The 60,948-nt window shown below is 40.9% G+C and overlaps 6 protein-coding genes across 7 annotated transcripts in view; 2 read left to right on the top strand and 4 right to left on the bottom strand.

Annotated features, from left to right (window-relative positions):
• Positions 1-2,423: 2,423 nt before the first annotated feature.
• LOC131283004 (GMP synthase [glutamine-hydrolyzing]) lies at positions 2,424-7,723 on the bottom strand. The gene is made up of 12 exons (XM_058312562.1): positions 7,700-7,723; positions 6,558-6,671; positions 6,268-6,454; positions 6,070-6,187; positions 5,623-5,779; positions 5,396-5,539; positions 5,209-5,305; positions 4,573-5,132; positions 3,768-3,939; positions 3,466-3,695; positions 3,186-3,377; positions 2,424-3,095 (listed from the first exon to the last, which is right to left on the bottom strand). Exons 1-12 carry the CDS (start codon positions 7,721-7,723, stop codon positions 2,994-2,996), a joined length of 2,097 nt encoding a protein of 698 aa, XP_058168545.1. The 3' UTR covers positions 2,424-2,993.
• A 1,973-nt stretch (positions 7,724-9,696) lies between these two features.
• LOC131281246 (5'-deoxynucleotidase HDDC2) lies at positions 9,697-11,013 on the bottom strand. Its single transcript, XM_058310519.1, has 4 exons — positions 10,664-11,013; positions 10,407-10,545; positions 10,183-10,337; positions 9,697-10,115 (listed from the first exon to the last, which is right to left on the bottom strand). Exons 1-4 carry the CDS (start codon positions 10,706-10,708, stop codon positions 9,858-9,860), a joined length of 597 nt encoding a protein of 198 aa, XP_058166502.1. The 5' UTR covers positions 10,709-11,013; the 3' UTR covers positions 9,697-9,857.
• A 666-nt stretch (positions 11,014-11,679) lies between these two features.
• Positions 11,680-12,711, top strand: LOC131281492 (dnaJ-like protein 60). Its single transcript, XM_058310827.1, has 5 exons — positions 11,680-11,767; positions 11,853-11,946; positions 12,009-12,178; positions 12,247-12,396; positions 12,473-12,711. The coding sequence occupies exons 1-5, from the start codon at positions 11,712-11,714 to the stop codon at positions 12,621-12,623; spliced, it is 621 nt and encodes a 206-aa protein (XP_058166810.1). The 5' UTR covers positions 11,680-11,711; the 3' UTR covers positions 12,624-12,711.
• Positions 12,712-13,995: 1,284 nt separating this feature from the next.
• LOC131293479 (arylalkylamine N-acetyltransferase 1) lies at positions 13,996-15,724 on the bottom strand. Its single transcript, XM_058321560.1, has 4 exons — positions 15,620-15,724; positions 15,251-15,403; positions 14,509-14,661; positions 13,996-14,406 (listed from the first exon to the last, which is right to left on the bottom strand). Exons 1-4 carry the CDS (start codon positions 15,722-15,724, stop codon positions 13,996-13,998), a joined length of 822 nt encoding a protein of 273 aa, XP_058177543.1.
• Positions 15,725-41,987: 26,263 nt separating this feature from the next.
• Positions 41,988-51,735, top strand: LOC131290866 (BUB3-interacting and GLEBS motif-containing protein ZNF207). Of its 2 annotated transcripts, XM_058320088.1 has the most exons (6): positions 41,988-42,223; positions 42,472-42,785; positions 42,852-43,702; positions 44,779-44,946; positions 45,321-45,468; positions 51,416-51,735. In XM_058320088.1, exons 1-6 carry the CDS (start codon positions 42,183-42,185, stop codon positions 51,508-51,510), a joined length of 1,617 nt encoding a protein of 538 aa, XP_058176071.1. In that variant the 5' UTR covers positions 41,988-42,182; the 3' UTR covers positions 51,511-51,735. The 2 variants fall into 2 exon arrangements, with proteins under 2 accessions (XP_058176071.1, XP_058176147.1); XM_058320164.1 differs by lacking the exon at positions 44,779-44,946.
• Positions 51,736-58,015: 6,280 nt separating this feature from the next.
• LOC131282083 (protein yellow) overlaps positions 58,016-60,948 on the bottom strand; it is a 5,470-nt gene continuing 2,537 nt past the window's right edge. The window contains exon 2 of the mRNA XM_058311477.1: positions 58,016-59,699. Coding sequence (XP_058167460.1) covers positions 58,576-59,699 — 1,124 coding nt within the window. The 3' untranslated portion in view covers positions 58,016-58,575. The remainder of the gene's footprint in view (positions 59,700-60,948) is intronic.

Here is a 60,948-nt window from a genome sequence, read left to right as displayed (position 1 = left end):
CTCTATTTGTTTCTTTTGTTTTTTTGCTATCCGAAAATTGTGTTTAACATTATTGGCCCCCGAGATAGCACCACCAGATTAGTGCTACGGCACCGCTCCCGGCTAAATGCGATTGTAATACGCCAAAGTAAAAGGAATTCTGTAAGGTGTAGATTTTACTAAAGAAAACAAGAAGAAAAATTGAAGAAAGAAGATTCTTGAAGTTCATCATCGCCATGTTTTTTAAGGACCGGACCGAAGGATCAATTAGTCAAATTTAGTATGATGGACTTTCTGTGGGAGTGAGGTGGAATAGGGGATCGCGTTAAACATTTGATTTTTTAAGCTTAGCCTATCCATAATCAGTATGCAACGTTTTGTCCCTGTGAGTGCATCGGATCGTCCTTGAGAATTGATTCAATGTAACTATTTTTTCCGAATCGGCGAAAAAGTGAGATGGCCGAGTGGAATTGAAGATCAATTCCTCCGGTTATTCCTCCTTGAGGGTAAGTGAACATTCGGTGTCATGCCGTTTTTGGTCAAAAACTGCCTACGGACAGCGCTTTGTGGGCAGGTGCGTTGTCATGGTGGAAAACCCAGTGCTGGTGCTCTATATAGATCGCTATGGTCATAAATCGATCAACAAGGTTCAGTTGGCAGACTTCTATGACTAATCAAACCATAGTAATAAGAATTTAAAAAAAAAATGACAAACATCATCAATGTCAATATTGTACAAAAGCATTTAAAAATAGTTTAGATATGTGTTGAACATTGTTATAATATTTTTTAGTTTCAGATCTTAAATTCTATTACTAAGATGATGAAAAGAACTGAAGTTACCAATTTTTAAACTCAAACATCCCTTAATTAATCTAGACGTATACTCATTGTGTTCGTTGATTGTTGACTTTAGGGTTTAAGGTTGTATTTGTCAATTCAACCCCTAACCCTCTCCCTCCGAAGTAGTAGTGGAGACAAACGTTAATTATAAAATAATAACTCGTATTAAAGACCCTCCGATGCAACGATGTTGATTCTGAATGTTTTATTTTTCATGTTTTCATCTTGCCATTACATATAAATAAAAATATCTACTACAGACTTTCATTTATTCTTTATGAAACTGTGGCTCTCGATTCCTGGGGAGCGTCGTTTTTGCAAGACGTGATGACGGGTACATTTAAATATGCTGGTGTTGTCGCAGTGCTACCACCGTCCGACCCCTGTTAGTTTCCTTTAATTTTCGCTGCTGTCGTTTCTTGTTTCGCCTGCACGCATAAACGGATTGCAAAACACTGCTTTTCTGATTTATTTTGTTAGCCCTTTGCTATGTATCTGCTCGATCCTTCTATTTTATTCCTCAATCATATGCTCGCGGCCACTGCGTTTGGGTTACTACAGCCTTACAAGTGTGTGGGTGTGTGTATGTTTTATTCGTAAATGTTTGCTTTACTCAAGATGGGTTTTTTTTTAATTTTTAGTAGATCTTATATCGGTGTGCTGATTCGCGGCATTCCCGGTAGTTGCTAGCTTTCTTGTGTTGAGTTTTCTGTTTTGCATGTATGTTGCCGCTTTCCACGATTAACACTATCGGACTAACAACCAGGGGTCAGTTTTGACCATTTTGTTTATAACCTTCTTTTGTGAGTGAAAAGGTGAACGATAACTTAAATCTGGTTTGTAATTGTTCTACTAATTCCACTTTCTGAAGTAAAAGAAAAATTAAGCTGGTTTTGACAAGCGATTGATTAAAATCATCATAGGTGAAATTTGGTACAGAAAAATCTGATTCTGTAATGGTGGTGAAAAGGTATCATATCAAATATACCGAGAAAGTACACGCCTACATGCTTCTAACTGGAAGATTAATACTATTTGTTTAACAGCGTTGCTTAAGGTCCGATTTCCATTTCTGGTCTTTCTGATCCCAAATATTAAAACGGCAGCACTCTCGTAAAATGAAAGCAATAAAACAAGAAACTTTCGTAAGTACTTATCAAATTCTACCATTTACAAAATTTCAACCGGAAAATGCTTTAAATTTCAAGCGATGGTGTACAAAGATGTCAGGTGTCTATTGTAAGCTAAATAATAAAGCAGCCAAAAATGAATCACTTATCAATCTCGTATAGTTGATGAATAGGTTTGTCATATGTCGTTCAGATCGAGCCAGACATAAGAAAGTCACATAGCTCTTGCTGACCCCTGGTGGAAGCCCGAAGTGACCGTTAGTGTTGGGTTGTGTGTTAAACCACTTTATTCAGTCGAAGAATACCATTTCAAAATGACAAGTGGCAAGCCATCCATTTTGCCCAACTTAATCTCATAATCGGATGTGTAGTTTGTTACATTGTAAATTAAACAAAAAAAAAAAAAAAACAACGTAACACATTTTGAAACTGAAAAAAAAGTATACAAAAAAGAAAAAAGGTAAAAAATAGCTATCGCTATGATTGGAATATAAACCGCAACAACAACCCAACAACCGCAATACATATATTCGCCTCGCGAATGAATAACGACCGGAGCGCGCCATAGAGCCGTTCCACAAACTGTAGTCTTACTTTTGCTGCTTTGTGTCCAACGGGAGCGGGAAAGGGGCAACGAAGTAACAAATGAATGGCAGCAAAACAGTACAAAATCTGACAAAGTTTGACAGCCCCTACGGGTGTGTAGCGTCGCGTCTTGGGACACACCCGGGATGTTTCCTATGAAATGCAAGCCGAAGTAGTACAGGCAACGAACAACCCTCGATCGGGCATACCGCGTACAGATCCGTGGGCGGGCGGCGGGGGAGAGGACAGGGGGATAATGATTGTTACATGTATAGCGCTTGGCGCGATGGTTTAGCAACGATAAACGGTGGCAAATCATGTGGATGACGGTGATGACGACGACGACGACGACGACGACGACAATGATGATGGTATTCCTTTTCATCTAGCTTTCTTTAGCGGGGTTGGTGGCGCCATTAGTGCAAAAAGAGGAGAAGCTGTTCGTCGTAAAGGAAATCATTCCCATTCCGTGGTACCTGGCGGTTTGGACGTCAGGTCAAGTAGCACTCGAGAGATTCCCGGCATCTGGGACAGCTCGTCTACCATTTTTTGTAGCACCTAGAACATTTAATTGTTGCACGTTACACATCCATTTCGCCTAGCCGGTGTTGCCATATTTTTGCGCCTTTCGGTAGCCGGGTTACTTACGCTTGTCGGTAACCGGTCGGTTCCGGGGATTGCGGGTACGCCGGTCATGAAATCGTTTGTAACAAACGGTCGCAACACGACGGATCGCATGCAGGACGGGGTCTTCTGCGCGGGGTCCCGATCGAAGTGTACGGGTATTAGAATGACGGGCATTTGGGAAATTTTGCGCATACATTCGTGATCCATCAAAATCTAAAACCAATGCCAGAGGAGAATAATGTTTGCATCAAGTTCGCAATGTAAAACAAGACAAATCCTGAGGATTTTCCTTCTTTTTCACCTTATTAACGATGTTATCTGCTTGGCGCAGCTGCCACACGACAGCCTCGGTTAGCAACGTGTGGGTAATGTCCTGCACTGGATACTGCACCACATCGCCGAAGATGTAACACACTCTATTTACATTGTGAAGGATGCGCGGTATAAGCTTCGCTAGGAACAGCATATCCTGCCAGTTCGGTTCATCTTTGCTGGACAGACCGACGGCGTAGCTGTACGAGCGCTTGTCGCCTGCAATGAAACAAAATTTGATAAGTCATGAGCGTGTGTGTATATTGAGGTGAGGTTACGATCAGCACTCACCCTGTACGCCGACGCTTCGTATTGGCAGTAGGGTAGCGTTCAATTTGATTTCACTAGAAATACGGCAGAGCTGCTGCTGATCTTCCTTGGTGGTCGTACCGGAGACGCGGTTTAGTAATGCGTGATTTTTCTCTAGCTTGTTTTTATAGTCCACTATTACTTTAACGATTACCTGGAGGAGACAAGGAAAAACAATCAAATCGCATCTCGAACACAGAAGGGAAAATAAAAGAAATTCTCCACGCCGTCGAGGTGATGAGCCACGGTGCTCATGGACGAATTTTGATAACCGGCACTACTAAACAAAACTATAAGTAACTGTTAAAACTATTCCCACGATTTCTGATTCAATTTATAATATGCTGCAACCTCTCTTTTTTCCGATATTGGACATTACTTGATTCAACAGTAAAAACTTCAAAAGTGATAACTGTTTTGAAGCTATGATCATATTAAAAGCTATCGCAAATAGTATGTCAAAGCTAACATCATGTTTTACTCTCATTGCCAAAAAGTTAGAAAATCATTCTGGATGGATAAATAGATAAAATAGTAAATCTATAATTATAAAAATTGATTTTTAGATTCAAAACCAATTCATTGGGCGTGCTTAAAACAGCGAAGTCAAAGCCAATACAAAATTAATGATGCATTAGAATCACCATCAATTTTAGCTACCTAAAATAATAAATTCAAAAGCAACCAAATCTAATTCAAAGTCTAATTCTATTCGAAGCATCTTGTGTATGCAATCGATGCAAATATTAAATGCCGTTGCAACTGCAGTCGAACTTATGAGACATACTTGCGTTTCCGAATAGTCTTTCATGAATGCCTCCTCGGCGCACAGGATCCGAATGGCTAGGCCCGGACCGGGGAAGGGATGCCGCTCGACCAGATGTGCCGGCAGTCCCAGGCTGTAGCCCAACTGTCGCACCTCGTCCTTGTGGAAGTCCCGCAGCGGCTCGATAACGCGGCCCGCCTCTCGCAGCTTTCGGATCAGCTCCGTATCGTTATGGTGTGTCTTGATCGTGTCCGCTTTCGCGCTAACCAGCGTCGAGGCGGATTCGATCAGATCGGGCCGAAGGGTACCCTGGGCGAGGTAGACCTCGTCGGCGTTCAGCTTCATCTCGCGCAGCACATCGTTCGATACCTTGACGAACACGTCGCCGATGATTTTGCGCTTATCCTCCGGGCTGATCGTTTGGCAGAGCATCTGCGTGTCCTGATTGTACAGGGAGCCGGGCACCTTGATCGTGGTCGTGCCCTTCATGAACTTGTGGATCGCATTCTTGACGAACAGATCGACCCCTTGCTCGCGCAACGACTTTTCGACGTGGGCACTTTCGTTCATACGCATAAAACCTGCAATAAAAAAATAAATGGGATGAGATGGGTAAAATCGAGACAACCGCAAGCCCTACATCCAACCATTACTTACCATTATCGATATGGACAGCAATTACTTGTTCCGGTTTTAAGGCATGTCTTAGCAAAGCTGCGCACACAGTTGAGTCAACACCTCCGCTCACGAGCAACTATTAGTGAGAAAACATATGAGAATGAAGCCAGTGTTACAATAAAGTGCACATCACACATTCAGTTCGTACACAGCCTAATCCCCTTACCAACACTTTGCCATTTCCTACGTGTTCCTTAATGTAGTTGATGCACTCTTCCTCGCGGTTACGCATCGTGAAGTTCGGTTGCAGTCCGGCAATGTCCAGCAGGAAGTTAGAGAGCATCTGTTTACCGTTTACAGTTAAATCAACCTGGCGGATGTGGCAGAAATAATAAAAAAATATTAACAATTGCTTGCATGTTTTCCAGGGTTGATATTAAGCAGACACTTTACCTCCGGGTGAAACTGTACACCATAGATGCGCATCTGTTCGTTGTAGACCGCGGCTACGATGCGATTTGACGAGTATGCTGCTACCTTCAACTTGCTGCCCACTTTATCGATACTGTCGCCGTGTGTGAGCAGAACCTTTTGCGATCGTTGCAAACGACTAAAGGAAGAAATACGATATTAAACATTGCATAACTATTTAATTGTAATATTGCAATGGCCTAACGCTTCACCGCTTCGACACGAGAGAGGTAAAAAGAAATTGTTAAACCAGGTGTAGCTTTCTGCAATAAGTTTACAGGCTTGAAAGTTGTTCCTGATTTACAGCGATTAACAGTTGCTCTAGGAGGATTGTATCAAGGATCACCGCAAACTCATAAAATAACCCTTTTCTTATTCCTCCCACGGCGATCACCACCATATCCAGACGCAAGTCCAGCGATCACTCACTTGAACAATAGGCAACTATCTTCCACCTCAATCGTATGCTCTCCATCCTCGCGGACATCCTTTTTCTGTACGGTGCCGTCGAATTCCTTGTTGATAATTTGCATTCCATAGCATATACCTAAAAATATTTTATGATGAAAACCATGTAAAAATTTAGTTAGATAATTTTTTCAAATCACCCGGGCATTTCGTACGCACCTAGTATCGGTAAGCCTATTTTAAAAATATCTGGATCATACTTTGGCGCATCCTCGGCATAGACGGAGTTGGGTCCACCGGAGATAACAACTGCTCGGTAGCCGAGTTCTTTTAGTCTTAAGGCAGATGTTTCCAGAGGTAAAATATCTGATTTTACACTCAGTTCGCGCACCTTCCGATCGATTACCTGCGAGTGGGAAAAGGGGACAAGCAAAACGGGCGTTTGGTGATGGGATCAATGCTAGAGTGTGAGGGTCGATGAAAAAAAAAAACGACCGTCTAAAACATACCTTTCCATACTGTGATCCTGCGTCCAGGATTGCTACTCGATCATTATGTAACCCGCCGTTCTCCGTGGGGCCAGCGGATTTATTCATTGAACTCATTTCTGGATCGTTGCAGCACTGAAAGTAAAAACCAAACGAACGATCAGTTTCGATAGTGGTATCGATCGGATTGATCCGGTGCGCATGGTATGGTTCTAGCGGTGGTGGCAACAGCACTTTTCGTTATCACGTTTGTTTTTTTTTTTCTATATTTTGCTGATAATAATCCACGGATGCTAGGTCATAGAGTGGTAAAACATCAACACCTCGGTGGTGCACGTTGTTATGAAATAAATTAGATTAGCTTCTAAATCCATAACGGAGGTTTCGGCGGCATAGTACGAGCAGATTTTACTACACTATTGGCACATGAAGGCAACATTGAAGTGAAAATTAGAACATTTATGTGGCTAGCGTTTAATACATTATTTGAAACATTAATGCTGTTTGGGGAAGTCCAATGCAAGTGGGTGGGAACGTTAGTTAGTAACATCACGATCTAAACCTTTCTAGAGTCAAAAGGAGTAGATATTTTTCATCGGAGCACCACGGTTCAGACGAAACGGCTACCATCGACTAATAAACAATTTGTCACTTCTAGGTTATGATGTGTAGTAAATCCGTGTCCCAGCGGATGACACGGTACATTTGCTGCATCCTGCGAAAGCAGTTCGTCGTATTGTCAGATGATACGCCAACGCAGAACGAACGTGGTGCTCCCTTTGGAGGGACTGTAAACATCGTTGGTACTCTGCGAAACCATGACCGGCCATGGGGTGATGGGATGGTGTGCTGCATTTTTGCTCTTTAAGGTCACCGTGACCACCATGCAGCTGCAGGGTGAGAAGAAGAGCGGTGCAGTATAGTAGTGCGCATACAGCACAAGGTACACAAGCCAAAGGAAACGTAAAAGTGAATGATGAAAACACGCAATGGCACTATTTTACAGATGACACACTCGCGGAGCTACAGACAAAAGCAAGGATCTGTTTTTTTTATTCTATTTGTTCGGGTGGAAAATGATTAAGCGTTTGTTTTCCCTCCCCCTCGGGCAGGCCTTCCGTGTGGGCACGCTGGAAGGTGGCGCCGAAGGGTGTAATATTTACGCGACAGAAAATACGTAAGAACATCCACACGGGAGGAGTTTTCGATGGCCCGGATATCCGATGTTGGCCTGTGCTCGGTTTTTCTTTTATGGCGACACTAGTTGACGGCGACGAAACAGATAACTCGTCTTCTTTCTTTTTGTTTTTGTTGTTGACGGACCAGCGCCTCCTTCGGTCCAAATCGGTGCAAAATGTGGCCGACCACTACGAGTGGCGGTAGGAACAACTCCGGACGGCGACGATCAGCTACGGAACGTAACCGCCGAGGAGTTCGGAAAGATAAAAACAAGCGGTGGTGGTGGGCTGCAATCGGCACGGTTCCAAAGCTTCCGAAACGTACGCTTGTTGTCCGCCGACCGCGGACGTGACGACCAAGTTTGTGCTTGACACCTACGAGATGATGGGGGCCTGCTTGGTTGCGATGCACCTGATAGTTTTCCCGATTGTCGTCGCTTGACAAAAGTGCATCACTCTAGACCGAATTGATTAGCGCACCACCAATACTTTGCTAGGTTTCGTGGTAAAAGGAAGAAAATGTGAAAAACCTTTTCTTTTGCACTTTTGTACGAAGGATAGGATTCGCCACACCACACAATACTACTGTAACCAAAGCAATGCGAACTTCCGAGCTGTCATCTGACCTGCCATTTGACGGACTTATGACAATTCGCCAAAATGCTCGAGACGACAAAAAGCTGCGCTCTACTCCCGTGTGGGTTAATTGAGTTGCAAAAATGTGCACTGCCAGCGATTCTAAACACAACTCCAGTACATTTCATTCATGAAACCGGAGATGCTTTCGGGGTAGACAATAGTTTTACTGCGCTTCTTCCTTCTCTTCCCGCTGTTTGTGTGGTTATCTTCACCGCAGCACCATACGTGATAGGTTTTTGAGAAGCGCATCTCGAAAGGACCATTTACCTTTTCAGCAGAAATGCTTGGAACGGACCACGTTGACCCGCAAATCTTTACCACGGTTCACAAACCGGACCTTTTGCGGGAAGGAAGCGAGAAACCGTAATATCTTCGTGTGCTGACGCTTCACGCTGCTCGCCACTTTCTTATTTGACAAATAACACACTTTGCTTGGTCTGGTGTCGATCAATTCCACACACACCACTCGGTCACGCCGGCTCCGCAACGATGGCAAAGATACTGTATTTTATGAACTTTTATCGCGATGCTGCACTTTGAGATGTTTGCATGTTCAGCAGCAGGTTTCACTATTCTTTTTCGTTCTGATACATCTGAAACGGAAAAACGCCGTCCAACGTACTGCGGCAACACGATTAGGGATGCGTGGTTGGAGCTGGAACTGATTGGTTCAAGTCCGATCCATACAGGCAGCTCCTCACTGAATTGCTTCTCAGACCATTCACTCAAGTGGCTTTATTCAATGATCGTTTAGATCGAAAACTGTTCTTTCTTATGAAAACATCACTTTTGTATTGAAAACTAACTAAAATTTCGAGAAAAGAAACATCAATTATGTTTGACTTAAAGCTCTGAGATAACTAATTTTGCTCCTTTGCTGCTCGAAGCATAAAGACTTGCTACTCTAAAACAACTGAAATAATTTCAATAAGTTTTTCTGGTCGATGAATAAAATTTGAAGATTTGGCCTTTTCTCCAGAACCGGAGCATTTGAAACAATCCACTCCATTGTTGGATCGGTGATTAAACACTAGATCCGTTCCTGGCTCTTCAGTACCCACCACTAAGCAGCAGTGGTTGCGGGGCAAGGTTACTAGTAAGAAGTAAAACTACTTTCAATACAGCTTGACCATATCAATCTTAAATATTCTGTAAAAATCGAAAGTTTGAATTGTCAGCTTACTGTGTAAAGTTAACTTTTTCATATATCGTTTTCTCGGTATAGGAGGAAAGTGTGCTAATTTTAATTTTCGTCATTTATCTGCATATAGGAATCCAAATTACCCCAACCCAACGGCAAGTGCTTTATTCAAAATCTTAAGACAAGCAAGACAATATTCAATGGTTCAAAAGAGAAAATTTATTATTGGAAAAGTAAGAACTAGCCTGAATATTGAGTAGGGTCAAGCCAAGCAATGCAAAGACATAACACCAGCACCCGTAACCTAAACAATTCACTAACAGGAGTACAAAGATTGTTTAAATTAACTAAGTTTTGTTCGCATTATGGATTGTGCTTCGTAGAATTGTCACACGGATTGTGTGTTGAAACTGCAGGTATCTTTTCGCGCTGCTCCTTAATTGCATTAACGATATCGACCACAAGCGGATGGGAAAATTTATTTTCCGTTGAATCAAAAAACTCTTGCAGTTGCTTGGGACAGTTGTCACGTTTTTCATACTCAAATGCCTGCATTACCATATCCAAACGATCAAGATCCTTCACAAACTTTGCCTCTGGCGTTTTGCCTTCTTCATACTCCTATAAAAGATTAATCAATTTCATTTACAGTACCGAATACTTATTGCCACCGGCCTAATATACTCACATTGAATAGTGCCATCAACCTGTCCCTATTTGGACCAAGCAAATTGGCTATTTCTGTCATGGCAGAAAATTCTTTAAGAAGTTTTTCTTCACGCGAAACACCGCAGTATGGTGTGATATCGCCGACAACACCTTCAGCTAAATCATGCACCAGCGCTAATTGAACAGCCAAAATAGAGAAGATCAATATGCGGACATGACGATTTCTTTTAAGAAGTTTCTTACACATTTCCATCACACGTGTGCGGTCAAGTCCGTGACAGTCTTCGAGAAAAAATGACATCATTGCCATCCGGTACATGTGGCCTGACACCGTTTCGCATTCCTTAACTTTTCTTATTACCCATCCAGTGCGTTTTAAATGCTAAAATAAAAGAATAAGTTCAATACATCTCATATTAAACAGCTGCTTGGCTTTCCACACATCAAGCCATGCGTTTCCATGTCTAAATCGTCTAGTAATTGATGTCCACTCTCCTTACCTTCACATTTCCCAACACTTCCATAAATTTGATGTAGTTATTCATTCCAAGGTTTTGTTAAGGCTTTAACACTGCACTAGAATGGGTTTCTACAGGTTTAACGTAAATGGAATTTCTCAATCAAACCTATCCAATCGGATTTGATAAAAATAACAACTAGGTCAGGTGGTGTGGTAGGATTAGGATGAGCTACCACATGAAATTGGTCACACCAAACGATTGCCTACGCTATTGACAAACCGGGGCATAAATACTTAAATAGAAGATTATACACGTGAACTACAATAACTAGCCTAAAATTATTAAACTCTAGAACCCGACTGATCTTGTTGTTTTCATATTTCCACACCGGTGTTTGTCACACAGTCTAGTGTTGGCAAATTCGAGATTCAGAAGATTCAAAGACGTACTCCCTTGACGGATTCTGTCGGACTTGAACCTATTTGTCGGATTCGAACTCAATGTGACTCAGTGCAGATACGATGCGAGTCGAATTGGTCACGATTCGATGAAATCGAGTAAATCAGCATTTTTGTTCATATTTGCAAAGAAGGCAAGAGAAGGCTACTGTGAAGTATCGTGTTGATAACATTTTATAAGAAGAAGATTGTTTTTTATACTTGAACCATTCAATTAATTCACCAAATGATAGAAATATTCGGCAACTTGGATAAGCCTACGCGGTATGCCAAATTAAGATTTGGAGATCCGGATCTGATTCAAGAGATTCGAATCCCTCCAGGGATTTCGTTTTCCCACCACTATTTGTCACGCGAACTTGGCAAAAGCGGTTTGGATAAGCAATAATTTGAAACACTTACAATTACATTAAATTACAGTGATTATTATCAATCATGGATGATAGAAAAAAATAAAAAAAATTCATTTTAAGTGGTGCGTAAATCTTCATTCTTCAACTTGTGTTCAATCAAATATTCTGCACTATCTTATGAAGAATTTAACGCCCTACTATAACCCTGCTTAAAGCGTCACAGCTGATCAAAGTGTAAATAGACTGATAACTTGTATTCGAAACGATCTGTGCGCGATGCTAAAGATTTCACAACAGAGTAGAGTTTACAGAGCTATCCAAGCACAAGTGCGGTGAGTGTTTATTAAGCCTCCTGGAATGTATCTGGAATATTTAAATTGTCGATAACTCTAATCAGCGTCATTTATTTGCTTATAGATTCGCTCATCGAACTCACTACAATGTTCTAAAACTGCAACCCGATTGCTCCACGAGAGATGTACGAGCCGCTTTCATTCAACTTTCGAAAGAGGTAAACTACGCCGTGAACTGATGCCGTGACTTGTTTTAGACAATGAAACGATTTCATTTCAGCTGCACCCTGATGCGAATGTTAGCAACAAACCAAAGCAAAATGATAAATCGTTCATTGAGCTGCTTGAAGCATACAAAGTCCTCATCAAACCCGAATCTAGAGCGGCGTATGATTATGAATTATCGGTGAGCAAGCATCCTGATTTTAATGGGCAGCAGATTTTCCACAGGTAGAGTATACGTCACCTTGTAAGGATCTACATAAGTACGACCCTTTTAACACACGTTTCATGTGCAGACCATGGGCTGAGAATAAAGAGCGTTATAGCAACGCAGATCAACCCTACTACGGAATTAAAGGCGTTAAGAAGGTGAGCAATTGGACAATTGTGCTATTTTGTGGAATCTTTATGCTCATCGGTATTGTGCTGCAGGCCGTAGCTATCAGGTAAATGATAAACTTAATACCAAACGTTATTATACTTTTATCGCGGGTATTCCCTCTTTTCTACTACAATTATCAGCAAATCGTTTACCTTCAAACGAGATCAGCTGGACGAATTCTCAAGAAAAAATGCGATCACGCATGCCGGAGTGCGGGAGGCTGCGGAGAAATATGGCAATGAGGCCCAAATAGAACGCATGAAAGCAAAGCTGAGTAAAGAAAGCATATGATAAAAGTGCATGTCACGCAAGTGTAGTTTTGTAAAAATGTTTTACGAAGAATTGTAATTGAATTGTAAATAAAAAAAAGTTGACTTTACAATAGGAATTGATTTCTAACGGATATTTGATCTTGTGAAGCTTTCAAACTACAGAACATTCGATAAAAAAAATTGCTAAAATAATTTCAACATAGTAAAATTATTATTTGTGGGCTATTTTAACAAATAATCCTGAAAATTGCTTTTCATTCAATTTTTTTGTTTTTCTTTTCACTCTCTCAAATTAGCGATATCTTTTAATTTTTATTTACTTCACCCATATCCATCTTACTCTAGATGAGATTTTAAGTTCCAAGAACAAGGAACATTTACCACAATTTGTATGTGACTGAATCAAAATTATTTGTTTGAAAACATTACCTTTTCCTTTCGAATGTTTATTGTTGTTGAGAAGGATTTGTTGTTTTTTATCGAATGTCGGAAGTCTTGTCTGGAAAAAGAAGTTTTTATTGAAACCACTTTGTTCGAAAAATACTATAAGGTTCTGCGACACCTTTAGCTTTTGAAGGGAGAACAAGTTTTACTCGTAACACTCAGGTTTTATATGCAAGAACAATTTTGTAATTTAAAGTAATGTATTGAGCTTACTTGGGGCAGGCGCAGCGGAAGCGCGAGGAAACACCACGCCACGGGTGTGGGATCGAATCTCGAGTCTGGCACCCCCGCCGGTATTACGAACGGCTGACCTTCGATCTATAATATACCGTCTTTTGGTCACCGAAAACTCTCTTCGGAGAGAGGCCTGGTTCCACTTGGGGATGTCGTATCACATAAAAAAAAATTGAGCTTACTTACAAAAAGCGTTCCAGCTCCAACGTTTGGAGATACTTACATCTACATTTGCTGTACGTGATATCGGATAATACCAGAAGTAATTGAATACAATTAATTAATTATAATATTTATTATTATTCAAAATAAAATAATGTTTGACTACAGTTCACATACATTTGCAACATTGTTGCGACTATTTCATCACCACATAAGGTTTTATAGATAGGTTACATCCACTTTCATGATCAAATGCAGCACATTTAAAACACAAGCGTTATCACAAGTAGCACGTTTGAATGACTATTTTCTGGTTTTGTCTTATAACCGTACGAATTTTGTTGTGTTATCTCCAGTGGAGTGCATCGAATGTTGTGCTTTTAAACTATTGATACTAATTGACATCGCATCAATGCGATAGTTTAGTCAAAACACTTTACTTCGAACTGTCGGTTCGGTTTAGAACTTTTGTGCTGTGACCCAAAATGCTACCCAGTCGAATACTCCTTTACCACACCAACATCGTTGACGATGGTCTGCCCTTTAGGTTGTTAATCTAACCGCTTGGTCAGAATTCGGACCGCCACGTGTGGCTTCGCGGGATCAAACACCTGTTCGCCGTCGACTCGATAGTCGGCGTACGCCAGGCGGTAAACCTCCGCGAAGTCCATCTTCTCCATGACGCGCGCCGAGAAGTGACTGCTGCAGAGGACATGCAGCAGTTTGATACCGTTCTGCGTGGCGTAGTCCAGCGTCCGGTCGGTCAGCATGCCCGCAATCCCCATGCCGCGGTACCGCGTGTCGACCGATATGATCTTGCAGTCGAGAAGTCGGTCGATGTCCGGGTACAGCTCGAATATGTCGAACTGCTCGTCAATGTAGTCCATCAGGGCCATGATTTTCCGGAACTTGGGATGCAAGCAGTTGTCCGCGAGTTTCGGCGGTGGTTCGTCTCCCGGTTGCTAGTAGCGGAAAGTACGATAACAAAAAGCCATATTGATTTCGTATATTTGCTGTATTGTATAAAGTACAGTTGCTCAGCAGAATGATGATAAATTACATACCGGTTTCGTGATCATGCCATTGAGAATCACTCCCACCATTTCGCCACGCGAGTTCACCGCCTTGAAGGAGGACTGCTCATGGATGCTCTTGGTGCAGTATTTCTCCAACTCCTTGCACTCGCCGAGCTGAACGTACGTATTGAGGGGCTCGTCCTGGAACACGCGCAAAATGAAGTAGATGAGCAAATGCGCAAGTCAGAATGGTAAACGTTGATTCTGGTAGGTTCGCCAGCGCTTATTTGATGATAAATTGGTTTTATTTCATGAAATATTCATCACTTCTTCATGATTATGCATTGCGGAACCTAACTTTGGGAGATTTGTTTTTGCACTTGAGCCGGACGGAGGTAGAAAGTTGTTGTTTATTTAGATAATGAAAGTAAAGGTGTTCACAAAGACACAGCATTTCAAAACTAACTGCCAATATTTGCGTCAATTGATGGTATCGCAATTTTAGAACGATGGAAGGATGGGGAAAAGATTAATTTGCTACCATCAAACGATTGACGTAGATTTAGTCAAAGTAATTCCCCTTCAGCAGATATTTGGTCAGTTCCGGCAACAGTAGCAATCTACTTTTTTTTTGCAAACACCAGTACACATCTAAGTTCCGTGTCACAGTAAGTTCGACTGTTAGTAAACCGTTTGTCTTGCAAACAACTCGCATGTATCACTGGAAAAATCAAAATTGTTCCCTTTTTTCAAAGAACCGAATGTATTGCGTGGGAAAAATTTACCATACCTTGAAGAACAATCGTTTCAGCAGTTCCAAAACTTCCTCAGTGTCCGCCTCGGTGATTACCGAAATCGACAGATCTCGGTCGATTTCGTACAGCTCCGTCTCGCCGGCGGCCAAGCCTTTTGAAGCCATGCTTCTTGTCAGCAAAGTTGATAGCTAAAGTCGGTACCGACCAAGAGAAGGAAAGAGGTAAGCCAATGGATTAAAAACATCGTTCTGTTGCAATAAACAACCGCGTGTTTGGCGTAAGCAAATTTTTGGGGGGCCATTCGGGAACTGTTAGTAAACATATTTGAAGCTCTGCCGTTGTGCGTGTAAGTTTTCGGTGGACACAACTGTGGCAAAACGGAAAATAAATGCAGTAATACTTGCCATTAGACATGTTTCATCCATTATATGAGTATCATGAGTGGATGTAACGGCTTTGCCGCCGATCGACGGGATATGTTCGACAGGGGTTTGAATGTCGACTTTCATCGTGACGTGGTTGGCGCTTCGTGTTACGGTACAAGATGATAACGTTGGGGATGAGGACGCGGGTGTGTGCGATGGAAATTTGATCCCGACTTGTTAATGCAACGAACACACAAATGGAGCCCAGTGGTGATGCTGAATTTTGGTCACGACAGTGAAGCAACGGTTTCGTGCCGGGAACTGTTGTCGAACTTTTGCGCTTAAAGCGATCCTTTTTTAATTAAAACTATCAAATGCTCATGCAGGACAAACGAACGGGTCGGGTGCAGGAAATGCTTAGGAATTAATGATCGATTTTACCTGAAATGAGATGGAACAGAAGAGGGGGCGAGAAACGAGAAATAAAATACAGCGAATAAAACAAAAGTTGTGAATTTAAATAAAGAATCCTAACGATGCTTGCCATGCTTGCCGTGTTGATTTGATGTGCTATAAATGCACCTTGGAGTGCCAATAACAATTAGCAGTGTGCTGATTATTAATCACTCGCACTTGGCGTTAAAAAAAAAAAAATACGCACACACGTGTGAAGTATGTGACCATTATTGTCTCTCTATATAGGAATCTCAGAGTCAAATTAAATCATTGATCAATCGTTTATAGGCGATCGATGTTGATTTCATTGCTGAGTCGTTAGAAAGATTCATCAAATGTTTGAGCCTGTTATTTTACATTCGTTCAGCAAATTCCGAGGCAAATTAGGTTAAATGAAAAATTGCTTACTTTTTAATGTAATTACTAGAGCACTGAAACATTATTCCACAATATTTTTTAAAATTTTCGATCTTGAAAACACTTTTAACACAAAATGTGCAATTTTAAACAGTCAAATACAAATCGAAGGGTTTTGATTTGAGGAATCTAGATTTTACACTTATTCATTGTTTGTAACTATAAAGAGCTGATGCCTCTTTGAGTCGCACTTTCAACGCCATGGGTGTATCGCTAATCACGAAAAATCGATCAGCCCGATCGGCGAGTCGAATGCATCGGTGCATAACAATTAGCCCGTATGCAGTTTCACCACGACCGTTAGAACGTATGTTCGCAGTTGGAGTTTTAATGAGATTCTATGAACGCTATCACCGACTTCCCGGATGCTGCTGCGGGAGTGCGGGAAGCACGGGAAGAAAAACACATCCCGCGGTAAAATGCCAGTTCTCCGGTGAGGCGCATCCTAAGGTAAATGTGCCGCTTTTTTCCTGCTGCCACACCAACAACACGTGACTTAGGAAAAAAAAAATGTACGTTATTGAAATACACGAGTATAATCAAGAAAATTTTAATTACGTTCAAACGTGACAAGCTGAGTTGGCCATTAAGGTACCAAGCACCGATGGAAAACGATACACTTCTTCGCACACCCCACTTACGTACACATGCCACAGGTACACGAACTAGGCCACAAACACGGATAAGCTTCCGGCCTTTGTCGACTACTTTTACTGTTAAGTTGTAACGACGATTGCCAATTTGTTCGCCAACGGCACCAGGTTCCGGTTCCGGCTCGAACAAACTCTGCCCGCTCACTGGGAAAAACGGCTGCTAGTCCAGGACTGCTTGGGCCGAAACGCCTCTTAAGACGGACTTTCGATAAGCCGTTGAGCGCACGCGACTACCACACGCAGTTTTGATTCGTGAAAAGTGCCGACACTTGTTGGTGAAGCTAAAACTGCTGAGTACGTGAAACTACTGCTGTGAGCAAAATACACGATTTGCGTGGAATTTCGCGTGCGTCTCCGAAGCACAGTGAACACCGTTGGGACAATCGCCACAATGAGCTTTCGTTAGAACCGCGCTGATATTTATACTACTGCAACAAAACCCATTCGCGAACCCGTGGGGTTTCCGTTCCTCCTTCTAGAGCCGCGAAAGCTCTAGGCACACACATCCAAACAAACACACACACACACATACACACATGCGGAGGACGGTGTGCTAGTATGTGAGGGGGGAATCGTGTACGTTCTGATTGGATGCGATAGTGCAGCTGACATGGCGCTCGTGGCCACCATCGCGTCGTCGGCAATCGGTCACTCGGATCGCCCCTCCCCTCCCTCCCATGACACCAACACTTCCTTCTGGTGAGTGGGCGGCAGGAGGAGGGAGGACCAGGACTGCATTGGCGTGCGCTCAGGATGCATGGAGATAAAACAATACGCAACCTTCCTTCCGTTTTACTTTCAGTTCTTGACGGACGCCTTTTCTGTTCTACACGCGTACAGTGTGTGTTCGAAGTGGGAGGGTATCTGTTTAATGTATCATATAGTAGGTGAAGAATGAGAAAATAACCTTTAACTTTATTAATCTCTTTTGCAGAAAATAATTTTCTCTTTTTCTAGATGCGTACTTTTTCAATGTTTTTTTGTATGTTGAGTTAAATGATTATTGAAAAAGTGACATTAACAAAGTTAGTTTTATTAGCAGCAATGCCTAATGGTGAAACGAAACAGAAAGTGTTTTTTTTTTTTCGAAAAAGCACCTAAATTTATAAATGATAAATCTCACACAACAAAGCAATTCAGTTTTAAAACTATTGGTTTATAACTCTAGATGGAGCTTCTCTCGTAGTGTTTTTGCTTAGGCATTTAATTCAGCTATAAATGTCTATCATTGGGTTTAAAATTTAAAAATACCATTAATAGGAAAAACACTAAAATTAATTTCTATCATTTCCTTAGTATCGTAATATTGTGAGAATTATAACCATAAGTGAGAATTAAAATATAGATTTAAAAAAACTAAAATAAGGAAGGACGAATAAACAAAAAAGTTCTTTATTATTTTCTTTTTTGTGATATGATTAGTTAAAGGTTTATGTGGAAGTTTAAGCTAGATGTCAATGTTTTTTAAGCCTTCGTGTTATATTTGAGGAAAAGGAATGTTACGATTAGTTTTACGATTATAAACTTTTTGAAATAATAACAATGCCTAATGACTTATGCATCATACCGGTCCTCTGGCATTAATAACGATCCTTTTAAAATGGTAGCGTGATGAATTCCCATAATTTTTAATAAAATAAAACATCTAATCATTGGTACATTGAATAGAGCTTCATAGTTATATTTTTTTCAAGTAAAAATACGATTTATTACTTGTGTGATACTGTTTAATGGCACCCCAATTATACATGATTACAAAGCTCAATTCCAAATTTTGTCATTAACTGTAAAAACACGATTCATTTCATCTGATTTTGTAGTTTTTGGATTTCTACTTTCATATTATTATTTTGCGGCTTCAACCGTATTTATTGTTCTGTCAGTCAGCTAACCAGACCCACTTTACATTTGGGCTTCTATTCTCTGCACAACATAGTATGAAACAAAGGAACGAAGTGTAATTTGAGTACGTCACAACATAATTTAAGTACGTTAGAAGGCAGTATCGGATTTCGGTGTGCACTTGTTTATCTGCGCTATCGATAAACATGTTTTCGTGTTTCTCACATGCATAAAACAAACACACGCCGGGGGGTTGTTGGTAGAGCCTGTGGTTAGATGAATTGAAAAAAATAATCTATTTCATTTACCACCGATCCGTTCTTAAATCATATACAATCAAGAATTGCTGAAAGGTCTAGGCTAAATCTGGGCACCGTCATGAATAAAAAGTATCAAAATATAAATAATTAAAACATCGTCCATAAAAGCGACACGGGCCGTCAATTAGTCAACGGGTGAAAAAACGAAAACGGGCAAGATAAACAATCGCAAACGAAATCAGGCAGTTGCTGAAATGGTGCATGCGGCCGAAAGCTCTCACGCGTCACTATTCGGATCGGCAGCGAACAAGATTTCTCAAGGTGTTTCCTTGCCAGGTCTCGTATTTCTTTCCCCTCAAAGTGAAATCCCGACACTGCCCCACGGTCCCTGTTCTTGGAGGGATTCAAAAAATCCTGTCACATGATGGAGTACTATTTTTAAACCACACCAGGAAGCCTTGAACCGCACTGCAGCGAGTCGACGTCATTCGCAAACTGTACACTGCACTCCCGCGTTGCACCAGGTGCGTTTTTGATTTAGGTCCCCCTGTGGCGATCGGGCTTACCTGTGCAGCGTACCTCCGCCAGACGGCACACTCTCCGGCGGCATAGTATTATGGGACAAAACCGACACGTCCTAGTCTCCGTTGCACACTTGCATTCAGTTTGGTTCGTCTTCCGGACACCGGACTCAGCACCCGCGAAATTGTCTACATCTCCGCTATTGATCACCGAAAAATCAACGCACTATGTTGTCCACTCCGCACATGCACGGGGTTCTCCCCTTCCTGAGGCACAAAACCCCGCGAAACCGAAGTGGCACATCAGATGGTCGACATCTTCCGTCCGCGACTGATTGATGGCTAAGTAAATCGCTGACACTAACGGACAGCAGAACCGAATCACCAGCGCTCGTCTCATCAGCGCTTCGGCAGCGAGACAAACCGCGAGGGATAGGGTTTTGTCTCTGCTAATCTATAAATACGATTGCTCTATGCTTCCTGCGCGAAAATCGACCACCTTCCAGCTGCTATCTGTGGGCGGATATTTATAGACGCTGCCGAACAACGGCCACAGAAACCAGCCGAAACCATTAGAACGGACAGCTTCGTTCTCATCATTCAAGTGAAGAGAAAAGTGAAAAATGAAAACATGATCACAAACATCACCCCAGCATGTTTCCCCATTTTGCATAGGGCGCAAGCCGTCGAGGACAGGTGACGAACCGCAGATTGGGGCCGGACGGCGTTGTATTCTGGTTTAATTACATTTTCTCGTTCTCGTAGCACTCGATGGAAAGGACGCACATCATGGTTCGGGAAAAGCGCAGTTATTACGTAGCATTGTGCATCGTCTCAAGCGTAGGGTGCAGTTTTGTAGTGACAGTTAGTGTGAGTACTCTTGCACACACTATCTAACAGTTGTTAGATGAACAACTCTTAAATTAACTTTTCAACAAAGCTATGCACTCCCTGCATCCAGAAACTTTATCTTTCTGTTATTTGAGGCGATACCTTTGCTTCACTCCATTTTGGTATTATTTATTTTAGCATAATTAATTCATGATTCAAACAAGCTTTAAATACTGCTTCAAGTCTTCAATACACCGAATGCAAGCCGCCTGCGAGTTCATATGAGTTCGTTTCTGTTTCAAAGAGAGTTCATAGAACCGGAACATGATCGGTTTCCAATGGTATCCTTAACCTGTTTCGTGCAACTTGAATTGTTGGCGTGGTTTCCCACTGGATAAGGTTTCTTCCTTTACTTTCCGCTGCGCTTTGTCCGGTTGGAACTATAAATAGCTTGCTGTATAGAGAGTCACCAGGCAACGAGTGGTACATACTATTTTTCCTTCCCATAATCCTGGGATTTCCCTTTTCATAAATGGTAGTCAACTAGAACGAATAGAGTGGCCACCCTTTTTTGCGATTTTCTTTGTCACCCAACCAGTTGTCTCTTGTACCTAGAACCAACTGACCGACTCTGAGACTAAAGATGGTGAACTTTAAAAGCATTTTAATTAACAGAATGACGCAAATAGTTATTTTACGATTACTTAATGATGTTATGTACTTAATATATTTTAAAACATGTACATTATTTTATTTTTCACCTCTTCGTGCAACTAGAACGATAAGGTACTACGACAAAAAGAGGAAAAAGCGTTTTTTGAATAATATTGAAATGCGATAGTTGATTCTTCGAACACAGCTGATTCCAGCACGAAGGAATAGGAATTGCACCGTCTGCAAGCAACCTTGCGCGCTAAATACATGGAGCTGGTCCGTGCCGGCGGGACCGCTGGAAGGTTAAGCTATTTTTGGATCAAAGGAAAACCAAGACCCTAGTTCTGGTGCCATACGCACTTGACATTGAAACATGCAACTGGCAACTGCAAACGAGTGAATATGAAGTGAGCAGCTCAGTTTCCATTTTCAACTGATCCATTCCGGGGCTCGAGCGAGGCGGGTTTGCCTATATTTACTCGAACAACCGATGCCGTCTCGTTCTGCTTTAATTCCGCTATTGTTTATTTTCACACCGATTTCCCTAGCCCACAGCCCCCTTTGCCCGGAGAACACTGTTGGACAAACTTTGGATGAATTTATTGCCAGATTCGGAGGCATAAATTAATTTACCTTGCCATCGGGAGGGACGGACAGTAAGTAGCGGCTCGTGTCCTTCCGCTCTACTCGGCAGACCGCGATCGCGCGAATCGTCCAGCCAGCAGTCGAGCCAGTCGTGAGCCACGCGACCACACCATTAAAGCGGATATATGTACGCCGATCCCGCGCGGCTTTTAATTTATGCAAAAATCAGTGACGATATGAGCACCTCTTACCCGTTCCCGTACCGGGTACTCTACGGCCGACGCGATTAGCATACAGTCATGATCATCCGGACCAGCTGGCCACGGGTTACCCGTGCACTCGTCTGATAAGACACCTGTCTGGACACCTGCTGGGCTGGTACGTGACCCAATAAATAGTATCTAGCGAAGGAAAAAATATAGAAAATGCATTGTTCGATGCAGTCGAAGTGCAATTGCTCTACTGTATGCAGAAAAATGCAAAATGTGGTCCAATCGAGAACAGTTCTTTGATTTTTTCCACGAAGCAAAGTGTACACTTAAAATAAATAGATATGGGTTCATTTGTAGGGATTTAAGGAACAAGATTTTTTTATGCCTATATGGAAACATTTTTCATGCAAAGCATTCTGATGGGGGTTTCACATAATGTAAAAAAAATGAAAAGTTTTTTATAAACCAATATAATTCTAACTATAAATTTTTGATAAAAATTTTGGACGAAAACAAATCATTTAAATTATAAATAATGTTCAGCTTTTTTATATGTGACCTTTTCTATTATTTAGTATCAACAATTCGAATGGACACCAAATAAGACACAAAAGTTGCATGAGTTCCAACTTTGTGTTGAATACGTTTTACTGAGCTCAGTTGAAACTGATTGTTGAGCTCATTTGAAAGTTGATATTTTCATTGTATACCTTGCAAATGTTGAAAACAAAGATGCTTGGTGCAAACCAGAACTACATTTTAAATACTTTTATACAATTTGAAACAGGAAACGCCTGGCAATCATTAAGCGACGGCTAGACACAGCGGTATTCGCACGAATATTCCCGCCGTCTAGCGGGAATCCCGCTGGACGACGGGAAACTCCATATGAAAAAAACGGATTTCGTTCCCGCTATGTTTAAAAAACGCGAAACTACGACCCGGCGGGAACGGACGCATTTGCTTAATTGAAACGTTTCATGAAAAGTTTCATTCGCTTGCTACAACAACGTCGGTATGGGCAACGTATATGGATGCGGCCGATGTTGTTGGAGAGAAACCAAAATGCGAGTAGTCTTCGACGCAAAATTTTGGAGGAGGAACTCAACAACACCATTCATAAACTTTATATTTGATAATGACTCACAATTCCACTTTTACCTGCCGCCTATTTAGATCACGTAAACAAACTCAAACGTAAACAAAGCTTCACTTTGACAGATCGGACGAATAAGCTCGTTCCCGCTGGATATTCTGTCGAATCTGGGCTACTTTTTCCCGTTCCCGCCACCGGGAATTCCAGGCAAGTTTAAACAGCGGTTTACATGCTAAATTATTTGGTGGATAGTTTATTTGCTTATTTTTTATGTTTGAGTCCAATACAAGTTCAGTCTTTAAATTTTCAGAATTAAAATAAAGTTGAATAACGACAGTTAATTGGTTTATAAGTTTCCGGTTTTTGGTTATAAGCATAATCCAGTAATGGTGGTGTAGGTCTATTTTAATACATTTCAATCAAAACGCAAATCAGGTAATAAATATATTGTAAAGAATAATTTTATTTCGTACCTTCTGAACTTCCTGACCCATTTGTACAACGGACGGAAAATTTAACGTTCACGTGATAATGAGTAAACCAGTATTCCAGTTATAAAAGGCTGTGTTTATGAATATGTTACACGGAAATTTGGCAATACTTCGCCAAAATGCCGCTCGTAAAAACCGGTAGATGACTGCACGTTTACGAATCTCGTCTTAAAATCAGATTCAAATTACGTTGAGTGATTGATTGGGTGTGAGTGGTGCGTCGGCCCGATTTTTATGGCGGAAATGGTTCAGTCGTATGTTTCGGTCTGAGAAGGTGGTAAAGTGTTTCGTTTGAACAATGCAAGAAACAATACCCTTGTATGGCCCGCTTGCAGCATGGCGGCGACCGATTCGTACGCCAAACGGATATTTAATATCCGCCGCCACGCCGCAGCCACTCGTGGCGATGAATTTAATTTATAAGTATTATAATGCGGTGGAGCGCTGTGAGCTAGGGGTGAGCGTGTGATCCGGTGCACCTTCCACTGTGATAAACGTTGACACACCAGCAAACGGTCCGGACCGCTTCCAGATCAATGACTATGCTTCGTCTGACGAGCGAAAGGGGTTCGGCTAGAACCGTCGGTTGCTGGGAACTGCCTCTGATGATGATTCTGGCCGATTGCGCTCCAGCCTGACTAAAAGGTTCATGCTGGCTGGCCCCCAACCGTTCGGCAACGCTGTTTGTGTGTGTTTTTGCCTGTGTCGATCAGTTGTCAGGGGAGGGAGGAAAGGGTGATAGTTTTCCGTGGGAATATACAATATAGCCGGCCCGAGCTGTCCTCCAATCAGGCGATCGGACTTCCACGGCTCCTAGATGTTTCAGGCGGGAGCTACATTCACGTTCTGCCGGGAGAGGTTGGACGCGCCAGGGTTGGCCAGGGATTTTAACATTAATAGCAAGCCTAACCAGGAAATCGCCCAGGCCGTGTCCTCTCGACTTGTGAAAGGATACGAGCAGTCCGACGGTTTACACTAATCGACAAAATAGCTGACGGGTGGGCAAATAACTGTGTTTCGAATGACGTTTTGTACATTTTTACAAAAATTGTTTATTGAAATCAATAAACGAAGATACAATCATGATACAAAAAACTTATTCAGAAGGAGGAAAAATTCTATCAATTTAAAATTATGTTATTTATCAAAAACTAAAATAAACAGAGTATATAATAACATTTCATTCCATACTCCTTAGCATGTGAGCATGTTTTAACCTTTATGTATGAAAAATAAGAATTTCCTTCTACATATCTATATTTAAAAATCCTTTGAAAAAGCTAAATAATGAAAATTCAAAATATTCATGAAGAATACCTTATTCGATTAAAATTTTTATCGTAATATGACCGTAACCTGAAGTCACTCGCAAACGAATGGAATGCGTTTGGAAATGTTCTGATTGCTATAGAGTGTAAGAATAGACAGTCCAATAGAAATTGATCGCACCTGCTGAGAGGATACAAGCTAGTTGACAGTTCAATAACAATGTCTGTAGAAATGGTTTCTGTAGCTGTTAAATTTTGAACTATTGTTAAAAAAAGGATCAGCAAGGATATTCTTGTAATTTCTCTCGCCAAACTGCATTACTCACAGAAGAAGTATTAGAAACTAGACAAATTTATTTGAAATATTTCATTGACTTTATAACCTGATTTACGAATTAAACCATGAATTGAAAAATAAACGTGACAAAAACTACAAAGAATATAAATACAACGGTAATTTGCTAATTCTTGTCCCATTTGTGTACTCAAGGACAGATTGCTACGTTGAAGAAATTTAAAATGAAATTACACAAGCTTTTCCTGGTTGTAGTTTTTCAGGCAATTTCTTGTCATCCATATTTTATCCTCCTTTGCGTTTGAAACGTTTGGCAGGCGATTGAACGTTTGGCATGCAGTGCACTGATACGAAAACCAGTACGTACCGGCACAAATTTCAGGTGATGTAATTATTGTGTACCGTACTGTACAATAACTCGGTACAGGCTGGCTCAAAAAAGGCAAGAACGGGATCGGCATGCACCTGCGAAAAGGAAACAGGGTCGCAGGGAGCGGTCGCACGCACGCACGCGCCACCAACAGGCGGCAAACGTTGAGATCGGCAAACAAAAATTCGAACCGATCGTCCTAGGCCAGCCTTGTGAGCCACGCGCCATTCATTTCAAGGAGCACTTTGATTTTTTGCTGTCAGCGGGCCTATTTTCCTTTTTTTGCTGCTGTTGCTACTCCGTTGCTGGATGGATTGACTATAATGCGGCCACGTGCCGCCTTTAATTGGCAGAAACAGGAGGCAAAGGAGACGGAAAAGGTGGATATAGTGATAATAATAAAAGATATAAAAAGAATGAAAAAACAAAAGTACGAGCTTGTACAAATCAAACCGGGAACGGTAGCAGGCAGTAAGGAGGAGAACGGAATTGCAATTGTTGTTGTCGATCAGTCACTCCAAAGCGAACCGCCAGAATATGGCCGAATACAGCTCGAAGCAGGTCGTGTGCCTGGTAAATCCGATCACTTCTCACGTGCCGTAGGAGATCACCTTACGGAAGTTCGCTGTTGATTTCGGACGGCGAAACAAGAATACGCGTGCTCTTTGGGGAGGGTTTTGGAATAAAAAGCGAATTTTGCTGCGGGCGAGAGTACGATCAAAGAACGACGCATCGTCTGGGCGGGCAGGGAGGACCAGGGAAATACACAAAGTCAGAATCAGGTATTGTCGGGCTGGCACGCGCCAGTCCACCGCTGAGATAGCCAACATCGGATTGGAAACATGACACATGCGAGCTGTGCCTTTCGCGCGCTGTACTAAAGGTGATTGGCGCTGCCTCTGCATCTCTGACAGATCGGATGGAACATGGATCGGATCGTGTTGGTATTCGCACGGTGGAATGGAACCGGAGGGGGGAAAGGCATAGTTAATGGGGGTTAGAAATTAAAGCAAGTGGGCGTTTAACAGATTGATTTTTTTGCCTTTACATCGTTGCGCCTCGCTAAGCGGCCAGTTCGACACCGTGGTAACAGGCGTTCGATCGATCGCTCGATCGATCGTGATCGAGTGATTATTTATGGGCAATTAAAGTAATTTTTTAATTCCACTGCACAATTTCCACCGCACCGAGAGGGCTTGCTGCACTCCAGGTGGACAGTGGTTGCGAGCGCTTTTCCCGGACAAAAGAGGTGCTAATGGATGCCTGCCGTGAAGATGGCGCAAACGTGTACTTGCTGTGCTAACAAATGACTCTTATCGACACCGAAAATAATGTCCGTAGAATGAATGCGTGAGATTAGTTATGGGAATGTGTTATAATACCCCAGCAGTATATAATTAAATGTAAATCTCATACAAAGATTCTAATCTAACATGATCTCAAATACCAAAAGGATCTAGTAGTAGTAAAAAGATAAAATGTACACTCTCTAACTTATACCGTTTTTAAAAAGAGAACCAAAAAAACAATATACACATCTTCTCTCTAAATTATTTACACTTTTTCTAGGTAATTAATCAGTCTGAGATTAGAATCCGACCTTGTTTCGAGCCTCAAACCCCTTCTTGGGATTCAAATAGCGACTCAAAAATCTGATACTTATTTTTCGGTTTGAATCTCAGCTCCGGATTGAAATCTTTTCTTGAGATTAAAAGTGATTACTACAAAAACAACTGTTGATGATTTAAATCTCATTGCTTTAGTAACTCTACGCAGTTTCGTTACCTTTAACCAATTGTGTTACAAGAGCTATGTCCCGACACCTTCTTATTGTTTATCACTAGAGCAGCGTTTGATTTTCACCATTCAACAACAAACCAATTTTGTCCAACCGATTCGGCGCGGTGTTCTAATATGCGCCGCCCGTTAAACAATCGATCGATGCAACATTCCAGCAAGTGCACGACACACGCCTCGGCCTGGAGTTAGTTCGCTAGCTAATTACATTTAATTTAGCTATTTTCATTTACCACCCTGGCCGTCTGTTTTTGTTCGTCCGAGAATGGGTTTTTGCTTCTTCGTGACACTTGCGATCCGATAAGGGGGGCCGCCATTGTCAGGCCGAACGCCACGTGTGACCCACGGTACGGTCAGGCATCCACTTCCTGTTTCGTTTGCTGAGCCCTTCAACCCTTATCTGGGCACCACCGCAAACCCACGGACCGCGGTCGTCACTCTTACCGATTGTTTCGGTATCCTGCCCTCTCCCACTCACCCTGGCCGTGCGTGTGCGTGAGTGTGTGCGTTTGCACCGCGTGAGTAAACACTTGAAAAATGCACTTAATCAATTACCAAACGAACCCGCCGGCGCTAGCCTCCCGCGTGCAAGGTTTCTTTCACCTCATCCTGTGGAAGGATGCTGAAAGGTGGTTTGCTGCTGCGGCAACCTGTCGCGTGGCACGCACGCACACACTCATCACCGCCCATTCTCATGGCAACGGAAAAAGATTGTTGTTTTGCGTTTATCTGGTCGTGCTTCGCGAAATATAATGCCTTTTGTCACGCCTTATCATTTCGGGAATTCGTTGATAGTTTTGTATTTCTCGTCTTGTGTGCATTTTCGTTGCTACATTGTTGCTCTTCGATTTAATTTAAAAAAGCACGAAAAAAATTGTTTTTGTACCAGCAACTTCCTCATTAACAGTTTGTGCTTAGGAAAGCATTTACCAATTTGCTACGGCTAAACATATTTTCATTTTTAAATGCAATTAAATTTTTAAATGTATACTTTCAACCGTTTGTACGCACAAACAGAAAGGAGATCGAGCACGAACAGAAAGGAAAAGGAAAAATGCCTACAATTCCTCACAGCCTTTTCACAGTGCATACGTCAATGGACTAGCACCTTTACTGCTTTAAATAATTTATGTTATTCAGCAAAAATCCTTTCGAATGACAATGACTAAGTGGACACGCGCGTACTGAACAAGTAGTTTCAATTTCAGGGCTACCCACGACTTACTTTGCATTTCGTGGTCGGTTAGTGATTGCTCTTGATAATTTTGCACTTCCCCCGTGGCTAGGAAATATATTTCTAGGCATAATAAGTGAATAAGGGTTAAGAGATCAGAACAAAAAAAGTTGTTTGTCCTGCATTATTCTTTTTTTTTCAATACTGTGCGTCTACAGTCCTTCGAGTGTTGGAAAATATGGTCTCAATTGGTATCCAATAATGGAAAACCCCTTTTAAAATTTTTTTAAAGCTCTCCCATACTCTGAACTCAGCCTTGGCAATGTGGGTTCAGGATGTCTAGGTCATCGTGTTTTCGGTACTCTGGTAAAATCAATATCACGAAAAGGTCGGCGTCACTTCGGCTGCAGAACTAAAAAATGAAATGAGGATTGAGTAAATGCTAATACAAAGGCATTTTCAAAGAACGCTAAAAAACATTCTGCTCTTAGATTTTACTTTCAAAATGGCAAATTGACCCAAGGGTATACGCATTGAGTTTTTACTTTCGATGGAATGTGTATTGAATTAGGCGTATTGCTTACTTACCACTAACTCCTACCTAAAGAGTTTTTACTGTTTTTGAGAAGAGAAAAACAAACATCTCAACATATCCTTCAATGATATTTTTACACATGTTTAAATCTGTCCATGGTTGTTTGTGTTGCCAGAGTTTTCAACATTTTCATGATTTCATAATATCAATTTTTTGCGATCCCTTTCTCCTAGTATCGACTTGAATGTTGTACACGTTTTCTGTTGTTAAATCCATCTCTTGTTCAAAAACGTAAAGTAAAGTATTGTTTGTTGAAAAGAAAGTTTTTTGAATAGATACTTTTATGGAGGTTAAGTAGCCGTTTCGATTTATTAAGGGAGTTTTTCTGATAAGTTAAGTTGAGCTTTGTCTATTAACAATAAACAGATTCATTAAAAATTTATATTTTCAAAACCGGATTGCTGTTACTTTACTTTACTATTGTAAAAAACCTATACAAAAAAACTGATTTGTTGAATTCAAATAAATAAACGATTAATTTTATTAACAAGGACAATGATTCACTAGGGTATAAATTGATCGTGACATAGTTCCGATTATTCCAACACGATACATGCTCTAACTTTCACTTCCATTTAGTGTCACACGGAAAATAGGCTCAAGCAAAGTTTGTGCAAAAACTGTGGCATTCCCATTTTAGCTGCTTCCTGGCTGGCTCCGGGTTTCCACTCTACTTCCGTGATCCTTCACCGGTGCGTCGGACATTGTGTCTCCGCTGCCAGTAGAAAAGCGTGCCCACGGCCAATTTATTTATTTGCGTCCCATAAACCCCGATGTCGTGCCCCGGAGACCAACCGTTGGGGCATATAGCACCGCGAGGCACCTGTGCGAAGTGTCTGTCCATCTACCGGATATGTACCGGCATCGTGATCCAACGGTGAACCTCCCCCCAAGTCTCACGTTTTTGCGATACTCTCCGGCCACCGACCATCTGTTCGGCCTATGTTGCGCCGGGGTCTAGCGTCTGCGCTATCGGTCGATTACACACACACACACACACAAAGGGTGCAGTAAGGCAGGTGAAGGTAGCGAAGGTCACGGTCCGACCGATAATCGTGGAGCACCGGCGCGTTGTTCGCCGCGGTACAATCGCCACGAGACACCGGGACGGACGCGGCCGGTTCGGTCGGTTTCTCACACGGCGGGCGAAGGAGGCCAGCATCGGGTTGCATCGATCCCGTCCCGTCTGGAGCGTGGTGGGACAGATGTCGTTATTTATAGCATCACCAATCTGCCTACAGTTCTCATTCTCATCCGCGCCGTATCGATGCGGCAGACCTTAGTTCTAATTGTACCTCTAATTAATAGCAGTCGGTGACGCGTGCACCACCAACCGAGCGGTCGAGCGATCGTGCCCGGCGAGGCTAGACACTTTCCCGCCTTTTTCATGCTTAACCGCGATCGATTGTGGTCGCCGGTGGCGATCCCACATATATTCGCTTGGTGGGGTTGGCCAGCACGAGGGCTTTTTCGTACGCCACTCCTCTGGCCTGCTCGAGCCTGCAGAGACCGGCAGGCAGGCAGGCAGGTGGGCTCAATGTAAGCGATCGATACGGCAATAAATCTTTGCGAATAAACGACTCACAAAAAAAAGAAAGAAAATAAATAAAAACGGACCGCAACACTAATGCAATCTGCATATGGTAATCTCTGCAAATCTACACGTCCACCAGCGCTCGTGCCACCGTTTGATCGTTTATCAGAGCGGAAACGGGGTTCTGCTTAACGAATTATGCTGTCGTATCGCGTCATACCGGCGATGTGGGAGCCGCGACGCCGATTGGTAATGGATGGTATCTCAGAATGGGTGGCTGTTTGATCAGGCGTTTCAATATTTAACTTTAACGCCATTAATCATGTCCTCCCCCTACGACGACGCGTTACAAATCAACCTCCAGAAGCCTGTCTTCGAGTTTCCACCAATGAATTATCATTCGACCGACATGGGCTTGAGTGTTGCTAGTGCTGCGCCTTTGATAAGATATCTCGTGCAAAGAAATTAATATTGCTACGGATTGTAGAGAAATGTACCGGATCGAAAACAATTCTGCGAATGAGTGTCGAGAAATTTCTAGCTATCTGTAATTGTCCCATATCGATAAAAACATGCATGGTGCTAATCTGGTGCCCTTATCAACTAGGTCATTATTTTTGCTTACAACGGATCTATTGTAGATCAGTTTTGATTATAAGGCTTATGACATGTGAAAAACAAAGGAACACTGAAGCATGACATGTTGGGTGAACTGATTTATCGATGGGTTCGAACTCCAATTAACCTACGATAATCGATTGAAAAAAAGGTAAAACTCTGCACTTGTGTGTAACTTATTTGAAAAAAATTCAACGCTTCTTGCAAACAGTGTGACTGTTAGCAAAGACTGTGTGATCAAGCAGTGATGATGCCAAATAGGAAGCTATTAGATTGTATTGCGCCATCAGCTGTCGTTTCCCATAGACATTACTGACCTGAGAGAAGAGCGGAAAGTTTCCGGCGACGAATTGTTCTTGCCTGTTGATGGCTCTATTAGTTTTCCCCTACAAGGCAACAATGGGATAAAAAAGTAACATGTGATACTTTTTAACAGTTTAAAGCCGTCGTATATTTAACGGTTTCCAGTGTAATAACGGTTTGCTACGGGTTAATCGGAAGAGGCGAATTGATTGTTACTTGTTCAATACTCCAAGCATGACTAACGCTGCTTTATACTTTAGCTCACGGAGCTAAGTTTACTGATGTCATCGATTGCATAACTTTAAGCCGTTAATATTTAACCAAACGCATAGTTTAAAGAAATTCAAAAGATCTATGTATTTAGTTTAAAGAAATTTCAGATGATTAGTATTTGCTTGCTTGTTTTGTTTATCTGATGGTTCAATGAAATTTAAAATTTTGTTGATGCTCTTTCTAATCTTACAAGCCTTGTTCCATATCATCAAACTTTATGTTAGTGTAGAGTTTTTTTTACAATGATTAGTAGAAAATAAGAAGAAATCTTAAAAAGTAGTTCAACATAAAATTAACCGTAAAATTTAAATATGTAGAAATTAATCATAATTGAACCTAAAATGTAACTAGAGAAGATAATTTTTTAAAAAAATCTAATAATTTTTTTAAACCTCTCATTTTTTAAAACCAATCATAAAAATATCCTCAAGATTTGACTTCTTCTGTTGGATGTGCAAGAATTATCTTAACGGAGAATTATAAAACGTAAATAAAACTGTTATAGTAAAAATAGATTGTGGCAAGAGTTCTTGTCCGGAGATAGATAAACAAAGATTTTAAAAACGTAAATATCGAAACTCAAACACATTATAAATATAATTTACGCTTAGCTTTGTAAAAATTGTACTGACTGTATGTAACTTTCATAAAATTTGTTAATAGCAGGAAAACATATGGCTTTTAGTCGATGGAGAAAACATAATGATTAAAATACTGATTTGTGTTTCAACATACTACACCATTAGGATTGTTTTAAATCATACTTATAAGCTTTATAAATTCTCCACCATTCAACTCCATTTTATTTTGACTTCAAATGTACGCTTCCGATGCGTCGCATCGAGATCCGAGAAGAGATCTCATCAAGACACACTGTTAACAAACATGCCCGTTTGGCTGTAAATAGTTCTAGGTCGGTACCGTACGGTGTCTCGGAACATCATTACGCAATCACGTGCTGCTCTTGGCAATCAGTTCAAATGGGATTTCCACTCCACACGGTCGGGTCTCCCCCCCCCCCCCTCCCCCCTTTCCCCCCTGTGTGTCGAAGGTACGCAGATGGTGCACAGCAAGAGCAGCAACCAATAGAAGAAAATGAACATACAAAAAATAGCAACATAGATTTCGTGTATGTAATCGCTCTTCTGGCACGATTGCTCGCCCTGGAGCCCTCTGGTTTATGTCGCCTCTCGAGCCCGAAACGGTCCGTTGAAATAGCAGGAATTCGCTATCACCGTCCCAGCGGCACGGTGGGATAAGCCGAAGGGGTGACAAAGGGCGACGAAGGGAGCGGATAAGAAAAGACCTTGGCGAAAAGGATGCGACTCCGGCAGCAGTTGTAACACTTTCCACAGAACCCGATGGCACACACCGTCTGGTTATGTACTGGGGATATTTTCTTGCGCAAACTTGGTGAACCAGGGTGAGGAGGGAAGCGCGGAGCGAACCTCGGTTCCGATAGAATTGGGAAAGCGCTTTTCAGGGAAACAAGTGGGGATGAGGGATGGCGGGCAGTACTATCTCTCCTCGTCCGATTTGTTGCTTCTACTTTTCCTCTCTGGACAAGAAAGGGGCGGATATTCAACGCAAATAAAATCAAATAAAACATTAGTCAGCAGTACGGACGTGTCCGACTCGACCATCGAGCGATCCAGCTCAATGCTCTGGCGGATAATTTCCTGTGCGATAAACAGCCTCCCACTCCCGCTCAGGCCTCCGGGGAAAATCGTTTGGTTTGGCTAAGGACGATCCGATTCATCACCCGTCGGCAAAAAAGGGTGGGCTTTTCCCCGACTTTCGGTCCTGACGTTCACAACTGAAGAAAAGGGCAGTGAAAGTGAAAACCAACCGACAAGATAGATGGATCCTGGGTAGCGCGGGTTCCAATTCAATCCATTCCGATCCAAACCGATTCAAGCGATTCCAGTAGTACATAATGGCCGAAGGGAACCCGGAATCGCCGGCGCTGGTCCCCCGGGTAAGGGTAACGCTTTCCCAACACAGTCATTACCACGCTTATATAAATAAATGCGGGTAAATAAATATCCTCCCAGGACTGCCAGCCCTGGCGGTGTCCTACGGATCTTCTATCCTAGGCTGCGGCACAAACATAAAATAAAAAAAAACAACGTACCAAAGCGAAGCGAAAACTCGTTTCCCTCTATCAGCGGCAATCAGGCTACAAAACGGAAAGTTTGTCGTTATTTTTTTGCTCCGCTTTCCTTTCGCCCGGACCCTCGGCTGGGGGTGGATGTTTGGAAAAATGGGCGCGAAAAGTTACTTTTCAAATCCCGAAGCTTACGACGTGGTTCGAGAAGGAGGCACGCCATCGTGGGACCGTGCTCTGGTTTCCTGCAGTTCGCTTTAGCACCGACGGAAGCACGTCCCACGGAACTGACTTTTGGAGATTGGATCCCGTGGAAAGATGGCTCGGCTTATGGCTTGTTTGAACTCGGCGTCGTTTGCTTATTTGCATGCATCTCATCAGAATTCCCAGTTCGAGGCAACAGTATCGTTCCTGGGTACCGTTTGAACCATCCCGTGCCAGGTTCGACATCGAAATGCTCTTCTCTAGAAGTGCTTCTGCTGCTATCGCGCTGCACTCGCTTTGATGGCCACCTCTCGTAAACTGTAACGGATGGGATATTGGTGAATGAGGTTCCTTGTAATGGCAGCATTTCAGCAAAGGGCTGATGAATTATGCCCGAGCTCTGCGTCAACATTTGCACGCGTGTTTGCACGTTTGAGGCGCACATGCTTTGGAATAGTAATTACCCGTGACATGTCAAGACGTGCCCGGGTGTATCATTCCTGGGCCCGTGTTAAATAGAGTCGTACACTGCCCATCTACGATGGAAGTTACTAATTTCAAATAGATGACCAGCATATTTCCACTGTATCGCTGGCATGTTTCGATTTGCTCACATAAAAGGTTCTCACTTCCGCAGTGCTTATGGATACCCTCTTGACTTGCCGGACCGAGACGACAGATTCAAGTGCTTTGATAAGTTTGGTACGATGAATATTTAAGTCCTCACATTCTGGAAGAATCTAACTTGAATGTAATAAGAATATGCTTCTAGTTCGAAAATAAAAAACAGCATTTTTAGTTGACAAACTTTGGGCGCTGATCTGAATATTTACACTATGACCACAGAATTTACTGTGTTATAATAATGTAGCAGTGCAATTTTTGTAGACTAAGACAAAGTAAAATAAAATTTCCATGTAAAACAAACAACTGACTTTGTTTGTTTTTCTTCGTACTGATACTCTTGGAGGTAACATAGAAGTATGGTTCAGAACGGGCAATTAAATTGAAAAATTAAAAGAAACGCTGTTTTTTATTTTGGAATATTTTTGTAGGTAATTTTATCAAATTTATAATATGAAGCATGAAAAGGTTGGATACGAGGGTTGACGCCAGAACCGTTGCCTATTGCATTTTCACCAAAACCGAACCAAACTAACTGTGGATGCACTACGTAAGTAATCATTAAATCGATCAATTAATTAAATAATCAATCAATTTCATGTAATTTTTTTCAAACGAACAAAAATGTCAACAAATTCATTTTATAGCATGTTTTGAGCGTCGGAAGAAACTATCTTTGGGATTAGATTTTCGCACTATCTTGAACGATTCTTTTTTGTTACTTGTATTCTGCATGAGTAGTGAATTTACATTAATCTCTGCTAATATAAGCCGTGTTTCTTGACGCCTTACGTACGATGTTTACTTTTCTACCAAATACACCCAGAATATTCACTCAACACCGAATAGATAGCATGATAAATAGTTGTTAGTATATGGGGGTTGGCATGGGTTTAAGAAATACCAATCTATAGTATTTACTCGATATAAAGGTAACTCTTCTCGATGAAGACAATTTCCAATAAAAAATATATTGAATTTTTTTAACCCAACACAGTTCTGGTGATCAAAACCAATATTATAATTGTGTCCACCGTTTTTAGCGAAACTGCTTTAAAATTTTCATAACCACATGCTTTTTTTTCGTTGACCACTGTTACGTTGTTAAATGTGAAGGAAAGCAATACATGACTAAATCAACTAACTTTCAAATAAAAACCCGTTATAATTTGTTCAGAACATGCACTTCAAATAATTTTAACAACACCACCAAATAGTAAAACTGTATTATGTATACGCTTAACTTAACAGGCCCCATTCAATGTTAATGGATTGAGTTTGCGGCTACGCTGTAGCTGATCAAACTCATTTACAACACGTTTAAGTTTAAAAGCTCTTTAACTTTATAAAAAAAACCTTATAAAAAATGACACGCAAGCGTCTATTCAATATCGACAGAGTTCACAATTTACACCGTGTTTGTTGCCCTAGTTGAATTGTCAGAAACAGTAGGGTCTATAGGCGGACGCAATATAATCTGTAAAATCCGGTTAATTATCTTGTTAGGTTTGTTATGAGATTATGTCTGATAGCGAGTGCTTATCGTTTCCATTTCATTCAAGTTTTTATTTTCCCATTTGAAGCAACCAGATTCCAAGCAACACAGATTCACATTTGATAGGAGGAAGTCCACGAACTAACGAACGACTGGTGAATGCAGTTTTGTTGGCGAACTCTTTCCCTGTTCTTACCTTTGAATTGGCGCTCGGAAGTGTCAGTTGAGCAAATGCAATGCAGCACCCAGGCGTTGTGCGGTGGAAAAGTGCAGATCGGGACTGATTGACCAGGACGACGACACTTTTCCGTTGGGGACCACCGAAAACTCTCGCCGAAGTAGGGAACAACTCTCGTGCCAGCACCAGCGTATGCTCCGTGTGGCCGCACCGTACGCCGGATGGAAGCTCACTGATACCCGGTCACCGCGCGCTGGGGATGATTCGTTCCGTATTCCTGAGCCGAGCCAGACTCCGCCGTCCGCCGGCCCGTTTTATCCACCCTCGCCCTCAACCCACCGGTCCACCCACGGAGGCAGTAGTGGTACCGATACGGGCGATTTGTGTGTCTAAGGAGGCAAAGTCCTGTCTCAACCCGGGTACTATCGCACGTCGTACTCGTCGTACATGCCGAAGTCGTCGTAGTCGTCGTCGTCGTCGTCGGCGTGGTTGTTAGTGCTGTCGTCGTTTTCTTATCACTCTCGCTTATCTCTTTTCACCCTGCATCCCTTTGCCCGCCTCCGTGCTTGGCCGCCTCACACTTTACATCGATGTGTACTAAACCAAGCGGACGGATAGAGACGGGTGTCCACGTGGTGTGGCGGCACGGGTTGAGATGTATCGGTTTTCTTTCACGGTACAGTATACTAGTACGTCGGAAGTGTGCTCTCGGATCACGTTCCAGGGTTTGAGCCTTGGAGGCGTCGGATCCGGCGTTGGTCACATCACAGCCTGCTGCGGTTGTTGCCAAACACCGGGCGTACCTTTTTTGTGCGGGAGAGGACAAGGCGCCCCGCTCTTGTGCGAAAGGTTTTCCGAGAATTGATCGACTCGTCGAGATGAGTACGTGCTTCGTTAGTGGCTTTGCCTTAAGTGTCTCTTCACAGGTTTTCCACGGCGGGCATCGGAGTGTCTAGTCGGTGAGGAGGGTTTGTGTTCTGTCGCTTGTGTTAGTCAGTACCGTACCACCGTACCATAAAAAAAGGTCCCAGGTTCTGTTATGTAAATAGCACTAGAACGGGAACCCGAAAACTGCTCCACTAGCGCTTGGAAAAACTAGACTCGTTCCTAAGGATAACGCGTCCCGAAAGAAGCACGATGGCGACCGCGTGTGGCGTGTTCAAACGCTGGCAAACAACTGGTGCCGACCGTTGCTGCACGACGAAGGGCGGCTCGTACGGATTGGGAAACACACACAGGTCCCGCGCCATTTGTCGGACGGCAAAAATAACAACAATCACGGGTCTCCCGAAGAGGCCACGACAAATGGGACGCGGGGGTTAGAAAATTCTCTCCCCTACTATCTGTGTCACTTTCTTCCCATGCGCCACCCCCCTTCCTCCTTTCAGACCGCCGTTCAAGCGTTGCGCGAGCTAATCCCGCTGTCCGTTAGCGCCGATGATAGCAGCCCATGCCACAGCCACAACTCCCCGGCGGCATGCGGTAAGAAATCCACAGTCACGAACAAACCCTGTACACTTCATGCTCGGTCCCCAATATCGACCATCCGATTTTGTCAAACCCTTAGGATGGGAAAGGTGGCCGTAGCTCCCAAATTAGCATTCCCGCCCCTCTTCCCCGCTGCTTCTTCGACCGACATGCCACAAACATAAAATTAGGGCAACCAAGGACAGAGCGCCGGTTTCCGGTTACGGGCCTTCCGCAATGGCAAGAAACGAATAGTCAAAATATGAATCACCACCTAAACCACCCGCTACATACAGCGACACCTTCGTGACCAACCGGCAGGATCACGGTGCGGTGTGATGTCGAGAATGGGGAAGCCACACGAATCCCGGCGGGCCTTTCTCGCATTATTCCGTTTACCTTGAAAGACGAGTGAGGGTGAGGAAAGCACATTTCCTTTTTTTTATGAAACATTAAAAGTAATTTGCGGTTCATACATGTTACGGTAAAGACCAAATTAATCATGGCCTTTTTTAACTTGCTTTACTTATTTCATTGATTTATTTCCGAAATTAGACCAATCGGGATTGCACTACCTTTCTATGTTGCTTCCGTAACACAGGAAGGATACGTTAATTATATTTCACATAGAATTTTTTTTTATTTATGTGCGCAATCCTTGCGAAACCTGATCTCCCTTTGAGTAAAGCTACTGTAACCCATTGAAGAATGTTAGTTCGCAGATTGGTGATCAACATGATTCGTAACACCGAGGAGATTCGAACCCATGATCTACAACCCATCTATCTACATGTGTTTTGTGTTGTCGCGCTACAAATGCGCCATTAGCTAATTCATTGCGAAGAAAAATAAAAACAACAAAAGAAGGAGCTAAAAAACGAGTAAATGGTTTATACAACGTCAAGTCAAGCAGAAAACTTAGTATATGGTATGAAAACCTTAAACTGTTACTCAGTTGGTAAAATAATTCCGATGAATTATTTTTGTGTTTTGGTATCTTTGAATTAACGATATTTTGTTATTTATATATTTGTCTTTAACATTTTCATAGCCACAAATCCGTTTTTTCCCCTGCAGATGCTATAAAATTTTAAAAGAATCATAGTATGGGTTTATTACTTTGTTAATGAATTGTTTGATTTTGTAAGAAATGTAATGTTTTAGTTTTTTTAATAAAATGTATGTTCTTATACAGTATATAATATATAATCAACAGTATATAATATAATACAATATTTTAAAATTATTAATGGAAAGCAAATAGTATAAGAATTAACCATCTTTTTTCTTATGTTTTAATTTTTCACAAATAATGTTTACATATTACAAAGGCTGAAGATGAAAAAACACGAATAATTAGTTGAACATATTTATGTTTTATTATTCTTTTTAGTGACTTTTGAAGCATTCGAAAAGATTGCTATTGCATTTTTCATCTATTCAGATCATTCACGTGCATCCTGAAAGCATGTTGTGAACAAATTTGAAAATTCCAGCTTGAGGAAAACCTTTTAAACGAATAAACCCAGAGCCTCTACAAACAACAACACTAGAAATGGATTGAACAGTTGTTGATAAATATGCGTTTGTCACTGTAAACTGATCGCTCGCGAGAGGAGGATGCCGGTACATTGTTTTTAATGTGGACACAGCGGTTCTTGACGATAAGCTGAAGTGTCTGTTTCAAGAGCCAAATGGCCTTCATCAACCTTCGCTTGGAGCGCGGTCCACGATTTGTTGAAAATTGATAACTGCAACTCTGACGTGGTCTGGTCTTTGTGGTTACAAATTTATTTCCGTTGTTCTGACCCGAACTGAAGCCGTTCCATAGGTGGATGAGTGGTTGTGTTTTGGAGCAAATAAATAATAGCAACGGACTGCACAAAAAACATCACACTGTTATCTGGTGCGCTTCAGGCCGGTGGAATTGCGCAATCGATTACACTTGAACTGGACATTCAATTTATGCTCGCGTAAGAAGATAATGGTAAGCATTATGTTTATCTGCTCTGAGAAAGTTTTCAAATTTTAGTTCAGGGATCTCATGTGCCAAAACATGAGATATGACCTGACGACAGGTCCAGTAACAAGCAATCAACAATTCCCAGTGAGAAGCATTAAATGATTTATACTGCCCAAGTGGACATATGTTTAGTGCAATCTCTTCACGCCAATGACCAGGTAAATAAAATATCTGCACTGATCATGAGTAATCGTTCAAGTTGCTGCAACTGCTTCCATACCAATGCATTTTGCAATGCGTTTTATGATACAGGAAGGAAGGAATCGGTTTAGTTTTGTTGCTGTTTTTTAACGTTCGCCGGCAGAAAATATTAACGTACAATAACCCGGCGGTGTTGTTGGCCTTGTGGTTTAAAATAACTTTAATAAATGAAAGAACTGGCCAGGCAAGGTTGTTACGATGCTAAAAATACTCTGGGCTGTATTGCACTGCATTGCGTTCAATGTCACCTAGTAAACCAATTCTGGAGACAAAAGTAATTGCTCCTCTGGAATATCAGTTCATAGCTATTTCAATTGTACCTTGCTGAGTATATAAAGATGCGAAGATAAAATGGATGGTTGTGGTTCAATTTAAACCCACAAAGAACGAAAACTGGTCGCAGTGCAATTTTTGCAGCAGTTGTTTCCTCAGTTTTTATTGCCAGATTTTGCAACCGATTTATTGCAGCATGTATTGCATGTATTAACATCAATATTTTTGTAAAAGTATAAATAACGGTTGGATACACACAGCAATAGGTTGGTACTGATAAAACAATTACCGAATTCCCTTATGAAGACTAGAACTACCGCGATTTTCACGTTTTAAACTTTATCACGATTTATGTTCAATATTTAAAAAAAAAAATATTTCAGAGTACATAAATATATATAAAATATCATTCCATTGGATCGCTTCTCGGCCTAAAGGCTAAGATCAAAGTGTCATTCCATTGGATGTGTGAAAGTCATGGATTAACACTAGAAGTTAATAAATTGAATATGTTTCCCAATTAGTTTATAAAAATAATCGTTTTAATATGTTTGTATAAAAGTCAATATTTGGATACACCGGCTTATAGCTAAATACTGATAAACACAATGACCAAACTTTATTTTATATGAATTCAATACGTTTGCCATTAGTTTTTGAACTGTGAAAAATTAAGAAATGGGTATGCACATCGACCAAACTAAAAAGGCGTTTAATTATTTGATGTAAAGTTTTGAGAAAGGTGTAATTTGTTTTGAATTGGGTGTATTCAACATTTCAAAATCACAAACTGAAATTGGATTTATATTTGATGAACGATGCATTAATTTTTATTTATTTAGATTTTAAAGTTCCATTGAAATAAATGCGAAGAAATTTGTTTTGGATGCCTTTGGAATTATTTCCCGTCAGGGGTATCGACTGTAACATGGGATAGGTAAGTAACATTCAAATATGCTTGAACTTATTTTTAAATGTAATTTAACATTTTTTGTTGATTTAGTTATTATATTCTAGGAATCACACAAATATTCCACGTGGGGACTCATTTTTAACGGCTGTGCTGTCACTTTGCTGTCAATTCAGTTTTTTATTGACAGCATTTAAATGCAGCCCTGTTCCAAGAATTGTGTAGTCGAGGAGGTTGTCTACAAAACTTTTAATAGTGACGGACACTTCGTGTCTGAATCGAGTCACATCAAATTTAAATAGATTCCGATAAAGTTTGAATCAAATCTAGTCAGAATCGAATCAAAACGATTCTCAAACAAATCAAGACTGATTCATAATTAATTAAATAAATAAAAAACTGATTCAAATCCCAAGCGAATGAAATCTGTTCCGAATCCGTCAAATGGGATCCAATCCTATAGAATCCGCCTAGAGATCTAATCTTCGAATCTTGCGAATCTTGCCAACACTAAACACATTTTGCAGCGCAAGACAGCAGAAAATTTTAACGCGTCTGTAAAAGTGAAAATTTAGCATACTAGACTAAATAATTCTTGTTCAGTTAGCTTTGATTTTGTACCTTGCCGTGCCCTGACTGCATTCAAAGTGAAGTTGTCTGATAGGTGTTGTTTAATAGTCGACAATTACGTGAAATTGTTAGCCTCCGTGACGAAGAACGATTTCAGCACAAAAGTGCTGCAGAGCCCGAGCACCTGAAAGTGTCATTCGGCGTGCGGAGCAGATTGAGGTTGTGAGGTGGAGTTTGTGATAAAATTGGTGCCCCCAAGCACTGATACTTGACGCCGATCTACTCTACCTACATCAGGCGAAGATATGGGTCGCAAGAAGAAGAAGGCATCGAAGCCGTGGTGCTGGTATCCTTTTTTTATAAAAATATATTTTACCTACTTGAGCATCCGCCCATCCGAGATGATGGTGCGTCATTTAAAATCCCTTCTCTGTGTTGTAGAAAGATTGTGGTCTGCTAATGTATGCATAAAGTTGTTTGCTGATTATATAATGTTGTTGTATTGTTGGTGATCGAAAGCGAAATTCTACTAAACATGTAACTATTGGCGAAATGAGTTTTCCTTAGCGGTTTTCTGTCCGATTTCTTGCATAGGTACTGCAACCGAGAGTTCGACGATGAGAAGATTCTAGTACAGCATCAGAAGGCAAAGCATTTCAAATGCCACATCTGCCACAAAAAGCTTTACACCGGTCCAGGCCTTTCCATACATTGCATGCAGGTTCACAAGGAATCGATCGATAAGGTGCCGAACTCGCTCCCGAACCGGTCGAATATAGTGATTGAAATCTATGGCATGGAAGGCATTCCACCGGAAGATATTCGTGAACATGAGAAGCAGAAAAACGGTAACCGCTCGGAATCGGAGGAGGAGGAGCCAGCGCACAAGAAGATGAAACAACCCGAAGGTAGGGTACAATGTGAACCAACATTTGGAATCATTTATAGCTAACCCGGTGCGCTTTCGTTTTCAGCTACCACCGTTTCGCAAGGGATGATGATGCAGAATATGATTGCGCCCCATTTGCAAGCGGCGTACGGCATGAACCCCATGATGGGAGCGATGGGGGGCATGAACCCGTACATGGTACCACCCGGGATGCAAATGATGCCTGCGATGATGGGAGCCGCACCTCGGCCGCTCTTCCCGGCCGCAGCCGCCAGCGTGGCGACGGTAGCTAGCACATCGAAAGCTACCTTCCCTGCGTACAGCTCGGCCACAATTAGCGCACCGCCAACGACCAACAGTGCCATCTCTGCCGCTGCAGCAAACAACAACAACATCAACAATGGACTGGGTGGCGGTGACGCTTCAAAGGCGGCAGCCTCTTCTGTGATACCGAACGCGGGAACGGCCACGTCGAAGATTGTCCATCCACCGGAAGATCTTAGCTTGGAGGAACTACGTGCCCGAAAGCCACAGTATCACAAGCAAATTCAGCAGGCCACGCAACAGTTACTGCAGCAGAAGCAGCAGGAAAAGCAGCAGGCGCAAGTGGCAGCCGCCGTGGCCGCAGCTCAGCAACAACTGCAGGCACAGGCACAAGCGCAGCTTAAACACCACCAGCAACAACAACAACAGCACCAGCAGCATTTGCAACAACAGCATCAGCAACATCTGCAGCAACAACATCAGCAGCATCTGCAACAACAGCAGCAACAGCAACAGCAGCAGCAACAGCAGCAACAGCAGCAGCAACAACAACAGCAACAGCAGCTTCAGCAATTGTCACCCTTTTCGTCCGCCTCCGGAACAGCGACAGTTGCTTCCAACACCCAGACAACGGCCTCGATGAAGGACAATCGTATGATGTCGCCGCAAGAAGTAAGTGTTTTTGTAACAAGTGTTCCTTTCTCTTTATCCTGTTTCCCGTTTTCGTCTTTCTCCTGTCCGCATTTCACTGAGTAGCGTTTCTTGAGTATTGAGAGGTTGCGTGTGCAGGAGCTCACCTCTGGTTCTTGTGTCCGGTTAAATTGTGCATTTGAGTCGGAGGATAGTGTAGAACATTGAGTGTTGATTTGATTGGTTGAAGATGCTCTTAACGGATGCTTCTGCGAAGAGTCCACTGGTAGTTGCATCGTAATGAGCTCCCGTCGAGATATGTTTGTTGTGTTTGTGGGGTTTTGGTTAATTGTTTAAGTTAAACTGTTCTCAAAAGTATTTTGGATGGAAAATTGATCGCATCTGCTTTATCACCTCCCTCCCTTACAAAACCTTGTTAATTCTGTTGCATTTCTCTCATTTGTTTAATATTGTAGCACTTTTTACCCGATAATCGTTCCATAACAGTCACCCAAGTTTGAACTTTTTATTACTATGCATGGGTGTGGGTACTACTAATTGAATTGATTGTTCTCATTGTCCCTCATTCAGTATTCTATTGACCTTTCTTACAGGGGTTTACTCTTCCCGTTCCTTAGTATATTTAAGACGCTTAAGGTTTGCTCTTAGCTCTTCAAGTACTATGCGTGTATCATCGTTTATTGCTGGCCATTCTTTTTGGTGATACTTGAAGGTTGCTGCTAAATTTGCAGATCAGAAAATGTGATGTTTTATAAACTGCCATATTTTTCGGCATAGGATTCCATCCGTTTCGTAAATTAGTTGTCATCATCCAAGAAGTGCGGGCAAAATTAATGACACAATTTATGCAATATCAAACGTTCTCCTCTTGCTCAATAGAATTATACTCAGTTTATATTTTATCCCCTTCCCGCGAATGCTGTCAGTTACCGATACCCTTTCAGTTAAATGTTGTTGTTCAACCTCACACAAATACACACACACACACACATATTGTTTCCTTTCTCATTTTCAAAAACCTATCATTAACAAATTAAACGATCAAACGCCAAGACAACGCGGACCCTTTCTTATCCTCACTTTTGTGCGCTTTCCAGCAAGCCGCCGTGATAGCGCATGCTGCTCAGGCTGCTGCGGCGAACCATCATAAGCAGATTGAGGAATTGAATCGTGCCGCAATGATTCAACGATTTCAGGCAGCGAATGCAGCCGTGGCCAATGCTGCCGCCGCTGCCGCCTCGAGACCGGGAATGCCAATTGGAATGGTCAGTTTAACAATAACAAATCTAGAAAGTAGTACTTTGAACTTTATAGACTAGTGTTGTGGGTAAGGTGACAACAGCCATGGTTAAGGGTAACTGAAAAAATCTATTGCTCGTAGCTCGCTTTAATCTATAGCTAATCTGGTAGCATCGTGCGAGGTATGTGGTGAGTATTTCTGTTTCCTTTCAGTGTTTTTCGTAGACGTTTACTTCATTACGTTGATTCGGAGATGAGATAATTTTATAGATGTTTCACAGAAAAGTGTTGAAACTGCTTGCACTAGAAATGTCGCCACAACACTAGCATAAGAACAGCATAAGCATAAGTACTCACGATCCTATCTCCTCTAATTGTGTTGTATGGCTTGTACTTTTAGGTTCCGGTGTCGCTAGGAGGACCCATGCCGCTAATGCAACCAATGATGCGCCAAGGGTTGGCCCTTGGCCCACCGGGCGGGGGAAATTTGGCGCTGCTAGGGGGTAACATGTTACGCCCTGGTCCACCACAAATGGGTCTTGGTCCAGGTAGGTACAATCAATATTATCGAAAGTGATCATTACCCTTCCAAAAACAGTTGATTTACCTTTCGCTTCTGGGCTGTTTACAAAGGATAGCGTAAAGTTTTTTGTGCAAACAAGTTGAACCACAGGGTAAAAAAATACACACACATAGACACTGAAGGAATTGATAGAACTAAGATACCACTTGCCCGTACTACGAGTTAAAGTGATGTGCAAATTTAGATGGAAAACACACTAAATTAAAACAATTCAAGTTAAACAGTGTACTCGGTATCTTCAATAATTATAACGATAGTTATTTGAGTACCGCTCAATTTTGGATGTTTTTTTTACATAGAATTAGTGCAGTTTTACATTAATGAAGCTTTTGTTTATCGTCAATTTATACGACTATGTATGAATAATTGCATAGCTGTAAGACTTGTAGTGGATTTTGTAATGTAAAACTTTCATTTACGATATTGTAAAATCAGTACTTAAATGTAACGTTACTATTGGATTCGATCCAGAAAACACATTAATTTGCTTTGTAAATTATGGCAATCAATTATTCATAAATACAAAAATTTTAAAAGCATTTAGTAAATTCCCATGGATTTACTAAACAGAAAAGAAAAAGTTGTATAAAAGCAGAGAGTCGTATTAAGGGACTTTTAGATGAGAGCATTTTTTTCGTACTGCCACTTGCAATCACTCATTTTCGAATTTTAGTTACAATTTATCCTTACACGACCGTAGAACCTGCTTAAGGTGGCCTCTGGTGACGTAGATTTGCAAACTGTCTCTAATCTACCTCACAATTTGACCTAACCAAGCAATTTGAACTAGAATAGTCTATTTAAAGCTATGCGCGTTAAGAATGAGTGAATGTTGCGAACTTTCAAAAGCAGATTCTTTTAATTAATCTGCCTGAGCTAGTTATGAATAAGTTAAATTAACGAGACATAAAAATGATTTAAAAATGAAACGGTCAAAAACGTACTCTTTAGATTAGACTGCACGAACGAGAAAGCTGGATAAGCAATGTGTGTTCAATTCTTTGCTGTCCAACTTAATTTGAGTATATACTTCGAATGTATTTGTTTAGATGTTAATAAACTTTTAAACTTCGAGCAAAATGATATAAAAGGAAGAATTTGCTCAAATCCAAATCACAATCTTATTGGAATAAAACATAAACAATATCACCGATTAGTTTGAACGATTTAGCTTCAGATGACCCATATTGGAAGGCCTTGGCTTTGGACAGTTGAACTTCCCTACGTATTTAGAGATGCTTATTTTGTAAAGCCTAACATGTAAAGGGATATGATTGCTCCATTTTCGTGCATATTTGAAACTAGGGTTCATTCCGCAATTCCGGGACGATGCGGTATTGTGGATGTATCGAAGAATATATTTTATAAAATCCTGGACAGCTTAGCATTCATCATATACTCCCGATTGTCCGATTGAAAAAGGTAGAACAACAATCGCGGATAATCCGCAAAATGTCCGAAGAACAACCCAACCATACAAATCAGTACATCGCCATCAAAGTTTATTTAAAACATAAGATTTTAGAAATGCGTGGTGTTGAGAGTTGTAACCCCCATCTTTGGCACATTTTGTCAGTTGTGCTAGGAAGTAATTCTATAGTGATTAAATTTGATAAAACCGTTTTTTCGACCATTACATTTGTTCCATTTTTTCATGATTGAACGAATAAATGTATATGGAAGACTAAAAAACTGGAAAATTGTTAGTCTACTGTAGTTTGAAACGGTGGCAACCGGTTGGCCAGATCAATTTATCAATTAAAATTATTAAAAATATTGACTTAACATATGGATAAATAAAGCCCATTTGTTTTCTTTAACCCCTTCACAGTCCAGCTAAGTTGAGAAAATTGCTCAAAAAATTGGCACACTGTTTTTTGCGTTTTTATATAGTTTTTGATCTAGAAACGAAGAAAAAATTGTATTTTCCGAAACATTTTTGGGGATTTTTTAATTAAATGATCAGTCAGTTTGCATATGCATTATTTGTTATTGTGATTAGCAATAAACTATCTATCTATCCGCTTGGAATTCCAATTCCAAACTGTGAAGGGGTTAATGTATCAAAGAAAGTTAAAAATGTTATTGAATTTGTCTTTCCTCCGTTAAAAAAATAATAATTATACTTTGCTTCTTAACCATAACTAATGTTTATTCTTCGGTACACATGTAGTAATATTGGAGTAAATGAATGTTATACTTAGTTCATATTGTATGTATTTCCGGACATACAATGGGTGACTCATATTCCGTATGCATATTTTAGGTGGTGGAATACGTTGATAGTAAACAAACAGGCCAGTTGGAGGTTGAAATTAGTAGAAGAAGCATTTGAATTAGTAGAAAGCAATTAATGTTCCTAAGTTGCTCTATTCTGGTTCAAGTTCGAACCAACGTTTTACATTACAGAATCCAAACACAAGATCTACAAAATAAAGCTACTCAAATTAGTTTATACTGCCTGCATTTGCAACAACTATTTTAAAGCCATCTTTTTCGTACCTACCGTCTGCCCTATTACATACGGAGCATATTTCTGAAATATATTTTACAAATGGTCGTGATGCTGCAAAAGTCACACGCTGCAAAACACATATTTTTCTTCATTCATATTTATAAATACATTCCCAAACTTCTCCTCACAAGTAGCATGTATAATTAAAACGATTATGTTCGGTTTAGTTTCCCTTAATGCTTTCAATTTTCTGTTACTGTTTATACACCTTCTCAAATGCTCGGTTTATCGTGGATAAGCGAGAGTCAAAGCATAAACAAGTCGTTACGATTAGCAAAGCGGTACTGAAAGTCGTTCTTTGTGCGTTGGGCAGAAATAGCAAACCGTGAAGGCAAACCTTTTCGACTCCTTCCATAAGGTTTTCATGAATTTTTGTTTGGTCCTCCGCTCCCAAAACTGTCACCTTAATTCCGTAACTTGTCCTAACGAAGAGAAACAATATCATATTGTGTTTATTGGTGTTATCTCCTTCTGCTATCTTATTGTATCCCGTATTTTCTACAGTGCAATGACGTCTCACAAATTCGAGTACACCGCACTCGAGATTTCCTCGTGCGAAAACTGTGTCCGCCCAAGGTATAATAGCGAGGCACACACCTATGCTCATATAGACTATAATATCTATTCTTTTTACACTAATGTTAGCTCTGTATCATTATCATTGTCACTTCTTTTCGGAACCACTTAATATTGCCTTTGAGTGTATCTGTTTTTTTTGCTTATGTTTTCCTAAGGTTACTGTTTTCTTGTGGAAATGTCTTTTTCTCTACATTGATTGTTATAACTCCACAGATCCTTATCATGTCTTGCGTGAGCTTGCTAAACGAGTGTTTCGCTTCACACCGTAATAATCCATCCTGTTTTCATCAGTCAAAATAGCGATTTAGGCTCAGGCACCACTGCTTCTGTTAGGTTCAGTATTATTTATGGTTTAACATTTGTTATGCTATAAGTATCATCAGATGGTCAACGTTATTTTATTTTTTTAGTATAAAACAATCATAAACTGAAAAATCGCCGCTGACGACCGTTAATTTTTGTTAGCAATCGGGTTTAGTATTTCATTTGAAAATATTCAGATTCATGTTCTATTCATCCATTCAGCGGAAAAAACATTCAGATTTTTTAACAACTTGAACAAAATCATCCGTGAGTTTTTTTTAGTTAGCATGCCTAAATATTCTCATGTTCGTTTTTCATCTTCTTTTATGATTTAACCACATCCCACTTTTTATAGAATGCATTTTTTTTAACACCGTTCAGCATAGTTTTTTTGTATCCGTTTTTTATTTGATGGTGAGTACTTTATCATTATTATTCCACTTTCAAGCCATTTCCTCATCTTCATTGTTCAACAATAATTTATTTCATTCGTTGTATCTCTTTAGATACATAAGAATACATCGTTTTGAAACCTAATGGTGCATGTGACCATTCTCAATCTTGATTTCGCACAATGGTTATACCGTGACACCGCACTATCAGTTTTCTAAGTGTGCAGTATTTCTAAGTAGTTATACTAAATAGATTTAGCTTGACAAATAAAAATCTAAAATTTTCTGTAACATTTATTATTTTAACAATTAAATATAAATTTTTGACTTCTAGTTCTTCGCCGGTCGAATTATCAGACATTCCTGTAACAGGTTTAACCAAATCAAAGATTTTGTTTTCCATTTGTTTCGTTGGTAGTATTAGTGAGTAGAGCATCTAGTTGGGTGTGTTACTACTGAACAGTGGAGTATTTATTTATGTTGATCGTGGATTAATTTTTTTATTCATTATTTTCGATACGGTAATACGATGTTCCTTTCGAATGCCAACCCGCTTTACTCGTCAGCGATTAGTTAAAAAAAACGATGTGTTGCAATGTTCCTAATGCTATATAATAAGTTTTGTATAAAAGCTAGATACTTCAGCTTGACCATGGTTGCATGCTCAATAAATGATAAAAGCGTTTAGCGAACGGATTTATGATAACACATCAACGGCAAATTTAATCACTTAGTATTGTTCCAACCGGTGGAGGGATGATAAGTAGTATATTTACCGAACAACATAACTCATTCAACGCAGTTTTCGAAATTGCCATTACGGATATGGTTCGCTCGCTATGTTCAGTTGGCGGAGATTTCATCCACAGTGCCGATTCCTGTTGTTGTTGTCTTTTTTTCTTTTGCAGGACACCAGTGCAGTACTGTCGCGAAATGAAAAATGAAATAAAATATTGTAAAGGGATGGATGATAGTTTCATACCTGTTACCACTCTTCCTCGTGTCTAAGATAAGCCTTTAAAAATACTACTAACATCACTTAAATGTGTTTTCTACCCCTTCCGGTAGTAACAGTGTGCGTGTGTGTGGTTGTGTGAGTGTCTGTATGTGTGTCTGTCTTCTTAGGTCATGATCCCTTCATGGTTGAGTGATATTTGCTTAATGTAATTTTATTGTTTTTGCACTGTTTTCTGTATGCTTTGATAACAACTTTTGTGGATGTTTGTTATTAAAAAAAAAACAAAGTAATTGTTCCGCACTTTTCAAATTATGATTATTTTTGCACTTTACGAAGCTCTTTGATCTTGCTTTATAAAAATTACTAGATTAGACTATCTATTTTACTAAAGATCATTTGAAAAGTCTTCTAAGCTATTCTTCCACGGAAGACATAGAGGTTCAGTTTTTAGTTTGAACTGTTTGAAAGTAGTTTTTATCGTAGTGTAAGGTTAGCGTGTGTCTGGGGTTTTCTTACTTGTTCTGTAAAAAGTTGATTGTGTAAGCTACCTTTCTTCATCGTTAATTTATAGTGTTAACATTGTTGTTAAATATTGTAGTGTTTTTGGTTTTACATTTTTTTTTAGTTTTCTAGTGCGAACTTTCCACAGAGCAATTTTCATCCTGCAACGTTATGATTTCAATATAATGTTCTGATTACTTCACGCAAAATGGTCGCCTCGAACGCTTGCAAAGAGCGTTGAAGCTGATCAGCCTCATCCCAGTGGATCATGGGAAGATAAGGAATTGTTCGTATTCATTTTCACGTTCTGTTGACACTTTGCCGTTGCTATTATAAATATATTCTTTTGATTTAATGTAATTATTTTATTCACAGTAATTGTTAACAATTTTATCTTGATAATACTATTAATATTAATACTGTTTCAACTTATACTAATACTACTACTACTACCGCTAATACCATCACAACCACAATCATCACCTTCACCATTATCAGCGTCGTTTTGGTTCGGAATCAATATATAAAGAATGAAACCCCCCAAAAATCGAATAATCTAGTTCCTGCGTACGTTAAATAGCGAAGCATCACACCGTAAACCCTTTCTAATACTGTTGTTCGTTCATGTATTTGCTTCTTCCCGTTGTTTTTCTACGTCGGACAGGTGGGTTACTAACGCAAATTCCAACCGTACCCGGCATGGGTGTCATGTTTCCGGGGGCTCCAATGCTGCCGATGATGCCGCCACGTTTCCGGTGATCGAATCAGCCAACACTGCTACCGCACCTGGCTTTATCATCTGCACAGCAACGTCCACTAGTAGCAACGGTAACACCAACAACGTTACCACCACTGTTGCAAAGACTTCCGTTATCCATATTATATCCATAATGAAGCAGAGAAAGCGCCGAAAAAGGATGTGTCCAACTTTAGCGATCAGCGATCTTCTCGTTCGTGTTTGACGTCGGTGAAAGTCGATTGAAGTGACGTAAGTATTTCGAACATGGTGTTGTTTTAAGTTTCAACAATGTATTACTTTGTCCTTTATCTTTAGGTTGCATCTTGACCATCATTGTGTACGGAGGTAGAAATTACGCTAGTAAAATAGGATCCACAGGATGATCATCTTCAAAATGGCTGCGGTATGTGGTTTTTAATTCATCTATGTTAGTGGTACGAATGGACGAAGGAAAGGGATGTTACGTTGTTGATAGAAACAAACATAACATTTTTATGGCATTATTTTAAACAAACTATTTAAATTGCAAGGTAAGGAACATAGTTGCTATCTGAAATGGAAGAAGAAAATCGAATCAAGACTATACAGTCGCACCGGACAGAATCGATGGTTTACAGATAATAACGCTCAATCTTGTGTAATGTATGGCGTTTCAAGTGTTCAGACATGCGTCTGTTGCGTTATGGAAATGATTGACACACTAATACCCACAACATAAGGATGCAAAATAGCTCGCAGCGTAGGCATCAAGCGTAATGGCTTCCTGGGTAATAGGCAAATGATTCCCATCTAATGATGAAGTTAGAGTGAGTGAGATGGAATGGAGATTCGATTCTTTAATTTCGAAATTTTTAATCATTCAGAATTATATTGCGGACTTGGCCTCAAATAAGTCTAAATAAATCATCTTGGCGAATGGAATCAAGTTTTACACAGATTTAACTTACTCACTCACTCTGACTTGAGTTTGAGGCCTCACTATTCCCGTCAACAAATAAAGCAAAACACGCGGCATGTCAAATTTGGTCGGCTGAATTTACGCTTCACATCATCTTCATAAAGTTGACGTGATTTTAGTAAGTTAGACATTTGTTGTACGAAGTCGTTGTCAACCAGTCGGTTAGGATTATGTTTAATCGTTTGGGCAGTGCAGGTTATGGCAGCAAATCGGTGTCGGTAGTGGTTAACAGTCCGTTGGTTATCACTGATCAACCTTTATCCACTTATAGTTGTGTATCACTCAAAGTCCCTCGTCTGAAGTATGGAACTTATACATAATTTTTTCGGTTTCAATCGATATTTCGAAATTTTATAGCCCCTTTTTGAATTGTGTTCAGATTTGTAGAAATTTCTCATCTTGAGCTCCCCCTGAAGAAATTTGATCATGGTATCGTGACCAAGTTCACAAAAAATGCCCAAAGAAACATCGTGAGTAACCGCTATAACTGTGTTAATAAACAGTGTGAGAAACACTCTCAAAAGTGGCAGGAGAAAGCGAAAAGCTTGAAAGATATTTTGTGAGAATATCTTACACAGCCTATTAACATAGTAACAAACTGAGAAACTTAACAAATCAAAAGCCTTAAAATTTATCTTTTCACAATGTATATTATTTCGTTTTCTCGGATTGCGCTCTGCACTGAAAACATAGAACCGGCATTAGAAGGTTACTCAAATGAGGCTGTGCTTTACTTTAGCAGATAGATTTTTTTTGTTTGCGTTTGGTTTTATTTTATATGTTTTGTGAGCTCGCCAAACTATCTATCATTGCTTTTTTCATCAAATTTAGAAGGATTTTTTTTAGAAAGTTTAACATGCGTTTTGAAAAATGCGCCCAATTGTGTTTGGTCTAACTTGCTATTCTGCAAGTTATTTTTAGAACGTCTCTTCCAATGTCAACATCCTTCCCAATTGCACAGTTTCCATATGTTTCTTTGGTTTAGAGTAGTGATTTACCAAAGCTTTTAACTTAACGAACATTTTGCATAATATTTGAGATACATTGATTTCAGTACATTGAGTTTGTATGTTTCACGCAGTATCCTGGATGCTCTCTGTGCATTACCCAGGCTTTATCATTTCTAGTGACCTGATATTAATGAAGAAAAACATCAAGTTGTGGAACGCTTTCAAATACGATAAAACTACCAAAACACGAACACGTGGGAAGATATGTTTTTTCCGTACTTGGTATATTCCTGCCGATTGGGACCGATTGATATAAAGTGTAGGCTAATCTTTTTATTTTGTTGTTAATCATTCTCTTCCTATCAGTTTTCGGAATTTTTGTTTCGTTCTCAATCAAGTCAATCTTTCTTTTTTTTGGACACAAAGTAGCTTGCAAAATAGTTTGTAATTAATCGTAAAAGTTTGTCATATTGAATTTGAATACGGTTTGATCAATAATTCTTCTAGAAATGTGTTAGACGTCCGCGAGTAACCAAATTTAGACATTATGCCATCATCAGCTTATGGAGGATCACATTTTGTAAACATTTCGCATCCATTGTGACAAAGTGTAGTTGAGCTCAACAAAATTGCAGCGCATTTATTAATCCTAAGGAGTTGCATCGGTTACTCATTGTGTGAATTTGAAACGTAATATTATTTCATTGAAAAATACATACCGTCGATCCTGGATATTGTGGAACTAAGTGAACGTAGAACGTCGATCATGGAACACTCCATAATAAGTTCATTTAAAACGATGCTATATAAACAAAGCGTGAGCAATAAATTACTTTCGCATAATGTACAGTAGACAGCAATAGGAGAAAAATCATATTTATTTGTTATATATGTATTCTACGTTATCCAGGTTCGACTATCATTATCGATCTTCTCGCTCTAACTTGCTCACCATACCGGTTCAGTTCATTTTTATTGAATGTTCTTTAGAAAGTGTGGTGTACTTCCAATTGCATTAATTTAGTTTGTTATCTTTTGTTTCTATTGCTTGAGTTATCTGGTTCTTTCCGGTTTTTCTTCTTTTGCAAAACTTCGATAAATCTCGTATGTAATGTACCCCGGTTGAATTTCTTGCCTTCTGCTTATTCTATAACTCCTTGTATTCCCTTGTTTTCTGACCTTGTAGCGATGGTAGTGTCGATATAAAGGATATTCTTCTCAACCGTGTGTGTATGTGTGTGTGTATGTGTGTCTAGTTGATCATCCATCGGCAATGCTAAGTATAAGCAAGGGCACACCGAGTGTTCAGCTGTACTCTGATACCATTCTCACATGTGTAGTCCTTCCAGTTTGCTTCCATATTTCCAGTACACGCGCGGCCACGCAGTTACGGTACCGCAATATCTTCGCCAGGCAGAGCTTTGTCGGCATCAATTTTCCAGTTGCAATGCTCCAAGATCTCAGCCAAAAAACATATAAAAAGCCGTACGTACACGCGAGAGAAAGAGAGAGAGAGAGTCATATGTTAGCACCTAGAAAGTCGCTTTGGTCGAGCAATACGCTTGGCCCCAGCCAGTGTCCAGGGTGTCCTTACGTTAAGCTTTTGATTTGCTCTATCTCAGCCCCTTTCCCTTCTATCTCTGTATGTTACTATACGTCCCTGGTGGGACGTTCCACCCCACAGTCTCCGTGACCGAACAGGTGATTGCAGAAAACATTCAGTTGCGCACTTTGTGTGCGCGACGTTGCGATGAACCGATGACGCAATCACAAAGTTGATGTTGGATGGGAAATGTTCCGTCCCCACCCAATGGACGGTAGTCGAAAGGCTCTTCCGCTGCCTCCACTGAACCGTCGCATGTGGGTCGGCGACATAGCGGGTGGTTTTTCTCGGAAAATCTTCTCGCGTGTCACATCAGTTTTGTTGAGTGGAAAGTCCCTTGCTGTATCGGCGATCTGGAGTAAAAAGTCTCGCCGTGCGTGCGACGCTTCCAGATTCGTGAGCAGGCGAAATTGTTAGCACAATTTCACAGCTCTTACTAACTATTCTGTTACTTAGTATTGATAATATGGGAAAAACGGTAAACGGTGATAAAGCGTTTGTTGTGGTGTATGGTGTGGTATGAAATTTTATATTATAATTTGATTGAGAATTGTAAACAGCTGCTATATCATTGACTGGTTTGTGCTAAGGACTGCTGGAAGACGTAAAAAGTACACCGATATTTTCATGCATTAATTTTGTTTTGATTTTCAAGTCTATAGTTTCTTACCGAAAAAGAAGCATAAGTAAACTCAGTTGAATTAAAAAAATGTGTTACAGTGATGCTTTTAGTGTTTAGTTTAGAGTTTTTTTTCGTCCAATCCATCATGCATCGTTTTGATGCTGCCTTTCGTCCAGTCACGTTATAGTTGCACAACATGCAGTAGTCTTAAGCTTTTGGTAATTTCAATAATATAACAATAATAATAATTTTGTCCGTACTTGTGGTCGGTAAAATCATACTTTTTTTTTCCTTTACTTCAACTCTCGATACCTACAAATGCGAGCTGTTGGACTTTCCATCCCCTGTTCGGAATCGGTCATTGGAAAACAAATCACGTGTCGTTTTCCCAGTTTTCTTTTCCACATTTGGTTGTTGTATTTGTTTGACTTTCCTTATCCTCACTCTCTTTCTCAATATGTATTTATATATCTTTTACTATTTTTCTTTGCCTCTCCTTCTCTGCATCTGTTTACTTCTTTTTAATTTTGCGTTTTCGTTTTCCCAGCGAATGATAAGAAATGATTTGTGGGTTTGATTAAAGTTGTCTGGTGTGCACCACAGGTAACTGCGAAACGCACGTTCTTGTTCAGCCGCAAGCATACATATAATACCATTTCTGTTTTGTCCAAATTATCATTATCGTGTTGTGATATCTGAAGCCATCTTTCGTTCGTATTCGGGTGTTCGTTCTGTGGTCGTCCGTTCTAAATTTAAACGTATTGCTCGTATTCATACTGCTTTTTAAACCTAGGGATAACCTGGAAAATCTGCGGCGTAGTTTCCACGTGTGCGTTGTTTACTTTACAACTTTGAGTGAATGTGCAATCGGTCCTGTTGTTAGGGAATGAGTTTGCTGATTTCCTAAACAATCCTAACTTTTCCGATGTACAAAGCGACCGCGAATTTGTTTCATGCTCAATTAACCATGATCATATGTTATTTTTATCATGTAACATAGCCTCTGCTCACTCGCGGTTCCTGCAATTAGTGTGATTATCGTGCGTGATCTAGGATCGGCTACCTGTCGGATGTAGAGTGTAATCCTACATCCTTTGTTAGTATGGTTTTTACGCTGTACAAATCCCTTCGTTAATGTTAAGCCTAAAGTTACAAAACAATTCGCTTCAACCCGACCCAAAGTGCTTGCTTATGGAGTTGTGTACCTATTGGCTTGGGTTCTAGACCTCGGAGTACAATGTGTGTTGCCTGAGAAGCAACATTTCTGTAAAGACACAACATTTCTAGCCGCTCGGTTTTTTGAAATCACATCTAGTGTATAGCAACGGTTTGATATTGAGATTAGCATAATGATAAATTGAAATAAATCACCCATACACACCCGAAGCTGGAGCGCCCACAGTTACTGTTTGTTGGTGAATGGTGCAAACAAAACAAAAAACAACAAAAAAACAAATATCAATTATCTCAAAGGACATGATAGCAGCTGTTCACACGTGTTGTCGTAGATGAAATTTAAGTAACAGAATGATAGAACGATAAGCAACTACTAGAGTGTGAAAAGCAATTTTGACGTAAGTTTTTAGTGTCCATATTTTAATTTCCGATAGTAACTTTAGCCAATAACGTTGTATATATATATAGCGATTATGTGTAGACTATATGCATAGAGGTATATATATGTACAACCAACAAACTGTCATGCTAGGCGCGTCATTCTAAGCCAATGGCGTTTTCAATCAGCTTACTTTAGAACATGATAGATGATTCGAGCTCTATTCTTTCAACGTTAACCATCTGCATTGCGTGTCACCGTCGAGAGGAAGATAGTTCATGGAAGTAATGCATGGCAAAATAAATGTATCGGTTAAAACACTACAAAGAAAGCTTAAAATTTTACTACAGATTACTGGCTGATGACAAACAAAACTCGTCCGCAAAGTTTTATTCCATCCGAAATAGGTAAAACATCTTTATGAGACCACCATAAAATATCATTAACGAAGTAATTAATATTTAAATAGTTATTTTTCATACTGTTGTTGACCAATTTTAATTTCCTTTAAAATGCATAAAATAACTATTTGTTTTGCTTACAATAAGATCAGACGGACTTTAAAAAGTGTAGTACGAATTTTTTTTTGTTTTCTAAACGATTTGAAGTATTTGAGTAATTTGAATTCTTGTGTATAACGTTTTTTGACTGAGGAAATGAGATCATCTTTTCTTTCTAACAGTTTTGCAATGGAATTGCAATGTTAATGCTATATTTCGAATATAATTGATATATATATATATTGATGGTATGTACATGAAAATGTTTTAAAAGCGCACAATGCGTGTCGGATAATATTAGAAATAATAATAATAGATTCAATAATTGTAATTTTAGTAGTTTCCATTTATTAAAATTTTTTTCTTCTGATTTCTAGAATTATTTTGGTACGTTGACTAATAATTAACAATTATGACACAACTGTACACAAGCCAATAGCAAACTCTGTAACGGTTATGGCCGTGGATGTCAAGCGGTATTTTCTCTGGTCCATGTGTAAGCGTAGTGTAATGTATAACGAACGCACGAGCAGCTGTGCAGTATTTTATTGTAGTACAAGTGTGTAAATGGAATGCACTTCCTACGATTTCGTAAATTTTTTTTCTAGCAGCGATGCTGCTTTGAAAATTAATAATCGAAGCATGAAAAAGACCGAACACAATCTATAACGCTTACAAACCGCTTGCATTGGGCTAGCAAAGATTACACTTTGTAGTGAAATGTTCCCATATTTTCTTCTTCTTTCCGCTGAATACTGATTAAAATTCAAAGATAAACAAATAACATGTCGCGTCATCGTTGCACGGAACGAACGCGAATATGATTCCAATTGCGTCCCTGATTGCTGGTTGGCCCCACAAACCAGTTGTGAGCCGTAAATCCTAGGTGGACTCGCTCTAGTACGACCTTAGCATTGTTACAAGTATCGCTAGAGCGGTGGCCACGCCGAAGATCGATTGCAGTTTGACTGCGTCACTCGATCCGCTCTTCGGTGCCACGGTGCTCGTGGAAGGTCGCAGGATATCGCCTAGGTTGGTGATAATATCCGGCAGCGGCCTGATGTTGGTGTCGCAGGCTGTATTCTGTATCGCATCCTTCACGGTTGCGGTGAGAACGCGGAAGTTCGTGTCGTTCCGGTTGAGCGACTCGTACATGTACTGGTGCAGGCGGTCCGACAGCACCCACAGATTGCTTTCGTCGTCGACTTTGACGTCGTTCGGGAACACCATGTCCACCGTGCTCATGTACACACGGCCGAGCGATTTGATCGTGTACGCGCGGTTGGACGTTTTCCAGCATGTGACGGCGTTCAGGTTCGGCAGGGCGTAGAAGATGACGCCCGTCTTTTGGTCAACGAAGGCAACGCCCGCCTGGCCGTTCGGGCCGCGCGATCCCAGCACCTTGAACTCGTGATAGTTGGACGCCGCGTCCGTGGCGTAGGTTTGGTTGCGCAGCACCTTCGTCGATACTGAAAATTCGTTCAGCGAGCTGAGCGGGTGGAAGTAGAGCGTGGAGTAGCCGTCTGGCTGAGGCTTCAGGGCGATTCCGAACAGCCCGTCATCCCACTGGAAGTTGATACCACTGATGTTGTAGTTCCCGGCCAGCGGATCTGGGTGGAAGTAGTGATGCTTGACGCGCCACGACTCTTGCTGCTTCCAGGAGTACACCACCAACCCGGGGCTGCCCAGATCGGCTGCGTACGCGAACGTGTCCTCGCAAACCGTGTCCTCTACGGCAATGTTCGCGTAGAATGAGTTCTCTTTGAGGTGATCCGCTGGGAAGGTGTACCGCCGTAGCAGGTTATCGTTGTGCAGATCGTACACCAGCAGCGACGTTGGACTGCTGACCGTGGTGTTGCCAAGCAGTTCATCGACACCGGTGTCGAGCACCCAAAGGCGTCCGCAACGGTCCGCCCGTATCCGGAAGGGTGACACTATTTCTGGTGCCTCCGATTCGCTGATTCGTCTGTGTGCACTCCAGCTTGGGTATGGGTGTAGCCGTGGCGATTGTGTTGTGGTTTCTAGAAAATGAAAACAAAAAAACATGAGTTGTGATCACTCGTTCTTCTGGTTTTGGAACACATGATTTTGTATTTCTTATACATTGGAACGCCAGAAAATAAGTAAAGGGCTTGGGTTAAGACAACACATATTGGTTACTTCAATCCTTAGTCGAATACATTAAATGATTTCTAGATTGAACGTAAACGACCTAATGTGTACGCCCCGAATTGTTAATTTCATGCTCCACGTGCCAAATGTGCCAAAAGTCGCCGTCATTCTAGGCGTCAACGGGTGTAACCAGATCGAAACGCGAGCCCCCGACTACTCTCCCTACCGGAAGTGTTGCAGCTTTGCATGGCTAAAGGTGCGCAAGGCTGTACGCCAAAGCCGGCAACAGCTTATGGTATTGTCCGGTGTCCGGCACAACCCTGACTCTGGCGTGCGTTTGTTCTCTTTTGTGCATACCCACGTAACGAATCGGATCACTACGCACCATCGGTAGCCCAATTAAACAGGGTTGGCGGAGGCAATGGTCAAGGTTTAACGTGTACACCCGAAGAGAAGCAGAAGCTGCATGGCAATGCGAATACTAATCAACACCATGCGGGTAGTATTACAACTATGTTAGCTTTTAATTTTAGATTTTTAACTATGTTAATTTAATAAGATTTTATTATCAAGTTCTGGAACATTATATGTATAATATTAATCCTATTTCAATGTTGGAAATATTTCATGTCTAAATTTGTTCGCTATTTGAACAAACCTGTAGCATTGTAAAATAGAACTGCCAAGATATATGCGGAATATGCGCCCTTGAGATTGAGAGTGAAACAATAGTAGCATTCACCAACCGAGTCGCCACAGAGATTTTTTTAAAGGGTGCAGTTCCGTAGGGTAGACTTGGGCTACCGGTGGTCAGTTGGAGACTGGAGCGGTTGTTGCTAATCGATCGTCATGCGTGATCGCATATTTGCAGCTTTTGCAAGGGTCACCTATGAAACGATCGAACCGCTCATTAGGTTTAATATGAAATCATAACTTCCCCTGAGGACATCTCCGTTCATTTGGGCCATGGTGGTGACTGTCCACCATGTACACCGGGAATTGAGTCATGGCACGGAGTGAAGGGAATTAAAATGTGCACAAAAAAGGTTTACCAGAAAACACACGTTGCCATTCCGTTGCGTGAAAGATATTAAAGAAAATAAGAAAAATGGTCCCGGGGGGGCTGCGAACCAAGCGAACGCCATGAGTCATAAACCG

The sequence above is a fragment of the Anopheles ziemanni genome, chromosome 2, assembly GCF_943734765.1.
Source record: "Anopheles ziemanni chromosome 2, idAnoZiCoDA_A2_x.2, whole genome shotgun sequence".
Lineage (NCBI taxonomy): Eukaryota > Metazoa > Arthropoda > Insecta > Diptera > Culicidae > Anopheles > Anopheles ziemanni.
The sequence above is the reverse complement of the archived record's forward strand: the minus strand, read 5'-3'. Positions and strand labels throughout refer to the sequence as shown.

What these genes read in the sequence shown, in the direction of transcription:
- LOC131283004 (XM_058312562.1), bottom strand. Translation starts at nt 7,723, where the DNA reads ATGTTCTTACGTATTTTCTGTCGC. An exon ending in TAGGAAATGGCAAAGTGTTG is followed by an intron (nt 5,306 to 5,395) that starts GTAAGGGGATTA and finishes TCTCACTAATAG; the next exon opens with TTGCTCGTGAGCGGAGGTGT. An exon ending in AAGACTATTCGGAAACGCAA is followed by an intron (nt 3,940 to 4,572) that starts GTATGTCTCATA and finishes TGTCTCCTCCAG; the next exon opens with GTAATCGTTAAAGTAATAGT.
- LOC131281246 (XM_058310519.1), bottom strand. Translation starts at nt 10,708, where the DNA reads ATGAATAACTACATCAAATTTATGGAAGTGTTGGGAAATGTGAAG. An exon ending in CACACGTGTGATGGAAATGT is followed by an intron (nt 10,338 to 10,406) that starts GTAAGAAACTTC and finishes CTGTTCAATTAG; the next exon opens with CGCTGGTGCATGATTTAGCT. An exon ending in GGTTGATGGCACTATTCAAT is followed by an intron (nt 10,116 to 10,182) that starts GTGAGTATATTA and finishes AATCTTTTATAG; the next exon opens with GAGTATGAAGAAGGCAAAAC.
- LOC131281492 (XM_058310827.1), top strand. Translation starts at nt 11,712, where the DNA reads ATGCTAAAGATTTCACAACAGAGTAGAGTTTACAGAGCTATCCAAGCA. An exon ending in GCTATCCAAGCACAAGTGCG is followed by an intron (nt 11,768 to 11,852) that starts GTGAGTGTTTAT and finishes ATTTGCTTATAG; the next exon opens with ATTCGCTCATCGAACTCACT. An exon ending in GGGCAGCAGATTTTCCACAG is followed by an intron (nt 12,179 to 12,246) that starts GTAGAGTATACG and finishes TTTCATGTGCAG; the next exon opens with ACCATGGGCTGAGAATAAAG.
- LOC131293479 (XM_058321560.1), bottom strand. Translation starts at nt 15,724, where the DNA reads ATGAAAGTCGACATTCAAACCCCTGTCGAACATATCCCGTCGATCGGC. An exon ending in TGGATGAAACATGTCTAATG is followed by an intron (nt 15,404 to 15,619) that starts GCAAGTATTACT and finishes TACCGACTTTAG; the next exon opens with CTATCAACTTTGCTGACAAG. An exon ending in ATGGCATGATCACGAAACCG is followed by an intron (nt 14,407 to 14,508) that starts GTATGTAATTTA and finishes TTCCGCTACTAG; the next exon opens with CAACCGGGAGACGAACCACC.
- LOC131290866 (XM_058320088.1), top strand. Translation starts at nt 42,183, where the DNA reads ATGGGTCGCAAGAAGAAGAAGGCATCGAAGCCGTGGTGCTG. An exon ending in GCATCGAAGCCGTGGTGCTG is followed by an intron (nt 42,224 to 42,471) that starts GTATCCTTTTTT and finishes TTTCTTGCATAG; the next exon opens with GTACTGCAACCGAGAGTTCG. An exon ending in CGGGAATGCCAATTGGAATG is followed by an intron (nt 44,947 to 45,320) that starts GTCAGTTTAACA and finishes TTGTACTTTTAG; the next exon opens with GTTCCGGTGTCGCTAGGAGG.